The sequence below is a fragment of the Lactuca virosa genome, chromosome 3 (genome assembly GCF_052849685.1).
Source record: "Lactuca virosa cultivar CGN04683 chromosome 3, Lactuca_virosa_CGN04683_v6, whole genome shotgun sequence".
Lineage (NCBI taxonomy): Eukaryota > Viridiplantae > Streptophyta > Magnoliopsida > Asterales > Asteraceae > Lactuca > Lactuca virosa.
In genome coordinates this window covers 49,455,046-49,527,134 of record NC_136428.1, presented here as the reverse complement: position 1 = coordinate 49,527,134, position 72,089 = coordinate 49,455,046, and the positions used below count along the sequence as shown (strand labels likewise).

Genomic DNA, 72,089 nt, shown 5'->3' with positions numbered 1-72,089 from the left:
TTGGACTTTGATTCTCGACTGATTAACTTCTGAAGGGCCTTGGTTGGAACCAGTTGTTTGTCAAGGACTCGAAAGAAGTCCTTATTGTTTATTTTTATTTGAAGATAGACAAAACCTAGCACTGGTTCATCAATGGGTCCTTCTGCCAGTATTTCAGCTTTTGGAAGCTTGAAGTGGATTTTGGCTAAGTATTTCTTGGTTTTGAACAGATGGGCCAGCTCAAAGTCACACCATCAAACTTCAGCAACATAATCTTTGAGGAAGCTCAAAGCAGTGTGGTAAGCTCCCATACTAAGATTATCAGCTTGAATGTTTCGGAAGTGAGCAGCAATTGTAAGAATGTCGTTTGGGTTGATTACAGGGAAGTCAGCATCAGTGATGGTTTTCTGAGTTGGTTTGTTTCAGAAGATGTGGTACCGGAACAGCACACAATTAAGTTCGAACTTGGTCAAGATCTTCCTTCCAAATCTGGAAATTTTGGTAATCCTTTTCCAAGACTAGACTTCTTTTTGAGGAAGTGCGTTCTTGGAATAGAAGGTCTTCAATATTTCATGTTCAGTTCGGATGATCATTTGAGGATCATCTTCCGGATGGAGAGGAGCAAACTTTATGTAGAACTTGCTGAAAGGAGAGAGAGGCAAGTTGATCTAGTCTGAGTCTTGGTTCGGAAGATCATAGTACATGAAAGGCACTATGTCTACATCTTTCAATATTCCATCTTTGCAAAGAGGAGAGATCCCTAGCATTGGATGAGGATTATCATCCTTGAAGGATTGGATCCGGATGCTTTCCTCAAGAGCTTGAATGATCTCTTCCTGAACCCATCCACTTTTTTCTTTCAAGGGAGGAGCGGAGTAGGAGAAGTCTGAAATGGGCTTCTTTCCCTTGCCTTTCTGTTTTTGGAGGGTGGAGAGGATGTGTTGCATGTTTTCATCAACAACAAACTTCGAAGGGGAGGAAGGCAGGGGCTCTTCTGGAATATCATCTAGCTTCTGGAGAGGAGAACCTTCATCAATAGGATCTATTTTGGGGGAAGGAATCGGAGGCAGTATTGATGTAGTGGCTTGGAAGGTGTTAGCGGTTAATTTGGTTTTTGCCTTAGCCTCTTTTATGCTTCTGTGAAGAACATCAGCCAGGGTAGATGGCGAAGAGACTACTGACCAAATTCTTTGCTCTTTCTCCGTTAGCACTTTAGCAAGATATTTCCATGGAGCTTGAAGTCCTACTACTCCGTTCTTAACATACACATCTTCTTCATCACTTTCATCATCACCTGGAGAACCTGACAGGATTTTTAAAGAGTCATCATAGTTTTCATCTCGGAGTCTGAACTCCGAGACAGGTTTCTAAGGTTGAGTTCTTGAACTGGGTCCTTCTCCACCTCTTGCAACGGAAGGCCCTGCAACCGGTGCAAGCATAGATGATTCCTTTAGGTCCGAAAACTTGTCAAACACCTTTTGAAAACTGGTGTTGAGCTGGAGAGTCAGGGCATCATAAGAATCAACTGTGGGATCCTGAGCTTTGAGATGATCAAATAACTTGGAGATAATGGAGAGCATCTCGTCGAACTTGTGATTCGGAACATCCACGATGTTCCAGCATGCCCTGAGGAGCTTGATGAGGACCTACTACATGATGAGATTCATCTCATCCTTTTTCTTAATCTCCGTCTCCATTCTTTGAATTTGTTTCTCATGATGAACGTGAGTTTGTTTAATCATTTCATTGGTGGCCCCAATCATGTCGTCATGGACCTTGAGCATTGTAGTGATGGTGTCAAGGTAGTGATCCAAGCTTTCATTGTACTTCTTTTCAACTTCTTCTACCGTATGCTTCAGACGAAGAGAGATAAGTTGATCAAGTTGAGCTTCACGTTCAGCAACTGTTGGTCCAGACTTGCTGGTTTCGGACAGAGATTGGAGGATTGCATCATGCTTGGAATCCAGTCCGGAAACCTTTGCATCAAGCTGGGTATTGATTCCGGCCACGGAGGACTCAATGGCATCGACTTTCTTCATAGTCCCAAATACATTGTCTCGGAGTTCCAGAAGGGCAAACAGATCGATGTGATTTCCTGCAGAAGATCCGGTGTCCGAAGTGGAAGTCTGGGACTTGTTCTTGTCATCTTCTTGGTTGACTGGCTGTTCGGATGTTTCAGGATGGGTTAAATCAGCGTTGACATTCTTAGGAGTTGATTCAGTTTCACCTTCAAGATTTACCTGGACTTGATCATCTATATGAATTTCTTCGTCAACTGGTTCCGAAGAGGATGATGAGAGTCCGAAGTCGAAATCCGGTCTTGATGAGGATGGCTTTGTATGAAAGGGAAATAAGGAGAACAGCTTGGGAGCAGCGATTGAATCACCTTCATCATCGAACATGACTTCATCGGAATGTTCTTCATTGGTATCGGAGTGCATATTATCATGAAGATGAGTCTTTGGAGTTTCTCCGGAAGCGAACTCCAGATCTGTGATTTCATCAGTAGGGGCAACGAAAGGCAGGTTGCTCTGAATGGCCCTATTTCTCATCGAGATGAGAGTTGCTTCGACCTGAGACGTGGTGAGTTCCATATATCTTATATGAGCCCTATCAACATAATCTTCCCACAAAGGATCGTTAACACCTGGTCGTCTGTACCCTTACCGGGTATCAGACCAGTTGAGGCACCAAAGGTTGGAGGGACAACTCTAGCCTCAGAATGCTTAGGGTTCGGAACACGGGTTTCAGACCGTGCTTGTGCAGAAAAAAAATGGGTTTTCCAATAAGACTCGTGGGTTTGTTCCAGGGGGGCAAGGAACTTTGTTCAACACCAACAGCACCTTGTTGGTAAGGTGAGGGTGGATTGTGTGTAGACTCCCCGTGAGTGTGTGCTTGTGATTTTGAAACTCCGAAGGGTACTTCGGAAGAGTGAGTAGGTGGGGTAGAAGGATGGCCAGAGTCAGCCGAAATGTCGTTGGTTCCTATCTGTTGAGAGGAGGAACCGACTTTGGTTCTCTTTTTGGCATTGGGCTTGGAGGGAGAGGATTTCTTTTTGGCAGATTTCTTCTTCTTACCACCTGAAGGAAGTGTCTTGGCCACTTCCGGAGTGGGCTCAACGGGGACCGGGGCAGATTGTGTAGGGCTATACACAATCGAGGTCTCCATATGATGTTTCAAGTGAATGTATCCGGAAGGTAGGACGACCAGCATATGTTTCGGTAAGCATCTAATTGGTCCGAAGAAAGTTTGGCTTGGAATACGATAATGTCTAACAGTTTTGAAAGAAATAAATACCTCTCTCGGAACCGTATCCACCGGAACTGGTTCGGACCTTTCACGGTACAATTGTTGGATTGTCAGGGCCCAAAATCTAGGGCTTGAAATCTTGTTTGGCTTCCGTTTGATGAAGAACTTCTGAAAATCTTGCCATAAGACTTCAGGAAGATCAACGGCGTTGTTCTTGCCGGAGAAGATAATGTATACCACGTACAACCAGTCTTTTCTAAGAGTATACATACCTCCGTGTTTGTCGGATAAACCCTTAACAATGAAGTGCATCAAGATGGCTCAAAGGCCTGAGACGGCTGATTTCTTGAACTTCTTGGCTTTGTATTATTGACCATAACCACTGTGAGTAAGAAACAGTTGAAATTCTTCCGTTGTGGGTTCTTGTACCTTGAAGTCAGTAGGGTTTTCTGATATTCCAATTGCCTTGAGAAACGTCGACTTGTGGACAGGTACGATGCAATCACCAGTTATCTTCGTCTCAAGAACATCGTTCTCGATTTTGATCCGTTCGAACGTCGTGTGAAGAAGACGAAGTGGGATTGGTGGGTCTGGAATCTTAGTGAGTGGAACGGCAATTGGATGATGAGCAATGAACTCAATCATAAATCTAATAGGCTCGTCGAAATCCATGGGGTCAAGAGAGAACAGTTGCGTCGTGTCTCTAAGAAAAGGGTTCATTTGACTATGAAGTGTTGGGGTCGAAAGTGATTGTGAGATGTCGAAATTGTCTAAGTCATTCCTTGTGTCGAAAGTCAGTTTGTAATTTTTATTATAAGGGCATTTATGTTTCGAAACTGTAATGTCGAGTCCCTTATATTTTTTGTTTTCTTTCAGTATTCCTATAAATAGGGTATGGATACATGTTTAGAGGGAGCGTGAATACTGTCATTATACTCAATGTATAACCTCTTGTATTCTCTGAAAGCAATATATTGAGCCAACCAGATTATATTTAGATTTTGTGTTCTAAATCTTTTCTTAACTCTGATCTCGTGTTACATACTCGATTCAATCTACACTACATTTGGTATCAGAGTAGGAATCATTCTGCATTGATCTTATTTTCTCTAGTTTCAAAAGTATTTTGAGTCTCGTTCTAGATTCAAAAGTTTCCGCACTTTTGATTCTGAAAATCTTATTAGATCTTCAGTAGTGATTCGATTCTGCGATTAGATTGTTTAATCGAGTGTTTGATTTCTGTTTTCTGGTTGATTCATCTATTAATTTTCAAATTCCTGAAGCTTTTCTCAAAACTTTTCGTACATCAATGGCGAACTTTAACATGAACACCATGACTTCCTTTTCTCATCTTTTAGGATCTTCTACGAAGATTCCTATGTAAATTCCCGAGTACTACGATCAATGGGATGATCGTATGGAGGACTACTTAAATGGAATTGATGAGGAACTCTGGAAATGCCTCACTGATGATATTCATCCTCCTTCTGCTATTCGTAGTGTTGGAACTTCTGCTACAAATCCAAATGTTAATGAACAGACTGAAAGATTGCCGAAAAATGAAAAGAGATGTATGCGAGAACTCCATGGTGCTCTTCCACCTGTCGTATAAAATTATGTTCGTAGCTGCAAAACTTCAAAGGAGATCTGGAATACCTTAAAGGAAAAGTATCAGGGCGGTGAGATAACAAAAATCAGTACAGTCAAACATTGTCTGTTGGAATTAAGAGAGTTTTAGCAAAAAGAAGGAGAATCAATTGAATTGTACTATGATCGGCTGAATGAACTCATATACAAGTGCAGTAGATATGGGATCACAAGGTCGACATAGGATTTCAATCTCACATTCATTATGGGGCTTCGCAAAGAGTGGCGAAATGTTAGTCTCATGATAAAGACTCAGCAAAGTTTTGATTATTTCTCTTTGGATGATCTTTACAATGTGATGAAAGCACATGAGTCTAAAGTTATCGAAATTGCTGAGGAATCGAAAAATAGTATTGGTGGTCCACTTGCTTTGGTTTCAAAAGTTGCTGGAAGAGAAGTTGAAAAGGAAATAGCTGAAAAAGAGAATTCAGAAGATGAAGGCTTGATTGTTAACTCAGATGATGAAGCTATAGCTTTTTACTCCAACAATTGAGTAAAGAAGTTTTTCAAAAAGCCTTTTAACTCGCAGTCTCATGCAAGTGAAGCGAATGGAAGTTTTGCTGGTAAGTCTGGAGGTGAAGAGAAGAAAGTAGAGAAGAAGGAGATCAAGTCTGAAGAAGCGAAAGTTGAGAAAAAGCTTAAAGGTGATTCTGGATTCGACTGTCATTACTGTAATGGAGCGAATCATATTGCCAATGATTGCATGTTGTGAAAAAGGGATGAAAAGAAGAACAAGGTCAAATATGAAGCTTATTACATGGAGAGATTGGATGAAGTAAGAGCAGAAGCGAAGGGGATGTCACTGGTAGCCAGGGGTATGGATGAAGAAGAGGGAACCTACCAAATCTGGTCCTCATGTTCTGATGATGAAGAAATGTGAAACACAACACATGGGGCTATGTTCGCGAAGTATGAAGAAGATGAGGAAGAAAAAATTGCTGGAAAGTGCTTTGTTTCGACATCAACTCACAAATCACCCATGACATCTCAGGTACGTTTTCTTTTGCAATCATTTAACATTCCTTCAAGTGCATATGATTCGATTTTATCTGATTTTGATGTTGCAATTACTTATGTAAATGATCTACTTAACTCTGCTAGTAATGATGCTAAAAGGTCTAGTACTCAACTGATAGAAACACAAAGGATTTTTGGAGTCGAAGAAAGCAAAGATAAATCATTTAGAATTACAATTTACGAATATAATGTGTGATAGGGATAGCTTAAGTACATATGTTAGGGACTTGTTAAAGCAGAGAAACATCTATTGTAACACTACAAAATGACTATATGCTAAAATAACTGCTTTACATCATTCATCCGACATAAGTAAAGAGCAGCATAGGAAACTTTTGCCCTTTTTAGCATTTGAAAGGGAGAAGATTGATTCAACTTCCTATGACTGTGAGAAAACAATCTCTGAGTTTAATAGGGTTCCAGATGATAGATATCCATATGGGATTGTGAAAATTGATGAATGTTTAGATGCAAATGAATTAGTTGATATTGTGAATAAGACCTTGACCAAAAACGAACAAATCAAAATTTTGAAAAGAATTGAGAATTCGACATCTAACTCTCAAAACAATTTTGCTGATATTGAAGATGATTCTGACAATATTAGTGAAATTGAAGAGGAAGAAGTTGTTGATTGTTCTTAATTTTCTGTCATTAATGTCACTTCAATGGCTAAGGGAAAAGAAAAATGTGAAGATTATATGGTTAAAGTTGACAAAGACCAACCCTCTACTTCGAAAGCTAATGATTCTTACTATGTGACTGTCGAAGATAGTCAAACAGATAGTGATGATGATGAAGAAGTTTCAAAAGAAACAACAATTCCCCGAGTTGTTGTTAAACAAGTCTACGAAGAAACAGAGAAATTCCACAACATCATGAAAGAAAAGGGTTCTCATTATCTTGAACCAAATTTTGTTGTATATCCAACCTTAAAGTGCACTGATAATGTTGTTTTTCCGAATCAAGTATTTGTCACAACTGGAAATAGAGAGAAGGTTAAACCTGAAGTTAACAAAATTGTTAAAGAGGACAACAAGAAAGCTTCGAAGGAAGGATTTTTCTCAAATCAAAGCACTGTTGCAAATAATGTCAATAAAAATCCATCCACTTTTCAACGACAAAAACCAAGTCGAAATTGGGCCGTTAAAATTGAAAAATCAAAGGTTGAACAACAAACAAATGCCAATGTTTTTGAAAAACCGAATCCAAAAGTTAAAATTTCAAATGAGGATATTTTGAAAATGGAATTTCAATGAACAAAGCTCGAAAGAAAGCTTATTGGCAGGATTATGAAACAAAAAAGAAACAACGTGCTTCAACTAAAATGTCTGAAAGGAAAACGACTGATTCTGTTAAGACAAAAACTCAAAAATCATTTGGTGTTCAAAACAAACCAAATTCAAAACCCACACAATCACAAAAAGATTTTTTCAAAACCAAAGCACCAGTTTTGAATTCAAATGTTCAAACTTCTTATCATGAGAATTACGTGAAACACCAACAAACAAAGAATTTTGATCAACATTATCAAAACAAAAGGTTTTCACAAAACAATTTTCAAAGAAAAGGTTTTCAATCAAATGAACATCAAAATTATCATCATGTTTCTCATCAAAATAAAATTTTGAATTCACAAAAAGTTTTTACAAGAACAAAAGTTGGATATCGAAATCATTTTCAAAATCGGTATCAACCTCATGTTTCCACAAGATTACTATCAAGAAATCTTGACAAGTTGAAGGTTCAAGGGAGAATAAATGAATCTTTTAAGCCAGAACAACCCAAGTTTCCAAACCCACCTTCGAAACAAACAGGTAAAGCGTCATTTGTTAAAGGGAAAATAGATGTGAAGAATATCAATCATTGGTTGGAAGGAAAAGGAAAAAGTTTTCAATCAGGGAAATTCTCTCAAGAACAGATCAAGGATGCTTATGAGAAGCATTTGAATGAAACTTCTCATGGAAGTTCGTCATCCAAAGAGTCGAATCCTACTGTTCAACAATGGAGAGTTGTTTCGAAAGAAAAAGTCAGTGAGAAACAAACTCTGAAGAAAGAGGCGAAAGTTAATGTTGACTTTAAACCCTCGAATGATTACATTTCTGTACCCTTATATAACGATGTGGACTTAATTGATAGCTTAAAATCAAAAGTTCGAAATTGCATTTTAGGATCTTCGTTTCATCATGCAGTTTGTTCTAATAACCAAGGACCCAAACAACCTTAGGGACCTAAATTTCTTCACAGATTGCAGGTTTTGAGTGATGAGCAATATGATGATAAATGGTATATGATAGTGGTTTCTCTTGTCATATGACTGGGAAGAAGGAAAACCTAAGAGACTTTCGAAGTCTTGAAAATGCTGGTGTAGTGAAGTTTGGCAACAATCACAAGTGTTATGTCAAAGGTTATGGTAAAGTCACGAATGGAAAATTTACTGTGAACAGGCTTATGTCGAAGGTCTTCAACATAACTTGATTAGTGTTTCGCAACTAGTTGTGGGCACTGGCAATCAAGTTGTTTTCAATGAAGAAGGAAGTGTGATTTCGAATATCGACACAAAAGAAGTATTGTTGAAATCCAAACGAAAAGGCAATATGTTTACTCTTGACATTAAACCCATTGTTGGTGTTCCCTCGGTGTGTATCCTTTCAAAAGCTTCATCTGATGTTAGCTGGCTCTGGCATCAAAGACTTTCTCATTTGAATATTCGCAATCTGAATAAATTGGTGCTAAAAGATCTTTTCGTGGTTTGCCAGTTTTAAAATTTGATAATGATACTTTGTGTGCAGCTTGCGAACAAGGGAAACAACATAGACAAGGACATCCAATTGTTATTGATTCAAAGATCGTCGAACCTCTGGAACTTCTTCATATTAACCTTTGTGGTCCTTCGAATGTTGAAACTCTCAACAAAAAGAGGTACATTTTGGTTATTATTGATGATTTTTCTAGGTTTACTTGGGTATATTTTCTTCGTTTAAAATCAGAAACAACTCAAGTGATGATCGATTTCATCAAACATATCGAATTGAGTCTGAAGAAAAGGGTTCACAAGATCAAGAGTGGTAATGGCTCAGAGTTTAAGAACAAAATCCTAGACTCGTTCTCCTTACACCCCGCAGCAAAATGGTGTTGTCGAAAGGAGAAATCGCTCTCTTTGTGAAGCAACACGAACAATGCTGACATATTCGAATCTTCCACAGTACCTTTCGGCTGAAGCAGTTTCGACAGCTTGTTTTACTCAAAATCGGTCTTTTATTCATCGACGATTTGAAATTACCCCATATGAAATCATTAACAATAGGAAACCAAATGTTAAAATTTTCCATGTTTTTGGTTGCAGGTGCTTCATTATGAATCTTAAGGATAATCTTTCGAAATTTCAGTCCAAGGCTGATGAAGAAATATTCTTGGGTTATTCTCATAATTCAGTGGCATACAGGGTGCTCAACAAGCGAACCAGGAAAATCGAAGAAACATTTAATCTCACTTTTGATAAATATTATGTTAAACAAGTTGAAAAGAGATTTGAACAACAACCAATAATGAATGAATCAAATAATGAATCTCAAAATTTGAATTCGTTAGATTTTTATTATGATTTGATTTTTGGTGTTCCAGATCGAGTTATTGATGCAGAAGTTAATGTTGATGACAATCAAGTGCCAGAAGCATCGAAACATTCTGATGATTTCACTCTTACTCAGGATGACAATGATTCGCTTTCATCAACAAATTCTTCCAGCGCTAACGAAAGTCTGCCTGTTGCATCGAATGTTCAAGTGGAGGGGGAGCACTTGAATTCATCTGCTCAAGTTGAGGGGGAGCATACTTTCGAGGGGGAGAGAGAAAGAATAAATGTTGATGTCGAGGGGGAGCATCATGATAATAATCCAATTGTCGAGGGTGAGCAAGATGGATATGTGACATCCCCAATTTCACGGCCAGAAAAGACTGATTTAATTTATGCTTTTTAAAATAAAATCAGAGTAATCCTTTTAAAAGATGTTGCGGAATTTGTTCCCAGAAAAACATGATAAATATGTAATCAAATCATTTCTAAAGAAATGTATTTTATTCATTTAAACCACTGGGATGTCATTGTCAATACAAAAACATAAGCATAAAAAAAACTTACATTCAGTTACACTAGTGATCTACTTCCCTTTTTAATCTCTCAGTGTAAAGCAACGTCGTATCGATACCTGTGATACAAATAAACTGAGTGGGTCAGGCTTGGGAGCCTGGTGAGCATATAGGGTTTTCAACCCACAATAAATAAATTTATTATGTTTAAACATCAAACAATCAACCCAATTACCCAACCCCATTATCTTCTTTATTTCTTAGGGAGTTACCCTAAGAATCATTTATCACTCATTCCTAAGGAATTTTCCTAAGGAATAGGCACGAAGTCCATCGCTGCCCAAGGTTTATACTACAAGCACTAACAAACGTCGATCCCCACATACTGATCCTATACAGTGATCTTACTAGATCTAGCCTAAAGGATCGATATGAACAACCAACTGACGAAACTGCTTCGGAAATTCCCTAGCAGCAAACGAGGATCGATAAAGACATCAAATGAGAGGAATAGAATAAGTTTCACCGCGAACCTTCATTCGTAAAAGAAAGAACCACAAGACAATTAAGTCAGGGGTAGTTATCAATTCCTAGCCGTGGTCCGAATATCGTGAGGTATTTTACCCCCAGACTCACCCTATCCAGCATCGAACTTTGCCTAGCAGTGATCTGAATATCGTGAGGTATGTACCCCCAGACTCACCCTATCCAGCATCGAATTTTGCCTAGCAGTGATCTGAATATCGTGAGGTATTTTACCCCCAGACTCACCCTATCCGGCATCGTGAACGGAAACGCTGACTCATGAAGCTCGTCCGATCACTTCATAAAAGAAACGAAGACTCCAAAGCTCTTCAAAATAAAAAGTATAAGGAAAACACTAATAAAGTACTCCCGTACGCTCCCGTACCCCGACACGTAATAGTGTCAAAAAGAAGAACTATCGGATGAACACATAGTTCAAAAACACCTAATGAACATATAGTTCGAGAACACCTTATGAACATATAGTTCAAACATACCTACCGATTACGAGTCTGCTAACGTTCCACTGGACTATCTAGAGTAGTCTGTGGTCGTTATCTATACTATGCTAGATGACTAGATCATCTTAAACATCGATACCTCTCATCAATTTTTATTTCATCACACATCATCTAATTCATCTACCCATGTTTTACCCAACATATTTGTAGATAAAAATACATATACAGTTTAAAAACCTGTATAAATCATTCATTCATCATCCATCTCAAATAACTTAAGCAATATATATTCCCATAGCACGTATTTTATATAAAATACTTCATATCTATGTGTAAGATGGAAGTGACTATACACTCACTTGATTTAATGATAATCGGGCAGCACTTCGTTTCCTAAAACGATCGTTTCTAATAAAACCGGGAGTTTTATTGAGAAACCGGGCTCTGCGAGAACGGGCTTCAAAACCGAAAAGATAAATTTCTCGGGCTTCTCGGGCACTTTGGGGTGTATTTCGGGTGTTTGGTATAATACCGGGGCTTTGGGGGAAGTTGGAATGAAAGAAATATTGTTTAAGGGGTGAAAATTGACAAATTTCCAAATTATCCCCGGGAGGTCTCGCACCCTTTTATTTATAGGGGCAAGGCTTCTGATCGGACGGCTGAGAGGACTCCACGCGGCAGCAGATCCGAAGAGAAGGCAGGTGACTCGCACATGCGAGGGTCCAGGTGTGGGCTTCTGATTGGACCGAGGTCTAGGTCCAAGGTTCGGATCCGAAGCAAGAGGGAAGGGAGACAGGTGGTGCGAAGGTCGGACACGCGGCAGGGGGTGCGAGGCTCGGACGAGGCTGCATACGCGTCACTCCTCGGATGCGCCACGGCTTCGGATGACTCAGCAATTTCGGACACGTGGCACGCATGGAGCGAAGGTGACGTGGCCGAAGTATGACTATGCGAATTTTCTCGGATTTAGCATTTTTTTCTCGATTTTTGTGCCAAAACTTCTAAAATCCATAACTTTCGCATACGGGCTCCGTTTTTGACGTTCTTTATATGCACGCGTAGGTAAAATTACGCTATACAACTTTCGTTTAGACTTCGTCAGCTAATTTTGACTTTAATTTTTATATTATTATTTTTAACAGACCGGGACAGGAAATCCGTTAAAAATTCATAACTTCTCCATTCGACGTCCGTTTTTGTCTGTCTTTTTACCGTTGTGCTACTATTGACGAGACCTTCGATTCTCGTTTGGGTTGTGTTGGCTAAAAATCACTCGATCTAAAATTCGAGTTTTTAGATGTCTGCTAAGCTGAAACTTAGAAAAATCATAACTTCCTCATACGAAGTCAGATTTGGGCGTTCTTTTTATACATACTCTCGGTTTAACGAACACTACGACTTTCGTTTAGATCACTAAGGCTAAAAAGTAGTTTATCAGAAACTCACTTTTTACGTCATTCGGCACCGTGCCGGTTTTGTCGTGAAACTTTGACAGGTCATAACTTCTTCGTTATAACTCGGATTTCGGTATTCTTTATATATCCGGAATCCTTATCACGACCACTACAAGTTTCTTAATAGATATCGGCTTTATCTAATATTTATTTTCGACGCTCATTTTTATTCTTAATTAATTAAATCCTAATAATTAAGCATAAAACACATAATTCACATAATATTCACATAATTCATTTTCATTTCTTCAAAATGAGTTACAAAGGTTAACCTAGACTATCTCGTCAATATTAATGTCTAGCCTAGAAACACGGGCGTTACAGGATATAATACAAATGTTTCGAATGTTCAAAATGATGAATTTCATGACATTAATGATAATTTTTCAAATGCATGTGAAGGATCTGAAACTAAAGAAATGTTCGAAGATGCAACTTTGGACTTTGATCATGCATATCCTCCAATGGATAGATGGACTCGAAGTCATCCAAAAGAACAAGTTCTTGGTGATCCTCATAACGGAGTGTTAACACGAGCTCAACTTCGTGCTAAAAATGAGGTACTTAATGTACAGCAAGAATTTTGCATGTTTAATGTCTTTATTTCGAAAATCGAACCTAAATTAGTCAAGGCTGCTATGGAACATCCTGATTGGGTTGTTTCTATGCAATCTGAGCTTGCTGAATTCGAGAGAAACAAAGTCTGGAGACTAATTCCCAAACCAAATGATGTTTCAATCGTGGGCTTAAAATGGATTTTTAAAAACAAAACTGATAAAGATGGTAATGTTGTTCGAAACAAAGCTAGTCTTGTTGTTAAAGTTTATTCACAACAAGAAGGTATAGACTACGAGGAAACCTTCGCCCTTGTCGCAAGACTCGAGGCTGTTCGAATATTTCTAGCCTATGCAGCACACAAGGATTTTGATGTCTATCAGATGGATGTCAAGTGTGCATTTCTCAATGGTGAACTCGAAGAAACGGTGTATGTCGAGCAACCCCCATGTTTTATTAATGAAGAATTCCCTGATCATTGTTATATTTTAGATAAAGTTGTTTATGGGTTAAAACAAGCACCAATAGCCTGGTATGCAACTCTTACCAATTTTTTAAAGCAATCAAAATTTAAACAAGGATCAGTTGATCCCACTCTCTTTCAAAAGAAAGTTGGGGATCATCTCATGCTTGTTCAAATTTATGTTGATGATATTATTTTTGGCTCTACTGACCCTGCTTTATCAAGTGAATTCGAAAATTTAATGAAAACTCAATTTTAGATGAGCATGATGGGGAAAATCAACAATTTTCTAGGATTAAATATTCGACAGATCATAGAAGGAATCTTTATCAATCAAGAAAAATATACTCGAACTATGTTAGAAAAGTTTGGCATGAAGAAAAGTTTGGCAGTTGGAACAAGACTTGGTCCTTCGTTGGATAAACCAGCTGTTGATCTCACTTTATATCGAAGACGATGATCCCTTGGAAGATTTCTTTTTTGTAGCAGTTTTGGGGATTTTGGGAGCGGTTTGAGTGACTTCAGGATCGGTTTGAGTGACTTCAAGAACGGTTTGGGAGATTTTGGAAGGAGATGAGGACGCCATTGTTGCAGAAGTTTGAATGCTTGAAGAACATAGTTGAGAGAGAAAGAAGAAGAAAAAGAAGAATTTTGGCTCTTTTGTGCGCGTAAAGGGTAAAAGAGGATATAAGGAGGGTTTATATAGGTTAAGAAAACGGGTCGGGTCGGAAAGGTAATGATGAAATCCGAAAATGGAAACGGATCGCATTAATTATGTTGTCGTTTTCAGGTGAGTTGACCTGCAATGACTAAAGATCCCATTGGCTCGAAGTGAAAAATAGACATTGTCACTTGGTTGATGTGATGTTTACTTTACAGAGACGTGTGCAACATGGAGTGAGTTACGAGGGTGAAAAGATAATCATCATTAAAAAGTAACTGTTAAAAAACGTTTCACCTAAAAACCTTTTGGACTTCACCATGTGGTTTGATTTGGAAACCATAAGGTTCCGGAATGATTTGAAAACAATTTGTGATCATCAAGAGTCAGGAGAAAAATTTTGAGTGATTTCAAAACATGAGAAAGGTTAGAGAAAGATTCCGGAATGAAGCATTTAAGTCAAAAAGATCTGGTCTAATTTTTTGAAGATTCTGGAGCAAAAAAAAATTTAAAGAGATTCCAGAGCAAGAATTTTTAAAGAGATTCTGGAGCAAGGAGTCTGATTCCGGACTTGAATTCCGGGATGATCTTATGAAGTAAGCCCCGAGGTGAGACTAATACTAATGTGACTATATTGGTCATGGACTTCTGATGATGAGATGAGTTGTACAACTTAAAACTACAAGAGGTGGTTAGACAAAAAGACACATAAAATGACCCTATTTATTCCGAGAGACAATAGTTCCAAGATGAAAAATAATTTGACTCCGGAACTAATTCACTTTCTGATGTTGCCATCAGAGAGTGCAAACCTCTTGAAAGAACGGAGGATCAGGCATCATCATACCCATTTTGTTCAGAAAACCATTGAATTTGGTTTCGTCTAATGCCTTAGTAAAGACATCAGTAATTTTATCGTCATATGGAACACAAATAAGTTCGATGTTACCATTTAAAACATGATCTTTATAGAAATGGTACCGCATATCGATGTGCTTCGTCATAGAGTGCTGAATTGGATTGTGAGAAATTGCAATGATACTTTGAGAATCACAATAGATTAGGATTTGTTGAAACCGGTAACCATAATCTAAGAGCTGTGATTTCATCCAAAGAACTTGAGATGTGTAACTAGCAGCAGCAATGTATTCCGCTTCGGCTGTTGAAAGTGCAATGCAGTTCTGTTTCTTAGATGACCAGCTGACCAATCGACCACCTAAAATTTGATAACCACTAGATGTGCTTTTTCTGTCCAATTGAAGACCGCCATGGTTTGAATTGGAATAAGGAGGAAACTCTCATTTTCTGGGTACCAGATTCCGAGATTCTTTGTACCTTTGAGGTATCGGAATATTTGCTTAACGGCCAATAGATGAGACATCTTTGGATTGACTTGAAATCTGGCCCATAAACATGTTGAAAACATAATGTCCGGACGACTTGCTGTAAGGTAGAGTAGTGATCCAATCATTCCTCTGTACTTCTTTTCATCAATAGCAACACCTGAAGGGTGCGAAAAGATCTTGTGTCCGAAACCCATATGTACCTTAGCCAGGGCACAGGTATCCATTGAATATTTCTTCAGAAGTTCCGAGATGTACTTTTCTTGGTGAATAAAGATTCCTATGTTGGTCTGTTTAACTTGAAGACCTAGGAAGAAGCTTAGTTCACGATTCATGCTTATTTGGAATCGACTAACCATTAACTTAGCAAAGTTAGCAACCAATGATGAATCGGTGGATCCAAAAATGATGTCGTCAACATAAATTTGGGTAAGCATGAGATGTTTTCCATTTGACCTTCGGAACATAGTAGGCTCGAGAATACCTCTTTGAAAACCTGAACGCTTGAGAAAGTCAGTGAGGGTCTCGTACCAGGCGCGAGGAGCTTGCTTGAGGCCATAAACAGCTTTTCGGAGTTCGTAGCAGTAGTTCGGATATGAGAGATTGACAAAACCAGGAGGCTGTTGGAGATACACTTCAATATCAAGTTCACCATTTAGAAAAGCACTTTTGACGTCCATCTGGTAAACCTTAAAGCCTTTGTGAGCAGCATAAGCAAGAAAGATTCTGATGGCTTCAAGACGCGCAACAGGAGCAACGGTCTCATCGTAGTCAAGCCCTTCGATCTATGTGAATCCTTTGTTCACAAATCTTGATTTATTCCGAATAATGACTCCTATGTCGTCTAGTTTGTTCTGAAACACCCATCTAGTACAACCATTAGGATGACTCTGAGGAGGAGGGACGAGAGTCCATACTTCATTTCTATCGAATTCTGCCAATTCTTCCTGCATGGCTGTAATCCAATCAACATGTTCTAGTGCTTCTTTAATGGATTTGGGTTCAACCATTGAGATAAATGCCGAGAAATGACATTCATTTTGAACACTTGTGGCTGAACGAGTTTGTACACCAGCGTTTGGATTTCCAATAACTTGGTTAGGAGGATGATCCTTAGTCCAAACATGTAGTCTCGAAAGCTCATGCGCAGCAGATGATCCTATATCAACAATGGGGTTGTGTTGCTCCCCTAAAGAGTTTGAACATGTGGATGATGCTCCCCTGAACTTCTGAACCAAATAGGTTGACATCATCATCAGGTGGGAAATCGAAGAAATTTGCATCATCATCGTTGTTGATAGGATTATTATCAAATTCAGCAGCTACATCTTGGAATCCATCCACATTTAATTCAAGGGAAGGTTGACCATTCTCCCCCTCAACTTGAGAAGGTTAAAACGGTTCAGAATCAAATGGAGGAAAACTGGGTGTCGGACCTGAAACATTTTGGGAAACCGGAGCTTCGGTTGATGAGGTTTGTCTTGTTTGAGATTCCGAATCAAAAGTTGTTTCTGAGGGTCCGAACAAGGTTTCAAAGTCAACTTCATAGATTGTTTGCTGGTTCGGACATCCTGGCGCTAGATCATCGGACTCCAAGATGTGAGTTGTAACATGAGTTGGACCAGAATTCCGAACGAAAGTGTCATCAAAGGTAACATCAAAGATTTCTTCCAGAACACGAGTTCGCCGATTAAGAACTCGATAAGCCTTTGATTTATCAGAGTATCCAAGAAAGATAGCTTCATCAGCTTTGGGTTGGAACTTTGTAAGCTGATCACGGTTGTTCTTGATGAAGCATCTACATCCAAAAACGTGAAGAAAAGAGATACTTGGCTTCCAACCATTCATGGCTTCATACGGTGTCTTATTGAGGCGTCGATTAATGATACTCCTATTTTGAGTAAAGTATGCAGTTGAAACAGCTTCAACCCAAAGATAGAGTGGAAGATTTTCAAAGTTAAGCATGGATCAAGCAGCTTCAACAAGTGTTCTGTTGCGACGTTCGACTACACCGTTTTGTTGTGGAGTGTAGGGAGCAGAAAAGTTGTGGTCAATACCCTTCTCGGTGAGGAAGTTCTCAATGGTGGAATTTGTGAATTCCGAACCATTGTCACTTCGGATTCGCCTTACTGGGGGTTTGATGAGAACTTCAACTCCTTTGATAAAGTTGATGAGTTTGGAGGTTGTTTCTGACTTGAGCCTTAGGAAGAGGACCCAGGTAAACCTAGTAAAGTCATCCATAATGACAAGAATGTATTTTTTGTGATGCAAACTTTCTACTGTTGAGGGTCAACACAGATCAACGTCTAGAAGTTCTAACGGCTCCGAGATAGATTTTTCAATGATAATGTGATGACCCTTCTTCGATTGCTTTCCAAACTCACATGCAGCACATAAATGATCATTTTCGAACTTGAGGAGTGACAAACCTCTTACCATCTCACCGGAAACAAGATCATTCATATATCTAAAGTTCAGATGAGCAAGCCTCCTATGCCATAACCAACTGACGTCAGGAACAACTTTTGAGAGTAAGCAGAGCTGGGTCTTGCCAATGATCATGTTGATGTCAAGAGGATACATGTTCTTGTTTCGATTTGACTTGATTAAACATTCCTTCCGGTCTTCTGACATGACATAGTTGTGCTTCTTGCAGAATTCAACTCGTTGATTCGTATCAGTGAGTTGAGCCACACTTATCAAATTATGCTTCAAATCAGCTACATATGCCACGTTTGAAATGGAAAAGTTGCCATTTGTAAGGATGCCATAACCTCTTATCTAAGAGTTAGATTTGTTGCCATACGTCACGTAGCCAGCATTTGGTGAAAGTTTGAGATCTCGCAGAAAGTCCTTCTGCCCTGTCATGTGCATGGAGCAAGCACTATCAATATACCATATTGTTTCTTGCTCCGAAGCACAGAGTGTCTGCAAAATTAGTGAGTTGTGGAGTTTTTAGGCTCCAAGTTAGGTTTTGGGAAAAAGGCACGAGTCGTAGGCTTCGGTTGTGACTTTTGAGCAACAGGTGTTTTGGAGGGTTTGTTCCAAGATTCCTTAGGAAACAAACAGAAGGCCATGGTTCTTTCATCTATCCAATAATCATACTCAATGACATGAGGATTCAGAACAACTTTTCTCGGACACTCAACTTTCGGAGCAGTGGGAAACACTATATCTCTCGGAGTTGCAGTTTCATCATTGTGATTTTTTACTTTCCATACAAGATTTTGTTTTGAAGATTTTTGAAAAATTGTTTTCTTAACAACTTGTTCTTTGGTTGATGATACATTTGGTTTTGAAAGAAGTTGAGGTTTGAAAATTGTACCATCAGGGTTGGCTATGAAAACAGATGAAACAGCCCGAGGAGAGTTAGTTCGGACAGATTGAGTACCTTCAATGGGATTTTTCGGGGTAGGACTGACCACTTTCTTATGTTCTACTGGATTGGGAGGATTAGATGGCCTTTTGAAAATCTTAGTGGGTGCGAAGGTGTTGTGACTCTTCGTTGGTAGGTTGGCAGTCCAAGATACACTCCTTTTGGAGTTCTCAATGAATCTATAATTTTCTCTTGACTTAGCTTCCTTTTTGTGTGCATTCTGGGCTTCTGCCTTAGGATCAACAACATCTTTCCTATTCAACATGGATTTCCTTTTTGAATGAGATGAGGATTTGGAAGTTTGTGTTGGAACCTGAAAGTGAACCTCTAGCAATCCTAAGTCCGGATTCGGAAGTACTTGTATTCCGGAACAAATGGTCCAGAGTGAAATGTGAAGAGTGGTCCGGAATCTGTCCGAACTAGGAAAGAAGAAGATGCGAAGCTGAAGGCATTCCGGAATGACTCTCATGTCCGGAATGGATGATGATCCGGAGTCACAATATTTTGTCTTTGTACATTTATTAATTTTGTCTATGTATTGATGTGACATTTCATAGGACTTAGTCTTTTCTAATATTAGACAATCAGAATGTCAGAAACATTTCTATTGTCCAGTCCTATGTAAGTATTCTAGTTAATTCGTTGTAACCTTCACTCTTATTTATAGGAGCATTCAATACAAGTCAACTACGGATCTTTCACTCAACTTTTGGCATTCACTGAGTTATTTCAAACATTCTTCTTGTTCCTCATTTATTAGCTTTACCTAGATCATTCACTCTCATTCTTCATTTATGACTTGATCATTTGTTGAATACATTAACTTAGACTTGACTGGTCTTTCCAGGCTTGAATAGAACATTTATTAGTAAGCAGACATTGATCTTAAGCATTCAATCAAGGTTTGAGTTCTCAAACCTTGTCCCTGCGCATTAGATCTATCTTGCTCTCACAGTTTGACCTACAGAAGGATTGTTAAACACAAGGTTGATTGGCACAAGATTTGTTTTGGAAATCACTTGTGGGTCAAAATCACATGAATTTGATGAATCATCAACGTCACTATCTAAAGATGCCCAAACACACTCAGAGGTATCAGGTCCAGTTGTCTCCGGAGAGATTTCCTCAACCACACAGTTGTTGGGAGGGTTGTGGTTCGGAATTTGAGCTACAGTGTTTGGAATACTAGAGTGGGATTCTAAGGTTCGATTCAGGTCCAGGTTAATGATGCAAATTGGTCAGAAGTCTCGGGAATGGGTGACAAAGGCGAGACAGGGGTGTCTGAATGTTTGATGTTTAGAACGTCTCCCATAAAAGTTATTTTTTGTAACTCCTTCAAGGGACGAGCAATAGGTTTCAGAAACTCGCTTCCGAGACCATAAGCTTTTGACCAAGGATGACGAAAATTATGAGTCATCTGTTCATTTGCTTCAAGAATGTCAATGGAATTATGCAAAGCATCTATTTTAGCATTGAGACGTTTGTTGTCAGAAATCAAAACATTTCTTTCAGAATAAGTGATTTCACACTTGTCTTTAAGAATGATACATTCATCTTTTGACATTACAAGCTCTCGTTCTAAAGACTCTATTTTTAACTTCTTATCCTCTAAACGTAATCTAAGACGACTTAATTCACTCTCCATCTTCTCACTGGCTTCTATGGCTGACTCATAGGCTTTGTAAATGATGTTCATATCTGATTGAATATGGGTTAAATATGGTTCGCAAAGAGACAAATCAAATTTATTATCAGTAATCATAGATTTTACCTGTTGAACGATGCTTCTACCGGGTGGATCGTTGGTAGCCATGTAGCAGTAATTTGGTTTAGCATCTTCATAGTCATCCTCTGATCTGGATAACTAATAGCCTTCATCACATGTAATTGTTTGTCTAGCCATAAAGCACATGTTCCTTCCAATACTCACATCATCATCATCTCCAAAAGACCAATATCCTTCCACATCTCTTGATACAGTTGTAACAAAAGCCTTTTCAGTATCTGCCATTTCTTGAGCTCGACGTGCATAGTAAGAAGAATCCTTGATCTTGGGTTTTTGTGGGACTTCAGCTAAGCAGTCTTTGGCAAAGTGATTTGCATGACCATATTTGTGACATATAATTTTGGGTTTGTCTGACTTCGGAGTCTGTGAAGATTCCGAGGTATGATTTGGTGTAGGAAGGTTCGGTTTGTAAGCAGGTGGGTTTTCTGAAGGTTTTTTTTGAATGGTTGAGGGTTATTTTGGTGAGGAGCTTGGAAACGGTTATTTTGGTGAGGAGCCTGGAAACGGCTGTTATATGGTTTATTAAAAGGACGATTGTATCTCATGGAAAGCAAAGCAAACTCTTGTTGGAAACGGAGTTCGGAGTCCATTTCTTCAGGGTTAAGGTCACCCATTGGTTGATAGTTGGTATTTGTGTGAGTAGGTATGATTGGAGGTGAGGGTTGAACAGGAGGGATATATGAAACAACAGTAGTGAAAGGGTCCGAGACGGTCAGGTTTGGAGTTTATGGATCATAGGAGCTGCATAGAGCTAGAGGACCTCCAGTGAGTTCATGTAAGGTTTGTGCAACATTTGATTCATGACCTTGAAGCTCATCGAAAAGTTGGTAGAGCTTCAGCTTTTTCAGAGATCCATTACTCTGAAGACATGATTTCACATTTCCTCATCCCTTTCCGAGGCTGTTAATGAACTTGAGGTTGTATTCAAATGGAGTTCATACTATCCCATGAGTTGTCATGTTGTTGACAACGATTCGGTATCTGTTTGAAGCCGAGGCAACAGATTCACCAGGAGTTGTAGTGAAGGTGTTAAACTCGTTGACAACGGAGGTTAGGCGCTTATCCTTCATGTTTTCTGATCCCTCGAACAAGTCTTGAAGTGTGTCCCAAATCTCTTTAGCAGATTTGCACAGTTTAATATGCTCAAAGAGAGAAGGTGGCACACCAAACACCATTTCGGAAAAGGCAACTTGATCTGCATGCAGCTTTTCGATGTCATCAGCAGTGAGAGGTGCTTGACGTTGATCATCCTGTCCCATGAGAGCTGCAACAACATCTCTAACAATGATTTGAATTGTAACATGAGGACCTTCTTTAACGGATCTCCAGATAGCTTCACATTTTTCTTTTCCAAGTAAAAATCTTTCCATTCTGACTTTCCAGTGATCATGTAACGCCCGCAGATTCCGGCTAGTCAGTTTAGAGATAATAAGAATCAAAAATGAGTTATTGATGGAATATTATTTAGAAGGAGTAATCTTAACCAAGTGGTAGTATATTTTACAAGGGTTTCGTACATACAAAGAACGTCGAAATCCGAGTTATAACGAAGAAGTTATGGCCCGTCGAAGTTTTACGACAAAACCGGCACGGTACCAGGAGACGTAAATAGTGAATTTACGATAGAGGAATTTTTGGCCTTAGTGATCTAAACAAAATTTGTAGTATACGTTAAACCGAGAGCGTGCATAAAAAGAACGCCCAAATCTGACTTCGTATGAGAAAATTATGAATTTTCTAAAATTTGGCATAGCAGTGCACGACCTGAAACTCGAATTTTAGATCGAGCGGTTTTTGGCCCACGCGACCTAAATTAGAGTTGAAGATCTCATTAATAGGAATTCAACGATAAAAAGACAGACGAAAACGGAGTCCGTATGAAAGAGTTACGAATTTTTCGCGGTCATTTAACAGTATAATCTCCTCCTACTGTTAAATTTAAGATCGGTCGAGAATTTGTAAGGGTCGAATTGTTGTAATTAGTCGAAATGTATTTTGAACTCTTTGAATATTTTGTAATGTATTTTACTAGGGCGCTTTTATTCGAAGCTTAAGTGTCTAGGCCTTAGTATATTTTTTGTACGCTTTCTGTTCCCTATAAATAGGGATATTTACTAGAGTTAGATAAGAGTTTTTACAGACCTGTCTATTGTACTCTGTAAACATTCGAAAGCGTAATAGAGCTGAAACAAGATCATATTTACATCTGGTGTTCAATCTCGCATTCTTAATTGATTTCATACTCTGATTTGTTTAATACTTGATTCTTTGATTCATCAATTGGTATCAGAGCGGGATTCACATCTGTGATCTGATTTTCATCCATTCAAAAAGTTTTTGAATCAAATTTTTGGTTCGAAAGTTTCCGCACTTTTTGATCGTGAAAAATTTGTCTAGATCTTAGTCTGTGATTTGATTATGCATTTGAATTGTTGAATCGAGTGTTCTTCTAGCAATTTCGATTTGATTCAACTAGTTTGATTTCAAATTTCCAAATCTTCTTAAGAATTTTCAAAATCAACTTCCGTACAACAATGGCGAGTTTCAATCTCAATTCGATGACCTCGTTTTCTCATCTGTTAGGATCATCAACCAAAATTCCAATGCTAATCCCTGAATATTATGATCAGTGGGCTGATCGTATGCAGGATTATCTGAATGGTCTTGATGAAGAATTATGGTCATGTATCACTGGAAATGTCAATGTTCCAGTGAATGTTCAACCAATCGGATCTTCTTCCACAAGTTCTGATGTTGATAATCAATCTGATCGTCTGAAGAAACTGGAGAAGAGGTGTATGAGGGAACTGCGAGGTGCTTTACCTCCAGTTGTGTACAATTACGTTAGGAGTTGTACAACTGCAAAGGAGGTCTGGAACAATCTGAAAGATAAGTTTCAAGGAAGTGAGAAGACGAAAATCAATTCAGTCAAACAGTGTTTGGTTGAGCTGAAAGATTTCAGACAAAAAGAAGGTGAAACAATCGAAGTCTACTATGATCGACTGAACGAGTTAATCTATCGTTGTAATCGCTATGGAATTACCAGGACTTCAATGGAATTCAATCTCATCTTTGTGATGGGTCTTCGAAAAGAATGGAGAAGCGTAAGTATGATGGTGAAGAATCAGCAAAGTTTTGATACATCAACTCTCAATGATTTGTATAATCAGTTGAAGACACACGAAACTGAGGTAAATGAAATTGCTGAGGAGACGAAGCTGAATTTGGGAGGTCCAATGGCACTTGTATCAAAGATATCTGAGAAAGAAGCAGAAAATGGTGATTTTGAGGAAGAAGAAGGATTCATCATGAATTCGGATGATGAGGCGATAGCTTTTTACTCGAATAATCGTGTTAAGAAGTTTTTCAAAAAGTCGTTCAATCCGAAAACTAAGCTAGCTGAGGTAAAAGGAAGTGTTGTGAGTAACACTGCTGATGAGGAGAAAAAGAAAGTTGAGAAGAAATATTCAAAAATGTCTGAAGGAGAGATTGAGAAAAAGCTGAAAGGTGATGCTGGAATAGATTGTCATTATTGCAACGGTGTGAATCATCTTGCGAATGACTGTATGCTTCGAAAGAAGGATGAGAGGAAGAATAAAGTCAAGGATGAGGTGTATTATGCAGAGAGGCTTGAGGAGGTTCGTGCGAAATCCAAGAATTTGTCATTGGTTGCAAAGGGTGAACATGAGGATGAAGATGGAACTTATCAAATCTGGTCATCCGGATCAGACGATGAAGAAATGAGAAATCCAACACATGGAGCGATGTATGCGAAAATGGTGGAGGATTCAGATGATGAGGAATTCGAAGTGAAAGGACGATGCTTCGTATCCAAAACAGCACACAAATCTCCAATGACAACAAAGGTACGTAAAATTCTCGAATCTTTTAATATTCCTACACATGCTTATGATTCTGAACTAATATCTTTTCATGAGACAGTTACTTATTTTGATTCAATTGTTGTGTCTGCTAGCAATGAGGCCAACAAATTGTCCATGGAGTTATTAGAGACCAAAAAGAGATTAGACTTGAAAATAAGCAAAATTGAATGTTTGGAATTACAAATAACAAATATTATGTGTGATAGGGATACTTTAACGAGTGAAGTCAAACTTTTGCTAGCACAAAGAAACATTTATTGTAATTCTGCGAAAAGACTTTATGGCAAATTAACTGATTTACATCATTCATGTGACATAAGTAAAGAGCAACATAAAAAATTACTACCTTTTCTAGCATTCGAAAGAGCTAAGGTAGATAATATTTCGTATGATTGTGAGCAAATAATAGCTGATTTTGACAAAGTTCCTGATGATAGATATAAATATGGAATTGTCAAAATTGATGAATGTCTTGATGCGAATGAATTAGTTAACATCGTGAATGATACTTTGACTAAATCTGAACAAATTCAAATTTTGAAAAAGACTGAGAATTCAACATCTGATTCTCAATCTAATTTTGCTGATATTGAAGATAATTCTGACAATATTAGTGAAATTAGTGAACTTGAAGATGTTGATTGTTCACAGTTGTCTGTTGTTAATGTTGCATCAACATCTAAAGGGAAAGAAAAAGTTAAGGATTTGATGGTTGAGAATAAAACTGATATACCCTCAACTTCGAAAGTTTATGATATGAACTTCGTGGATCTCAAAGACAGTCAAACTGATGATAGTGATGATGAAGATGAAGAGAAATTTCGAAGGAAAAGAAATCTTCAAAGGAAGTAGAAACTCCTCGAATAGTGGTTGATCAAGTGTATGGTGATACACAAAAGTTCGAAAAAGTAATGAATGAAAAAGGTGAACACTATCTTGAAACGAATACAGTGGTTTATCCAAATTTCAAGTGTACAGATGATGTCATTTTTCCAAATCAAGTTTTCGTAACTACTGGAAATGTTGAGAAAATCAAACCAGAATTAAAGAAGTTAGTTGAAGAGCATAATTCTAAAACAACTGATGAAGGTTTTTTCGCAAATCAAAGCACAGTTGAAAACAATTTAACAAAGAATTCGTGTGTGTTCCAACGTCAAAAACCACAAAGAAAATGGGTTGAAAAATCAAAAATTGAAAAAGAGAATTTAAAACAAGTTGAAAAGGAAAGTGAAAAAGCTGTCAAACTAAACTCCAAGGAATTCAAAGATCAAATTGACAAATTTTCGAAGGAAAACAACATTTCAAAAAGACAAGCAAGAAAGAAAATATTTTGGCAAAATGTTGAGTCTCAAAAGGTGTCTGAATCACAATCACCCAAAAATGTTTTCAAAGCTAAAAATTCATCTTTTTCAACAAAACCTCAACATTCAACTCAATCAAATCATTCAAAGTCTGAAGTGAATAAACAACCAAGGTTTTCAAAAGTTTCAGAAACTAATATTCCAAGAAAATTTTCAAATAACTCAAATCCAAATCAAAAATTTCTTCAAAGTCAACATTTTAAATCAACAGTTGATAAATCATATGCTCAATCTTTTATAACAAAACCAAAAGTTGATTTTGTTCCTCAAAAGCCAAATTTTCCAAATCAAACGAAGAAAGAAACTATGAAAATTTCACGAGAAAAAGGAATGACTTCAAGGAAAAACATTGATCATTGGCTTAAAGGCAAAGGAAAGATGTATCAGTCGAATACATTTTCAAAGGAGCAAATTCACGAAGCTTATGAGAAGTATGTGAATACTTCATCAAACGGCAGTTCATCTTCTAAGGATTCGAACATTTCAGTCAAATCTTGGAAACCAGTAATAAAAGCAAAGAATGTTCATTCACAAACTCAGAATTCGAAGGGTAGTATCAGTGAACAATCGAAACCATCAAAAACTTATGTTTCGGTTCCTTTAAATGAAGATGTAAACTTAATTGATAGTCTCAAAACCAAAGTTTGTGATTGGGTTAAAAGTTCTTCATTTCATTCGAAATTGAAATCTAATTTACAAGGACCCAAAAAGCATTGGGTACCTAAATTTTTCCATTGATTGTAGGTACTATGTGACGAGCAATATGATAATAAATGGTACATCGATAGTGGTTGCTCTCGTCACATGACTTGGAAGAAGGAGAATTTACGTGATTTTCGAAGTCTAAAAAATGTTGGAGTTGTGAAGTTCGGGAACAATCAAAAATGTCAAGTCAAAGGATATGGGAAGATCACGAACGGACAATTCACAGTGAATCGCGTGGCGCATGTTGAAGGTCTTCAACATAACTTGATAAGTGTTTCCCAACTTGTTGTGGGCACTGGCAATCAAGTTCTTTTTAACGAAGAAGGAAGTGTTATTTCGAATGTCAACACAAAAGAAGTGTTACTGAAATCCAAAAGGAAAGGTGACATGTTCACTTTGGACATCAATCCGATAGTAGGGAAACCTCCTATATGTCTTCTTTCGAAAGCAACATCAAACTTAAGTTGGCTTTGGCATCGAAGACTCTCTCATCTCAATTTTCGAAACATCAATAAACTAGTGGTACAAGATTTGGTAAGAGGTTTACCTGTACTTAAATTTGACAATGATTCTTTATGTGCAGCTTGTGAAGTTGGAAAGCAACATAAACAAGGTCATCCAATTACGATAGATTCGAAAATTGTTGCACCTTTGGAGCTCTTACATATTGATTTGTGTGGTCCTTCAACCGTTTCAACTCTCAACAAGAAAAGGTACATTTTAGTTATTGTTGATGACTTTTCCAGATTTACGTGGGTTTATTTTCTCAGGCTTAAATCCGAAGTTGCACAAATCATGATTGACTTTATCAAAAAGATGGAAACAACATTGAAGAAGATTGTTCGAAAAATTAAGAGTGATCATGGAACGGAATTTAAGAACAAGGTTCTTGATTCATTTTTGGTGGACAAAGGAATTTCGCATAACTTTTCATCTCCATACACACCACAACAAAATGGTGTTGTTGAACGAAGAAATAGGTCTCTATGCGAAGCGGCAAGGAAAATGTTGGCATATGCGAATCTTCCACAATACCTTTGGGCTGAAGCAGTATCCACCGCATGTTTCACTCAAAACAGATCTTTCATTCATCGTCGTTTTAACATTACTCCATATGAAATTCTCAACAATCGAAAACCTAACGTCAAATTTTTTCATGTTTTCGGATGCAGGTGCTTCATTATGAATCTCAAGGATAATCTTACGAAATTTCAAGCTAAAGCAGATGAAGGGATTTTCTTGGGATATTCGCATAATTCAGTTGCATATCGTGTGTTGAACAAAAGAACACGAAAAGTTGAAGAAACTTTTAATCTTACATTTGATGATTATTACATTAAACAAACTACATTGCAGTTTGAAAATCATCCTATTCTGAAAAACATAGAAGATGAATCTGAATCTTCACAAACCTTAGATATTGATTATGATTTAATTTTTGGAATTTCAGATCATGCAGTTGATGCTGAAATAAATGCAAATGATAATCATCTCTCTGAACTAACAAAGCTTACTGATGATTCAACATCAACTTCTCCAGAGAAAGGCGAAAGCATGCAAAACAATCCAGTGGAGGGGGAGCAATTGGATTCGAATACTCTAGTTGAGGAAGAGCATTCTTTCGAGGGGGAGAATGGAAAAGTGAATGCTAATGTTGAGGGGGAGCGTGTTGTTGAGAGGGAGCATAATGTTGAGGGGGAGCATTTAGAAAACATTGAGAATAATAATGATTTTGATGATGTTTGTTCGATTGCAGGTTCAGAGAATGATGATATATACGAAGATGCACCTTTGGAATTTGATCCAACATATCCGCCAATGGAAAAATGGATAAGAGATCATCCGAAGAATCAAGTGATTGGGAATCCACAAGCGGATGTTTTAACAAGAGCTCAAATTCGTGCAAAGAATGAGGTATTGAATACTCATCAAGAATTTTACATGTTCAATGTTTTCATCTCTAAAATTGAACCAAAAACAGTTAAGGTTTCAATGGAACACTCAGATTGGGTTGTTGCAATGCAATCTGAATTGTCTGAATTTGAACGAAACAAGGTTTGGAGATTAATTCCTAAACCTGAAAATGTTTCGATTGTCGGGTTAAAATGGATTTATAAAAATAAAACCGACAAAGATGGAAATATTGTTCGAAACAAAGCCAGACTTGTTGTTAAAGGATATTCACAACAAGAAGGAATCGACTATGAAGAAACTTTTGCCCCTGTCGCAAGACTCGAGGCGGTTCGTATATTTCTGGCTTATGCAGCTCACAAAGATTTTGATGTTTATCAAATGGACGTGAAGTGTGCATTTTTAAATGGAGAGCTTGAAGAAACTGTTTATGTGGAACAACCCCCAGGTTTTATTAATGAGGAATTTCCAAATCATGTTTATATTTTAGATAAGGCAGTCTATGGTTTGAAACAAGCACCACGAGCATGGTATGCAACTCTTACTTTATTTTTGAAACAATCTAAATTTAAACAAGGATCTGTTGATCCCACATTATTTTCAAAGAAAGTTGGGGATCATCTAATGCTTGTTCAAATTTATGTTGATGATATTATTTTTGGCTCAACTGACCCTGCTTTATCTAGAGAATTCGAAGATTTGATGAAAAGTAAGTTCGAAATGAGCATGATGGGAAAAATCAATAATTTTCTTGGTTTGAATATTCGTCAAAGCAGAGAAGGAATTTTTATTAATCAAGAAAAATATACGAAGAATCTGCTAGAAAAGTTTGGATTGACGAATAGCACAAAGTTACGAGTTCCAATGGCAACTGGCATAAAGTTGACACCTTCGTTAGATAAACCTGCAGTTGACATAACTCTTTATAGGAGCATGATTGGTTCATTACTTTATCTTACAGCAAGTAGACCTGATATCATGTTTTCTGTGTGTAATTGTGCAAGGTATCAGTCTAATCCACGAGAACCACATCTCACTGCTGTGAAGAATATATTTCGTTATCTTAAAGGAACAATTTCGTTAGGATTGTGGTATCCTTCGAAAACTGGGTTCTTTGTACAAGCATATTCGGATGCAGACTTGGGTGGGTGTAATCTTGATCGAAAAAGCACAAGTGGTGGATGTCAATTTCTAGATGGCAAATTGGTGAGCTGGCAATCGAAAAAGCAAACATGTGTATCCATTTCAACAGCTGAAGCAGAATATGTGGCTGCTGCTGCTTGCACTTCACAAATTATATGGATTCAAAGCCAATTGCGTGATTATGCAATCAATATGAAAAAGATTCCATTATATTGTGATTCTCAAAGTGCAATAAGAATTTGTCATAATCCTGTGCAGCATTCGAAGACTAAACATATAGCACTTCGTTATCATTTCATCAAAGATCACGTGGAGGATGGAAATATTGAAGTACATTTCGTGAAAACAACTGATCAGTTAGCTGATATTTTCACGAAACCTTTAGATGAAAAATCTCTTGTGAAAATTATAGAAGGGCTTGGAATGATCGATGGAAATTCTGTTCCATGCGAAAAAGGAGAATGATGATTGACAAGGAATGAATCAGAGGCGCTGAATAAAAGACAATGCAAAGTCATTCAGCATTCAGAGGTTACTGTTCATAGTCAACGCTTCGACCCCTTCGAATTCGTACATTTGTCACTTATTTTAAGGGTTGATTCAGAGGTTACTGTTCATAGTCAACGCTTCGACCCCTTCGAATTCGTACATTTGTCACTTATCAGAGAATGATAAAATTTCGTGTTTTTGCAACAAGTACAGTATATTTTCATTTTCGAAAAATTAAAAAACCAAAAAGATTTTCTTTTGTTTTGTCATTTCATTTTCGAAAATTCAAAAATCCAAAAAGATTTTCTTTTGTTTTGTCATTTCATTTTCGAAAATTCAAAAATCCAAAAAGATTTTCGTTTGTTTTGTCATTTAATTTTCGAAAATTCAAAAATCCAAAAAGATTTTCGTTTGTTTTGTCATTTAATTTTCGAAAATTCAAAAATCCAAAAAGATTTTCATTTGTTCTCTCTTTACTTTCGAAAACTCAAAACAACAAAAATATTTTGATTCTTATTTCTTTTTAGTATTTTGTTGCAGATAATCATGAAGATACATAGTGGATTATGCTTGCAGTTCTAGGGTCAGGTACATTTTTCATATGAATCGATAAATTTTTCATCATTTGAACTAGTTAAGTTGTCCCTAGAAGCATGCTGATGCATGTTGTCCAAAAGCCTCCAATGACTCAATGTGTGTGTACGAAAGCCTTAATGAAATTGTTCATACGAAAATTTCTTCCCAAACAGGCTTATATTCACATTAGTCTCTGAGCTACCTGACTCTTCTCAAAATGAGTTAAGAGTTTACTGTTTGGTCCAAAAATAGCAGAGGTACCTTTCGTGTCATACATCAATCTTTTTCACCTATAAAGTTCTTACACGATCACACACGAAGACATATGTCCGAGAGGTCTCTGATCAAACCCATCGAGACTTAGACATATCAAAAATCTGTTTTTATGATCTGATATCATGAGACCGTGATGAAAGTGAAACCCAATTTTCAATATACTTTTAAGGAATTGACGGGGAACAATGTTCCAGTTTTTCACGAAACATTTGTTTCAGTACCAAAATTCGAAACTCCAAATCATATTCATTTCAAATGAGTGGTCTTGATAAAACATTCGAAAACCATGATGTTTGTTACCCAGCAAGATCCATCACAAATTTTTTTCTTGAATATGATTTTCGTGTGAGTTTCATTCGAAAATCCATGTCACTTAAAATTTTCCAAAACACACTTGTCAATGACTACACTGGTTAAACAAGTAATTTCTGTTACAATTTCTCACCTTATGTTTAGGATGATATGTAACGAATTTTTTTTTTCCTACCCACGAAGCATTATTAAAGAAACCCTTCGATACTTATCAACAAGTACTCGATTGTAATTTACGGGAACCTACACAAGCTATTGATCATTTCTCTTAATGATTAATGAAGTAATCTTTGCCCGGGATTTCATCTGCTTTTGTGTCAATTGGTTGACATCACAATATCCCAAATTTTTCTTATCTTTGTTTCTCGTCTACATTCTTTGGAACACTGCACTCACGAAATCCTTGAGGTTCTGAGTAATACCAACTCAGGCTGATGATTTCAAACATCTGGCATATGACTTCGCTTTTCATCCCAAAAGTGAAAGAGCCTTGCTTCCATTCGAAGGGTTCTGACGGTTACAATATTCTTAGGGATAACAATAAAGGCTGTCTATAAATGACGTATGGTATTCTGTCCGATTTTCAAGGCGATGTGACATCTACTTTTTGACGCATGGCTACTTTTACGCAGTAATGGTCCGAATTTCAAGGTGCCACGTCGGATATCATTAAATACCTATCCCGCTTCAAATTCAAACTTCACGGTTACATATAAAAGGGCATTCAAGGTTTCATTATTAGTTTACGCGATCAAAAAGAACAATTCCCAAATTCTCTGATCTTCAAAATCTTCAAACCCTAACAATGGCGACTTCTGCTCATGTTGATTCTCATACCACTGAAGATGCCTCTTCATTACCAATAATGAAGATTCAAGCATCAAACTATCACTTGGAGGGTGATGTTTCTCAATACCCGGAAGAATTGAAGATGCTAATCGTTGCCTTGAAGAACTTTGTTTTGTCTAAGGCGATGTTCAGTTCATTCTCTGTTCCAATGTCATGGCTTTCTCAAGCAGGATCAACTGCTACTTACAACAAAGCTTCTGATACGATTACTTTTCATCTGGTGAACGACAAAAAGGTCAGGCTATCCAAGAAACTATTTTGTCAAATTCTTGAAATTCCGAATTCACCTCCATATGTTGCTTTCACATTCCCTCAAATTGTCAATATGTTTAATGAGATGGGATATCAACCTCCACTATCAAAGATCAGTGATTTCAAGAAATCTGGTCTTCCACGACTATGGAATTTCTTATTTGGAATTTTTCTAAGATGTTTAACTGGGAGAACAGTTGGTCTTGATAAAGGAAGAATGGAGGTTTATGCAATGGTTGCTGGAATCTATTATGATCTTCAAGTGGATTATTCTACACAATTATGGAAGGAATTCCAAAAGGGTGTAGAACACACGAATGCTATTCATGGTATTTCGTGTGCCAGATACTGGAGCTTAATTTTGCAATACTTTTACAACAAGGAAGGGATTTTAGTACCCAATGATGAAGAAAGAGCCGTTTTCAATCGTACCATTATCCGAAGGATGTCACAGATAGTGCTAAAGTTTTTCCATCAGTTGCTCGTATTCCCGATGCAATGCTTAAAAGAGTTGATCCTTCGAATTCTGTCTTGGTGGCATATTTGAAGACCTTTGATTCTACAATCGAAACTGGCATACTATTGGGAAGAGATGATAAGAAATCCAAGAAGACGAAGAAGACTGAAACAGAGTTAAAATCTTCGAAATCTCCAAAGAAGAAGCCTGAAACAGTTTAAGTGTCTGTTGCTGAAACTCAAGTGATTGAGCCTATTATTGAAGAAACACAAGAGAATGTAGTTATTCCTTCGAAGACCGGTATGTTTCGAAGAATAAAAATGAAGTCAACCCATAAAAGCAAGTCTCCTATACATAAAGTGGTTCGAAAACCTTAAATCACTCATCAAGATGTTTTAATTAGAGAAGTGCCAGTACCTGTTTCTCTGGTGTCCAAGAAACGAAGGGCTGAGGATATGGTAAAACATTTGTCCAAGAAGAAGAAGAAGAAGACTCGAAAACTCGTGATTTCTACTGAGTCAACAGAAGATGGTGAGGAAAGAATTCCAGAAACACCAGAGTTAAATCCTCACGAAGGAAGTTCAACTCCTGAGCAGACAGTTGTCATACAACCTGAAGATTCGGTTGCCAAATCAGTTTCTGAGGCGGTACGAACTCCAGGCATCCCTGCAAACGTATCTGATACGGATGCAAATGTCAATATGGGTGATGGAGATGCGAAGAATGAAGATCCAGGTCAATCTACTTCTGCTTCCTTCGAAAGTCTTGTTTCTTTACCACCATTCATTATTCCCACTACTTCAACCACTGATTCTCCTACATTCAAACACATTATCAATCAACCATTCACTTCTATTTTTTCTTCTCAATCCACTGACACACCCAAACCGACTTCGAATGTTCAAGAAACCATTTTTATGGAGACAGAAACTGATACTGAGGGGTTTGGCGGCACGTTTGAGGAATTGGAATTTCATGATGAAGAAGAGCAGTTTCCAGATCATATGCTAATGACCATGAAACAATTTAAAATTCTGAATCAGAAGTTGAATTTGATAATTCAATCTCAAGCTGATCTGGGGGGTGGCTCATTTATTTCAAGTTTGGAGGTTGATACTATGTTGAAGATGTTCGAAGCCAAAGTTGTAAGCAAAGTATCTGGAATGCTTACTGACTCTGAATCAAGAATTTTGGAGAAAGTTGATCATAATGATCAAAATAATGAACTTCGGATCAATTCTCAAAATTCAAAGTTTACAAGTGATGTGAAAGAGTTGAAGAATGTCACAAAGGAAAGGCATGTTCTTTTTGTTCAGGAAGTGAAGAAAGTAAGGGAGGATGTTAATTTGCAAATTCGTGAACTTCGTGAAGACATGCAAAAAGAAGTTGCTTATGTTCAACAAGATTATGCACCCTTGAATCAAAAGGTTGATATAATTTGTGACGTTGTCACCAAGTTTGTCAAATTGTATGAAAGGTTGAGTCCTCAACTTACTCAACTTTCAACAATTGAAAGTGCAAACTTTGAGGAGGTGATTACTTTCTCAAGGAGTTAAAAGAAATTTCTGACAGGCCAGTTTCTTCTTCCCTGATTACTCCTGAATTTTTATCACAAAAGTTTATCAAATTCGAAGCCATTCTCAACAAGCAACTTCCTCCTCTCTTTCGCATATCAAGTCTTCTTCCAACAACAAATGCCCCACCTGTTTTCACAGGGGTGCAAGGGGGAGAAAGAAAAACTAGTGAGTCGAAGACTAGTGGTGAAGATGCGAAAGTTGTAGGAAAAGTTTTTTCTTCGAAGATCCCAACAACAAAGCCAATTATAGTTTCTGTTGGGATGGTTACTTCAACAGTCGTTACAACGCTACCTATTACAAGACCTATTTCGAAAGGAATTGTAATTGGTAAATCTACGGAGACTGGTGAAAGTGGTTCGAAATCAAAAGAGACAATTGACAATCCAGCTTTGAAATATAAAGGGAAATCGATTGTAGTGGAATTGTCAAAAGAAGAAAAGAAGGCTGCAGCAGAAGCTGAAATCGAAAAACTGAGGTTGATTCAAAGTATTATGGCTCAGCGTGCTGGTGATCCGAAGGGAATGGACAAAGGTGATCCATCCAAACACTACAATTACGAAACAATCGATGCCAAGGTAGCATATAATCACATGTATTCATTTGAGAAGAAACCAAGGTAGCATATAATCACATATAATCACATATAATCACATGAAATCGAAACACTACAATTACGAAACAATCGATGACAAGGTAGCATGAAAACAATCGATGCCAAGGTAGCAAACAATCGATGCCAAGGTAGCATATAATCACATGTATTCATTTGGTCACGAATACTGATGCAAGCCAGCTGGATTTTCCAATAAACGAATTGATGTTCATCATGCCTCAGTTCAAAGCTGAAGGAAATTTTAAAGAAAAAGATGAAGGTACACACATGAAAATTCGTTTTCATGCTGTTCTTGCAAAAGCCCCTGAGGAAGTATGGTCATTGATTAAAATCAAGAAAGTGATCAGTATGAAAAAGGATGTGGTATTCGAAAACACAGTCCAAAATTTCAAGTATGTGGTTGCCAGGGCAAATGGAAATATTTAACCTGATGAATTCAAGCTTGGGGTTGCTCACATCAAGATTTTCATCGAAAATTACTATGAGTGCTTGGCTCTTACAGATGTGGAGTTAGCTACGGCTAAAGGTATGGAAATTAAAGTTCTGATGGCTCCTACGAAGACTCAGGCAGAATTGAAGAAGTATGCTGATGGTGAAATTTGCCTGAAGCCTTTTGGAATGGTATTCGCAGGAAAAGACAAGGCTGGAAAAGCTAAACGATTCTTATTCCAGGCATGCGAAGTGGAGAGATATTCAACATCTCAATATACGAACTTAATTGTTCGTATGAATCATTGCAAGAAGAACAATGAAGGAGATAAGAAAGAACTGAAAAAGATTATCTCCTGGTACACGGAGATTCGAAGAGTGATGTTGTATTCCATCCAGCTTCTTACTAATTGAGTACTTCGACTATGATTACAAAGGGGGAGATTGTAAGTGTCGAATTGTTGTAATTAGTCGAAATGTATTTTGAACTCTTTTAATATTTTGTAATGTATTTTACTAGGGCGCTTTTATTCGAAGCTTAAGTGTCTAGGCCTTAGTATATTTTTTGTACGCTTTCTGTTCCCTATAAATAGGGATATTTACTAGAGTTAGATAAGAGTTTTTACAGACCTGTCTATTGTATTTTGTAAACATTCGAAAGCGTAATAGAGCTGAAACAAGATCATATTTACATCTGGTGTTCAATCTCGCATTCTTAATTGATTTCATACTCTGATTTGTTTAATACTTGATTCTTTGATTCATCAGAATTAGCCGACCGAGTCAAAATGAAAGTTGTAGATCTTATTTTTACCTATGCGTGGATATAAAGAGCGTAAAAAATGGAGCTCGTATGCGAAAGTTACGGATTTTAGAAGTCGGAAGTGTGTTGTGCGAAAATGGGTGACATGGCACAATCTTGGTCATTGCTTTCTCCCCAAGTCTTGCCACCAAATGGTGACATGTGGCATCAAGTTCAGCCATATTTCACCCTATAAATAGAACCTCTCCCACCCTCATTTCTTCACACCTTTCCCATTATTTCTTCTCTCTACACTCTCTCTAAACCTCCCAAAACCCCCCTAGCGCTAGAAGAAAACCCCGGAGCACTCGACGGCTCAGAGAAGAAGAGCTTTCGGCTCGGAAGTGCTGCCCTTGTAGAGCCCAGCGTCTAGCCAAACCCCCTCGTAGGTAAGATACACCTACGCTATTTTAAATATATTTTTTATTTAAATATAGTAATGTTATTAGGACCTTATAATAAATATTTGGGCTATTATTATGAGTTATATAAGTGTCGTTATAATATATTTTTAACCACTCGCGGTACGGGGAATCTGGTTTGGAGGGCCGCTTGGGTTGCTGGATTTCAGAAGTGTTTTATGCCAAAATGATCATGCCCTCTGGTGTTCCATGTCTAGCCCCTGTCTGTACATAGTGGGTGAAGAGTATTGTTTAACGCTTATATAATAGTAATAATAGCTAGACTATTAATTAGTCTCGTCGAACCTTAGACTAAACTCTAGTGGTAATGATACTAGGTTTTGTCAAGGGAAAATTGTTTTAAGAGTAACAAAGCGCTGTCCGAGTACCGAGTCACCGCCTTATCAGGTGAGTGCATAGTTACTTTCATCTTACATATAGATATGAAGTATTTTATATAAATTACGTGCTATGTGTGCATATTATCTGTATACTTGTTATCTATGTTGGATGAACGATTTTATACATGTTTTAAATAATTTAAATTGTATATGTATTTTATATCTACGAATATGTTGGGTAAAACATGGGTAGATGAATGACGAGAGATGAAAGATGATATGAGTGAACATTGGCAACTATAGACTTAGTGCCTAACAAATAACATCGGCAGCTATGGACTTAGTGCCTATTGAATAAACGTTGGTAGCTATGGACTTAGTACCTGTTAGATAAACGTTGGTAGCTATGGACTTACTACCTATTAGATAAACACTGGTAGCTATGGATTTAGTACCCGATGAATGAACTTTAGCAGCTATGGAATTAGTGCTTTACGAACGAGCATTGGCAGCTATGGACTTAGTGCATGTCTTATAAACCCTGGAAGCAATGGACTTCAGAATGAACGAATGCAAGATAGATGACTCTTAGGGTAGACCCTTAAGGGTGAGGAAGATAATGGGGATGGGTAATTGGGTTGATTGTTTGTTGTTTAAACATAAATAATTATATTATTGTGGGTTTAAAACCCTATGTACTCACCAGGTTTCCCAACCTAACCCACTCAAGCTTATTTGTATCACAGGTGTCGATACGAAGCTACTTTACACAGAGAGATTTAAAAGAGATGTAGATCACTAGTGTAAATAAATGTAAGTTCTGTTTATGCTTATGTTTATGTATTGACGATGACATCCCAATGTTTTGAAAATGAATAAAAATACATTTCTTCGGAAATGCTTTGATAACCTATTTATCATGTTTTCTTGGAACAAATTCCGCAATATTTTTATTAAAAGAGGTACTCTGATTGTAACATCCCAAATTTCGAGTCCAAAAATTTCTTTTAAAAACATTACTGATTCATAGCATTAAGTCATTCAAACATACTAAAAGGGGTTTATATGACAAATCATAGTTTCATTTCCAAAACACTTGTTTAGTTATCAGAGTAAACATCCCAGGCTAACTTGTCATGGTGTGTGCACTGCAACCCTTCCGAGCTCCTCTTCTGAAAACTGAATACCTGAAACCAAAACTGAAAACCGTAAGCACGAAGCTTAGTGAGTTCCCCAGATACCACATACCATACAAACCAACTGATCCATACATACCATATGTAACCATGAGCCATACATAACAAACATATCCATAATCAAGTAAAGTGCTATGTGTCAAACATAGTCTTGCTGTATTGCCATGGGCCGCACGTGGTCTTTCTTGTCAAGCCTGGGGGCCACTCCCTGCGTCTTACAGACAAGTGCCAAGGGCCACCCCCTGGTCTTCCATGCAAGCATCACAAAGACAACTATACCTACTACTCTACTAGGCTACTCAACATACAGTGTGCCAGGAGCCACCTCCTGGTCTTTCATTCATAATGGTATACAGTGTGCCAGGAGCCACCTCCTAGTCTTTCATACATGTTGCCTAGGGCTAATCCCCGGGTCTTCCTACCATACATAATAACATACTGTGTGCCAGGAGCCTCCTCCTGGTCTTTCATGCATAATGCCTAGGGCTAACCCCCGGGTCTTCCTACCATACATAATAACATACTGTATGCCAGGAGCCTCCTCCTGGTCTTTCATGCATAATGCCTAGGGCTAACCCCCGGGTCTTCCTACCATACATAATAACATACTGTGTGCCAGGAGCCTCCTCCTGGTCTTTCATGCATAATGCCTAGGGCTAACCCCCGAGTCTTCCTACTATACATAAACTAAATGGGTCGGCATTGTGGCCGTAGACCCATACAAACAGTGAGGAGACTCACCTCGCACTGTTGAACTTTGCTGATAACCCTCTGGCTGCTGTCCGACCACTCTCTGAACCGCTGCTCCGCTAGCTCCCCGAGCTACTAATATCAATAAAACACTTAGTTCCAAACTGAACTCTAGAAGTCAAACTAAGTCAACTCTGGTTAAAGTCAAAGTCCTGGTCAAAGTCAACCTTCCAGTTGACTCGAGTCGCCGAGTCAACTTGAAGACTCGCCGAGTCCTTAAACTCAGAAGCTCTCAAAATACGACCCAACTCGCCGAGTCACCCCAGGACTCGTCGAGTTCAACGATCTATGAGTCTCATCATGTCCAACTCACTGAGTCACCGCTCAACTTACTGATCTGCGTCTTAACCAGAAGAGGTTGGGGGTTCTGCGACCTGACTCGTCGAGTCCAAGAACAGACTCGCCGAGTCCTAGGCAATCTTCAACAGACTCGCTGAGTTGTTCTTCCAACTCACCGAGCCCATGCACATATTCATACAACTCGTCGAGTACACTCATGTGACTCGCCGAGTCTCTCCAGTTCTCAATCCATACAGTGGCTTTTCGAGCCATGCAGGGGCTCCAATCCATAGGTCCACTCTTCTACAGTCTATCCCCCACGTAAAGTTGCAAACTTTACGTGAAACCAAGGAGCTAAAGGCCCAAAACACTCTAGGGTTAGGGTTTAAGGCAAAGGGGCTTCACCAATAACTTATTGACATAAACTTTATGACCTTCTGGACCATCACAAGTCTAGATTTGAGGTAGCAACCTCAGATCTAGGCCTCTAACTCGACATAGATCTCAATCATGCCTAAAATGCCCCAAATCTCAAACATAAGATAGATCTATTTGCAATAAAGCCAAAGCAACAACTTATTACCTCTAATATATGCTCCAACTGAAATAGATCCCGGATCTACACCACTCCTTTGCAGCAAGTGTCTTGATCTTCAAGCCCCTTTCCACCAAAATCACTTATCTAGGCTCTAAATTGCTTCCAAGGGCTCTCACTCACGATTTAGGGTTTCTGGATCTCAAAAGGGGAGTAAAGAGGCTGGGGAAGGGATGTAATGTTCTTTAAATAGGGCACAACCCCCGGGATTAGGGTTTTTCTCGCCCAGACCAGACTCGCCGAGTCCACTAGCCGACTCGCCGAGTCGGTCACTTACTCTATGCCCCGGATCCCGCTTCGACTCGTCGAGTTCCTCCCTGGGCTCTACGAGTTGACTCTTGACTTAGAGCCTTTCCTTCCTTTTCTTGGTCTTTCTGATTCTGGGTGTTACACTGCTTTTATAAAGCATAAACAAAATCGGTCTTTTCTGGCCGTGAAAATGGGGATGTCACAGATCATACTCTTCAACAATTAGCAGTGGGGCACAATTAGGGAAACCCACACTATTTGCTATTTGCATTGAATACATTTGTTGAGAATTAGAAGCAGCCATTGAAGTTAAGATATCTTGAGCAAAAGTGGTATATAGAAGAACTTTTATCCTGAACACAAAAATGATTGAAATACCAAGGTAATCTCGAATCAACTAATTTTTAGGGTGTTGTACCCTATTTAAGGACCTTATACTCTTTGAGTGGCCTCCTTATCTGCCCCTCTTTCCAGAAAACCCTAGCCTTGAGTATTCTTTTCCATTTTTGAGTGTGTGTGAGCTTAAGAAGTGTCTCTTTGGTGTCTTCTTGAAGAAGCTTGAAGTTGGTGGTGCTTAGCTAAAGGGAGAAGCTTTAGATCCGGAAATTTTTCTGTTGTGGCACCCATATTGAGGTATAAAGTTGATACCTTGATTATTTATTTGCTAGATCTCTTCATTTGAGAGTTTATTGCCACTATTAGCTTATTTTGGGGTCATTCTTGGTTTTGAGCATGTCATAAAGCTATAACTTCATATCTGGACATCTCATGGCCTCTTTGGACTTAAAGTTGTCAGCTTTATCAAGCCTTGCCCTCTTTCATGCTCCAAGTCCCTTAATAAGCTTTATTTAAGTGTTTTAGTCTCTTGATGCCATGCATGGACGTAAAGTTAGCAACTTTACATGGTATTTCAGCCCTAGGGGACTAGATCTATGGTATGGGGCATTAGTTTCGCTTGGGAAGTGGCTGAATGTGGTAAGACTAGGAAAACTCGACAAGTTACCTTACCAAATCGGTGAGTTGGCTCGGGTTTTCCCGCTTTCTGGATGCTGTAAAACTCAACGAGTTGATAGATGAACTCGACGAGTTGGGTCAACATGGACTGTTGACCTTGACTGTTGACTTTGACTTTGGGCATGGTTGACCAAGTTTGACTGTGAGGGTATTTTGGGTATTTCAGGATTGTGATGGAGTAAGTCACATGATGGTTGTAGGCAGTTGAGTTCGGAGCTATGATTTGGGAGTTGGATCTTGTCAATCAGTGCTATTTGTGAGGTGAGTCTTCTCACCACACTCATGGATCGAAAGCACCAAGGTCGGCCCATTAATTGATATGATATGTTTTGTAGTTGAATGTTAAATGATATGTTATTTGATTTATGTATGGGTCTATGTGAAGACCATGGGGGGAGCCCATGACATGAGGATATAAGACCATGAGGGTAGTCAATGGCATTCCATAGAAAGACCATGGAGGGAGTCCATGCCAATTTGTATGTATATGTATGAGCATGACATTATGTGATTATATGACTTGTGTGATTGGGAAACTCACTAATCTTGTGCTTACAGTTTATTTGAATGTTTCAGGTACTTCTATTGATAAAGGCAAGGGCCCGACTTGATGACGAGTCATGCATTCTCCAGTGTTTCACAATTAGCTCTTTGTACTCAAAATTTCAGAACAACATGGATATGTAATGGGATCTTTGTATTTTCTATGGTTGATGTTGTGAAATTAAAAGTTTAAAATTTGTATGAAAACTGGGTTGTTACATACATGTGCGAATTTGAATTATTGGTACAAAACAGAAGTAACCGAAACATAAAAAGTGTTAAGACTCAAAAAGTATAAATTTTAGTCAAATAAAGATGTCCTAGTTAAAGGCGTACAAAGAACCTTAAGGTGAAGCTAAATTTGGCAAGTTTGACCAAATTTTAGAAACTTGAAATTGAAAATAAATATTTGTAATTAACCATCTAACTAAATTTGGAAAAACAAAAATTTGGGTAATTACATATTATGTCATAAAAAACGTAATAAAACAAGATAAGGAAATGAGTTGAAGTTGAGGAATATTAAAATTGAAGGTTTAAACATACATTTTTCATGGTGACAGCTAGGCAAACCTCTACGACCCGGACATATATTTGAAGCGATATAAAACAGGTTTCCAAACTTCTAATGAACCAAACGTTACATCTTTCTTAAGTTAGATATCTTTTGACCTCTTTTGTCCTTTTATTATTTCTCCATATAGACTTCCGCTAGGTCTTCTATAAATTTTACAAGTCTACAACAATTATTGAAAAAGAGTGAAAAATGTTTATGTTATGTGGTATAAGCATCTTTTTAACCACTTTAGACATTTGGTAGTGGATGTTTAACACTTTTGGTTCCCTCTCTTGGTGATGGAACTATATTTCATAGGAATGAGAACATTTAAAAAAGAGCTATACAACTATTCAATGAAACAAGAGAAAGAATAACACAAAATCTGTAAAGTTGATCATCTTTTCATTGAGAGAGCGACTAACCATTAATAGCTAGGCATACAGACACGTCATCCCCATCATAATTTTTTTAAACCATTTAGAACGACTTCATCACATTTGCTTTTGTGAATTTTGATTCTATTTTCGACATCTCTGCTAGGATCATATTCCATTTGTCAACTCTTAAGCACCTATTAAAAACGGAAGAAATATTAGTTTTTATTAAAAGTAGGAAAATGCTCGTGTGTTTCACATGAATAAAGTATGTTGTTTAAAAAATATACATTGTTAAAAATAACTAAAGTATTATCATAGACTACAAAATAATAATTTTATAATAGTATAGATCATTTAAAGCATTGTCGCTATTTTAAATACTTCATTTTGTTTGAATCATATTCACCTGAAACTCCACAATTCTTTAATTTCTACTTCATACTATAATTAACGATTTTATAGGATTCCCTAGGGTCAGTTCTTATTATTCATGTTCTTATCTCAGAAACGTAATATTATTATTAAATAGTTATCTTAAGTACATCTATTTGTACAATAAGAATATGGGAAATCTTTAGAAAAGTTATAATATTATGGTTAAGTTTATGAAAAAGTCCCAAATTTTATTTTGTTAACAAAAAAGTCCCAATTACCAGATAAAAAAAATTTCAAATCAGTCATTTTTTACCGGTAAACTATTTTTTACTTGGTTATCTTACGAAAAGTCCTATTATTTTGGCCAAATTTATGAAAAAATCTCAAATGTCTGCTTCTGATTAACTATTCCAGTCAAGTCTGACAAGACCAGTCAAGACTGAAGATGAGAATCAACAAAGTAACTCAAATATTAAATATGGAGTAATGACAATAATCAAAGTAAATACAATAAATGAACAAGTAGAATGTTTGAAAGAGTTTGATTTGAGAGAAAGATGAAGTGAAGTAAATTCAAATATAGCTATCTTTGGAGGAACAATTTGTCATTGATTCTTGTCATTAAACACTCCTTATATAGCAAAAGGAGGAACACATTACAAACCGGAAGACATACAAAGGACCGGACAATGTCACTACTTCTGACATTCTGATTGTCCAAATAAACAAAAAGACTAAGTCCTAAGTAATGTTACAGCACATAAAAGACAAGAATAATTAATGCATAGACGGATAGACTGATTCAGACTTATTCTTCATTTCGGAACATCTTCTCTTTGAACATACTCTCTATTCCGGACACCAATCTTCACTTCTGACCACAGACTGACTCCGGACCATATTCTACTTCGGAACTAAGACTGACTTCGGAACTTCCAAAGGTTACAAATTGCTAGAGGTTCACTTTCAGGTTCCAACATGCACATATAATACATGCACATAAGGCCTAGAGCATAAGGATAGACCACCATCCGGAGCCTACAACATCCAAGTCAGACTGCTCCCCTTAGGCCTATAGTATGAACTGGACCGCCTAACCCAACCACAATATGCCGACATATGCAAATAACAATAACAAAAAAATACAAGTAATCATAACAAATCTACCAATCTAACTAGATCACTACAGCATACCAACATCATAACATACAAATGATATATACTACAGTAGAAAGTATAGTGAGAAAAACTCACTTCACAGACAAAAGCAGAAATCCCTACAACTCGTCACACTCAATAAACCTGAACCACACCAACCAAGCCAAATAAGGATAAATCCTCAATCTAAGACTTGAACCCTAAAGTTTGGCCTTAAGTCAAACTTGGTCAAAAAGTCAATGGTCAAAAGTTAACAATCGAGTCACCACGTCGTGGTGGCTAAACGCCAAAACAGTCGCAAACTACCTCGCTACCATGTCGTGGCAACAACCGTGGCCACGTCGTGGTTACACCCTGACCAACTTATTCATTAAGCTCTTAATCCTTATTTTCAAAGCTCCAAAGCTCAGATCTAGATTGATTAAGGCCATGTATGGATAAAACTTCCAACTTTAACCCTTCTCTAGCCTCTAGAAGCATAGATCTAAAACCCTATATCAAAAAGGGACCACATGACCTAAAAAGCTCATGCATGGTTGATTTATGATCAAGATACAAACTTTATGGGATCATAAGGTCCAAGAACTAGCATATAATTTATCCAACGTCCTTGAGTTGCTTCAAACTCCAAGGATTCATTTCCAAAAGCCAAAAAAGGACTTAATCACATCATAAGCAACTCATAGAATGGAAATGTATGAACTTTATACCTATTAGAGCCTAAGGATTGAAGTAGAAGCAACCCTCAACAACAACAAGTCACATCACAAGCTTGAATCGCCCTCTCATTCTTCAAAGAACCTTGAAAGGCCAAGAACACACACTTTTTCTCCAAGAACACACACACCCACACACTAGGATTTCTCTCAAAGAGATAGAGGCTGGAGTTGAGAGCAAACCCTAGCCATAATGTTGTTTAAATAGGGCTCAAGACCCGAAATTAGGATTTCTCATTCAACCGTCACCACATTGTGTCCATTGCATGACCACATCGTAGTGATTGAAAATGTGTGTTCCTTTATGGAGCGCTACCACATTGTGGTGAGCTTTATCACCACGTTGTGGCAACCATAAAAACTCTCAAAATTAGAAATGTTGGGTCTCAAGAGCAATACCTGAAAAATAGATGTTACATATATGGATAATGATGAGTTCAAAATGATGCTAACGTCATTGTTTTGTAGCAAATAATTGGTTATAGATGACTTTGATAATTAGTTTTATGGAGCTTAATAACGTTTATTCCTATTAATAACTTGAACCAAGAAATATCTAGATTTTTAGTGAAATAATGAAAGAGTTGAAGTAAAAAAAATTGGGACTTTTTCATAAACTTGGCCAAAATAATATAATTTTTCTGGAGGTAACCGTGTAAATTATAGTTTACCAGTAAAAAGGGTTGATTTGAATATTTTTATCCGGTAATGGGGACTTTTTTTAACAAAATAAAATTTGAGACTTTTTCATATACTAGACCAAAATATTGAGATTTTTTTGGAGGTTTCCCTAAGATTATCTACTTAATATCAATCAAAATGCCAATAAAAATGAGTTGTGAAAGTCGTTTCATACACTCATGTTTCTCTCATCGATAATGATTGCGAGACCTTTTTTAATCTATGAAACATAACCAAAACTATTAAGTTACTCTCGTAATATATAACAAAACGTATACATTAAAAGCTTTAATATTGTTACATGTCTCAGAATGTGACAAAAACACTTCGAACCAACACAAAACAATTAAGTTTTTCGAATTGCTTCTTTATATTCGTTTAAGCTATGACCTTTTCCGAAACACATACACAAATAAAAGTTACAACTTATAGTTTCCGTCCACCAACTAGTTTGCCGAAGATAAGGTTGTTCAAATCACGATCCTGACCGTAGGATCGTACGAGCCTACGATCCCACCTACTTGGATCGTTTTTCGGTAGGACCACGATATGATCGGATCGTAAAATTGTAGGATCATTAATATTTTTTTTCAAAAAAAATTCTAATATTGTTCTTGGACTAACTATGTAGAATACTCATTTTAAATTGTTTATCGTTAAATGATGTAGTTATTATTAACTCAATGGTTAACTGATTGATGAATATTTATTTTTTATGTTTTAAAATGTTTTTGGTAGGATCTTACGATCCGATTTAATCTTACGATAACGATCTTGCAAAACGAAAAACAATCATATATAAGATCATGATATTAACAACCTTGAAAGATACCCTATGTAGCCTTAAAACTTCGGCTACATGGTTGATGGTTGTTCATATAGGTAAACGATCATTTGTCTCGTTATAATAGGAAAAAAAAAACGCAAAAAACGATAGGAAAATAAATCAATCTAAAAAAAACCAGACCAATCCACCTCAAAGCCGGTTTTTATGGAAGTCCAGCCTTGGCCCGTCGACTGTCCTAGATGCAGGCCGGGCTTTTAGTTGGAAAATAAAAAATCTGGACCTGAACATGAAACGTGGACCGGGTGAGGAAGACCTATTTGAACCGGTCAAGGGCATTGGCGAGTTTTACCCGGATCTACTTGATTCCTAGAGAATGGGTAAGTAGATGAACAAACCAAAGAAACAGAAGTTTCATATAGAAGACGATATAATAGCGGATATTCCCCTCTTTTTATTAGGGTTTCTTTTTTTCACTTGGATTTGTTCGATTTTGTTTGGTCTACGCCTTTCAAGTTTCCATTTTCATTGGATAAGGTTCTCCTTGTCTCTCCATCTCTATCCATACATTACCTGTGAACAGGTAGATGCTAATCTATCGCCTAATTTTATAGCTTTTATGTTGCCGTAATGTTCTTACTTTAACGTATTACTTATTAAATATTAAATATGCTTGTGTTTCTTCATATCTAATCTGGTAGGGGAAAACAAAGTGCTGCACTTCGATTTTTGATGTAGAATGTAGTTTTATTTTCCAAAATCAGAAGAACTTTGTTGTTAATTGAACACGACATTCTTTTCTTTTCTTATCGGTTCAATTTTAGAGTCAAAAGATAACCTTTCTCTTTTTTAAACTCATTTCCTCGACCCTGGAAGTATCCAACACAAGATTAAAAGTTCTGATTTCAGTCAGAATGTAAATGTCGCCAAAAGTGACCAAATTGAATAATTTTCTTTTGCCTTTGGAGGGTTCTCATATGTGAATTGTAAAATCTGCAGGAATTTGCACTCGGGGGACAGAATACAGAGTACATCAAAATCAGGGACTTCTAAATGCTTTTAGCTGTATATGATGATTTCATCCCACAACGGATATAGCAACTGGCTCTGTTTCAGCAAGTAGAATTATGCCAACCGGTTCTCTTTTTAAGTTGAATATTCCTCTTGGTTTTGGGCTTCGAAAAGGCATTAGATTGCATAGTAAAAACCAGGTCCAACCAAGTATCCGTTCATCTTTAAAACCAGGAAAAGCCCGCATCCCAAACTCAGATCAAAAGTTTGGGAATTTGAGGAAAGATTTTCAAGTTGCAGGTGTTATCAAGTTACATTCTTGTATCTCTGTGTCCAGATTTAACAGTAGTCAGGTTTTTGGGTACACTAAAAACCCATATATTCCAAAAACCATGGCTACCTCTGGTTCTGTAACTGCTTCAGGGGATCTCATTGTGGATAATTTCATTTCAAGTTGTGGCAATGTGTCAAATTTTGCCCAACCTTCTGGTCACTTTTTTGAAAGAAATACCCGGAGCTTTCATACAGGTAGCATGGGCATGAAAAATAGAGAACCAATCAAAAGCCATGGAGTTCATGGGTATTTTATATTTGGTGTTACTCACATAACAAGCAACATTAATACACCTGGTGGACGATTGCAAAGAAGATGCAACACTTCCTCTTCAACATGTTATTCAGATGGTGGAGTTTCAGATGAGGTACTGAAAGAGTCATCACACGATGAAACAATTACAAGTCTTGCTATTGAAGCCAATGGGTATGTACTATGTACTTCACTTAATCTTATATATTTCTGAATATCTTGATAAAACATATTTATAGTATTTATATTTTTTGATATCCAGGAAGGGCGGGCATGCTAGAACTCTGAAACTATTATCTGGATCTTCATACCTGCCACATCCTGATAAAGAAGCAACTGGTGGAGAAGATGCTCATTTCATTTGTGTTGAAGAGCAAGTAATTGGTGTAGCAGATGGAGTTGGAGGGTGGGCAGATGTTGGAATAAATGCTGGATTATATTCGCGTTCTCTCATGTCTAATTCTGTGAGAGCAATACAGGATGAACCCAAGGAAGCCATTGACCCTGCTAGAGTGTTGACTAAAGCTCATTCAGCCACAAAAGCTCAGGGTTCCTCTACAGCATGCATCATAGCCCTCAGAGACGAGGTTTGTAACATGTTTCATTTTATTGATGTTTGAGGAAATGATAAAAAGTTAGGATTTAATGGGGAAATAAAATCTTATTGCAGGGTCTTCATGCGATTAATCTAGGGGATAGTGGATTTGTGGTGATCAGAGATGGATGCACAATCTTTCACACCCCTGTACAACAGCATGACTTCAATTTTACTTTTCAGCTTGCGAATGACAATGAAGGCGATCAGCCAAGTTCTGGTCAAGTAAGTTCACCTCACCATTTGGAAATAGTTGGATGGAGGATTTGAACCAAAATCCAAAACCCTAAAAATGGTATTTTGTTTTGTGATGAACAACAAACAGGTATTCAAGATTCCAGTGGCAGTGGGTGATGTAATTGTTGCGGGAACGGATGGGTTGTTTGATAATTTATACAACACTGAAGTAACGGCTCTTGTGGTTCAAGGGGTTAGGTCAAGGCTAAGTCCTGAAGCAATGGCTAAAAATATAGCGGATTTGGCACGTGTTAAAGCTTTAGACAGGAAACGACAGTCACCATTTTCTACTGCAGCTCAGGAAGCTGGATTTCGTTATCATGGTGGTAAACTTGATGATATTACTGTTGTTGTCTCATTTGTTACTGCCTCAACCTCAACTGAGGATTGAGTTTTTTTTTTTTTTTTACTTTTACTTTTTAATTTTTGAAATGTTACTACTTGTCATAGGGAGCCAAGCTTAGAGAACTTAATGAGACGTATTGTTTATGTTTATCCTTCACATTTTATGAGGCGGGTTTATTTTGATACTAGGTATCTGTTTGTTTCTTTTTTCTCCTAAATAGGATCGGAATCAAGGTTATTAAGATTGAGATTTTTTTCTTAAAAAAAATATCGGAAGAACCTAAAACGTGGAAAGTACATATTCATTGATCTGTTTGCAAGGTATAAAAAAGTTGAAAACATGAGTGAAGTTTAAATTATTTAATGAATTTAAAAAAACATTTTTCAGAATATTTAACTTAAATCTCAGATAAAGATCCCACAATTCCAACTTAAACGTTTCAAGGTTTTTAATTTTAGTTATATGAGGGCGTGTCAACGAATTATTAAAACATAAGTCAAAAAGTGAAACCATACATAAATAAATGTAGCCTTATAAATATCTTTGCTTTTCATCTATATATCATCATTCTCCATAATCATCCATGGGATTTATGTGTTCTAAAACTGTTGGGACTTTTTGTGTCTTTTGAGCAAAATATTCTATTTTTAAAAAGTGTAAGGCTTTTTGAAAACATGCTCCTTTTTTTGTTAATAAAGCATCATATTTATTAAAAGAAATACTATATGTAGCAAGAATAGCCAATTTTCATGTTCATGATCCTTTCCAAGTTTAAATGAGACAAAGGACATGAAGTAAAGGCGAAAAACGTTGATAATATTGTAGAAGTTACAACCATCGACTCATATGTAGTCTATGTGATTAGTAATTGTAATGAGTTTGATATCAATCACAGTTCCAAATTTTCTTCAACAAAATACACATGATTCACAATAACTTAAAGAAAGTTTCATTTTCTTCCCTTTCAACATCACAACTTTGTTTGTCATTTTTCACTAGAAGTTGGTTAAAACCAACCCAAAAGTTAATATAAAGATAACAGCATCAATAACAGTTTCAAACTAAAGATCATATATGTTCAAATAATTGGAGGAATGCATACATTAAAGAATGGAATCTATACAATAAATCAAAAAATATGAATGTTATTTTTTCCCAAAAAACCCGAAACAAAAAAGAATGGTATCTATTTACCCGCATGCCTGAAATGGCATGAAATAAATTTAATGGAAAACTTGAGGCGATGCATAATACTCGCTTTCTTTAAACACGGGTCTTAGATCTTCTTTGCACATAAAATCTGAAGGAAAAGAAACAAGATGCCCTCTTACACCCTCTAATCTATCCATGGGGTCACTTCCTTTAGCATTTCCATCTTGATATGGTTCCAACTTCTTTGGAGCTATTCCTATGTCGATGGTAGTATGCCCTATTTTTCCTTTCAATTCACCCATACGTTGCCTCAAAGATGCTCTGTGCATTAGTTTACATTTTACAAAGCTTCTCAATAAAATACAATCTTGGATACTGTTTCTACTTCACTTAATCAAGACTAACAACTTAATCCGGTAAGCTATAAATAATATATGTGTGTTTCTTTTTTTACTTTATATATATAAGAAAAAAAAAACGACTTCATAGAGAAAGTAAACCTGTAAGTCTTAATTGTTTATAAAATTTCCCCGATTTAATGGGAAAAAATAGGATAAAACAGATAAAATAAAATTGAATTGGGGGCGGGGGCGGGGGCGGGGTGAAATATCGTACCTGGAATGTATGAGATTATTAGGAATGCAAGAGAAGACATCTTGGTAGATCATGGTATTTTCCTGTTAATATGAAAAAGAGTAAAACATGAAATTAGAGAAGAATTATTCCTAGAAGAAGACTGAAGGAAAACAATTGGTAATATTGTTTTCAAATGACTTAATGGTTTAAGCACTTAATCTGGACAACTAATGATGGCTGCTTCTTTTTGACTTAATCCGGACAAAATGAAAAGAAACATGGCCTAACTCTATAAAGTCTTGAAATGATGTACTCTTTTTTAGTTTTTACCTTAGCAGTTGCCATCCATATGTCTTTGTAGGTAGAATCAATTACAGGGTCAGCTATTTTGTGGATCTAGAAAGATAGATGTAAGCATAAAAGGTTATTCATACAGGTGGAAATAAAAAGTAAAAAGTGGAGGAAAGTGAGGGAGCAAAGAGGTAACATTGATTTAACAACCAACCAACCTCACTACCATGAAGACCAAGGTGCTCAGACCATAGTGAAAGACGAAGACTCAATGCAAATTTCCCAGCCTTCCATGGGTTGCCTCCCATATACGATCCAACCACTTCTTTATCTTCAATAAGTACTCCAATCTGGATAAATACTCTTATTAATCTTACTTCAAAACAAAAGGTGTATTTTGTAGGTTGGACATCAAGTAGGCCAATGATTTTCTTTATAAAGAAAAGGTGGAATGATGAAAAAGAAGCATCATATGAACATATGCAAAACTTTTACCATTCCATTGATGCACCTACTCAACTATTTTCTGTAGTGATTACACCATTATACTTTTTTGACCAATTATAAAGAAAATTCATGGTTACCTGGTTTTGATGTATCAGGAAAAAAAAATATTGAAAAGCACAAGGTACTTTTTACCATCTTATTGACAAGGGCACTGAACTACTATAAAATAATAGCAGTATATTACAAATTTGGTCCCTGTATACAGCTCGTTTTTTCAATTTTGGTCCCAAAAAGTTCTCTTGCAGTTTTTTTTTCCTTATTTGAGGTTTTTGTAACGTTTTTGGTCAATGTTCCAAGTAAAATGACTATTTTTGGACCAAATTTGCAAAAATCAGCTATACTAACAGACCAACAAATAGTCATTTTACTTGGAACATGGACCAAAAGCGTAGGATGATAATTGCAAGAGAAAACCTTTTGGGTCCAAAATTTTAACGATTAGCTATACTCAAGGACCAAGAATGTAATTCACTCCAATAATAATCATAAAAAATAAATAGTTCAATGGGTAAATGGATAAAATGGTGAAATAACTTGCTGTTCTGCATTTTGGTCTTTTCCAAAACCAGGGAAAAAGGTTTTTTAAACGTTAGAAAAAAGTATAATGGTTTAATAACTACGAAAAATAGTTAAGTGCTTAAATCAATAAAATGGTGAAAGTACTTTTTTTTTTTTGTAGTTTTCTGTGTATTTAAAATCCATAACCACCATAGATAATGCCATAGGAAAAGAACAAAAAATGGTTGTGGGAAAGAAATGATGCATAAATTACCTCTGAGTCACGTAATCCAAGTAAACTCCTGTCATTGATATTAGCTGACCCAACCAAGGCTGCAGTATCATCTACTATCATGATCTTGCTATGTACATATACCTACATTGATTAGGAGAACAAATGTAAATAGACAAGCTACATAAGACCACACTAAATCCTCAAAACGATAGTTGACCAGGTCAAACTTCAACCCCTTTTGCATTCTATGTTCAAATTTAGAAGACAAGACTAATGTCAATGGTATTAAAGATTAAAGTTTTTTTTCCTACCCATAAAAAGTGAAGTAATTTAAGAAAAATACCGGACTGGAGGCAACAAGACCATCATTAGAAAGTCTACCATAAGCCCTCAGACCATAAAAAGATATGTAGTCATCAACAATGGGACCAAGTCGATCAGAGAGATTATGCAATATGGAATTGGGTCCTCTTGATATTGTTCGATACTGCCAATGCATAATAGCCCTTACAGATGCTGCGCCACCATCATCTAGTCCACCCTGTAACTCTTAATTTAGATGAACGAAAACAAACAAACAAACAGAAAGCTATGAATATGTCTGTTGATAAATGTCCAAGAAGATTATAAGCACCTGGAATCCAGGTAATAGTGGTATAACAATGATGGCCCTAAAACACTGCCGTTCTTGATATGCCCGCAAAATGCGCTTGTACAAGGCATCCAACACACGATTTCGTATGATCTCATCTCCAGATAGACCTGAGATGAAAAATTGGTTCTGGGCACAAATTGAATCAGATATAAGTTACACCAGACTTTTAATGATGGCAAGTATTAATAGTAAAAGTTAGTGTAATCCATGGAGAGAGTTTAGACCATTTGAGTTCTATGTAACATAGTTAAGAAAGAAACATCGCATACCATACACAAATATCACAAAGAAAAACTATGTTTTTTTAATTGTGAAAAGGGCACTAGGGTTACGTTACCCCTTCACTGACGAACATTTACCCTTTGGTATCTTTAAGGTATACCCTTCAAAGCATGTTATTTATTAAATCCATTTTACAAAATTCGACCACTAAAAAGATCTAAAAAAATTCCCATATGGGTGAGTTTATAACATACCTCGATGTAGACCAAGTGTTCTGCTTTCTCAATAAGGGAACAGTAAGCATTGTGAATGCTCCCTTCAACTTGACTTGTCCCAGCCGACCAAAGACTCACACTCCTAATAACCTATAATAAATCCCATGTTTCATCAAGTTCAAGTTCTGTATGGGTAAAGTGGTTGAATGGATAATGATGTCTGCATGGATAAAGTGTTGTATACATTTGGCCTGTTTCTTTTTTGGATTGAATAAACCGTATGAATGACACTAAATGACCATCTTACCCTTACATTCACAAAAACAAATTTCACAATTTTCACATGAGGAGTCCGGAGGAAAAAAGAAGAAGGGAAAATAGGTAAAGGGTTAGTGTCTTGATACATTAAGCCCTGTTTTTCGGCTTAACCCATTAAGCCATTATGTCCAGATTAAGTAATAAAAAGAAACAGATATGCATAGTTGTCTAGATTAACTGCTTAACCCATTAAGCCCATTGAGTCAAAAAAGAAAGTCACCTGACAGCGACACGTAACACGAGGACCAACCTGCCCACTTTCATCTGCAGAAACAACAAGATTACCTCTCTCCTGACTCTCCCACCATTCTCTATCATGAGACTTCATGGGAGGGTGCACAACTGTAACAGAAGACCTCCCTTGTTCATCTACAAACCCTCTCATTGGCATATCCATAAACAAAGGTGCAATTTTGGATTTTCTAAAAGAAAAAGGAGCCCTTGGAGGCCTGCTTGGCTGAGGCTGACCATGAAAATTATTATTTGATTTACCCAATCCACTTTGTCTTAAATTTCCGCTAGCAGAATCAACTCCATCAGCTTCTTGTGGGATTAGCAATGGGATGTCTTGAAAGGCAGCAAGAGAGGAAAACGAATCCTGTCTGTTGATTGGTTGGGTTGCATTCATGAGTCCAGTATTTCCATCTTCTTGTTCTCTACCAGAACCCATGTAATGTGGGATAACCATGTGTTGTTGAGGCATAAGTAGTGGAATTGTTTGCTCATTGGGAGCTTTATTTCTCTGAAAGAATTATACCCAAATCAGACCACAAGAAAACATTTTGGCCATAAAGGTTTTACCCTTGAGAAAAAAAAAGCAAAAACCTTTGCATAATTCCAACGCTGAACAAAGTGGCGAGCAATATCACGACATGGTGGTCCCCACAAGGCACAGTGGACATCATGCCATGGCATACGAGGATATTTTTCACGATTCAGTTCATCCTTCATAGTATCTTCCCAAGAATTAGGCTCAGACTCCCTGTAAAAATTGGGATCAATTTCTTAAAGGGAACTTTCTATGGGGACATATCCAAGTAACTTCCTTTATCATTGATTTAGGGGCTGTTTCTTTCTCCCCCCTCCCCCCTCCTTAAGTACTGTATGGGTAAAGTGGCTGAATGGGTAATGATGTCTATCTGGATAAAATGATGTATACATAAGGTCTGTTTCTTTTCTAGACCTAGACCGAATAAACCGTCTGAATGAAACCAAATGACCATTTTACCATTGCATTCCAGAAAATAAATTCCATAATATACATCAATACAAAAAATATTCATCAATTTTATCGCGAGATGAGTTGAGAGGAAAAGAGAAAAAGGGAATATAGTTGAAGGGTTAGTGTCTTAATACATTAAACCATTTTTTTTTTGGCATAACCCATTAAGTCATTTTGTCCCGATTAAGTCAAATACTATCCAGATTAAGTGCTTAAAACATTAAGCCTATTAAGTCAAAAAGAAGCAGCCCCTTAATGGAAGATACCTATTCGGCTATTCATATTCTTATTCATGTATGATAGTAAAAAGAAGAATTACCTTGGGTTATAGTAGTCCTTTCCAGGCCATATCGTAGGAGGGTGATCACCCACTTTGTGCTCATATGAGTCATAACGACCAAAGCAAAGATCTAATCCACCAATAAAGCATACCTCATAATCAACAATGACCAATTTCTCATGATGGGACCTACGTTTTACCATAAGTAAACGAATTAGTTTTCAAAAACAATAAGAAAAACAAAAAATGAAACTTATACAAATTGCAATGTAGACCGCTTACCATAGATACACACCACTAGAGAAATGGTCAGGGTAACGTAAAACTCTGATATTCTCATGAAGAGCTGCCAGCTTTTTCTTACTAAAAAAGCTATTAATTTTGAGTGCAAGAGCAAGCTCTTTGTACATGAGAATATAAATCTGCATTTAAAAGTTTTAAACTGTAAAGTTCCATCAACTCTTTAATGGATCTAATAATTCGGTTCAAAAGAACAATTAAGTCTACCTGAACACCTTGCTTGGCTCTTGCCTCCAGTAAAGCATCAAGGCGAGAGGATGCATTTGCATGAAAAGGACGCCTCAAATACAAATCTGGACACAGCCACCATCCACACATAAATATCTGCATGAAGACAATAATCATATTAAAAGGTGTTAATAAAAAAGAGACTAGAAATGAATTTGAATTAAGATAACATTACAAGAAAAGAACCTCTGATTTTGCCTCTTCAATTGCTAAAGCAATTGCATCAAAAGCTGCACGACCATCAACAAACCACTGAGCTTGACTATCATCATCAGTCAAACCGCGAGGTGGAGCAAAAGAGCCAAACCGGTGAGGATGACACCAGCCCTCAGGTGGCCGGAGTCCAGCATCATTAATGGCAGCAACCCATGATTTTACTTTAGCTTTATTTTTACTTCTTAATCTTATTCTTCGATTCCCACTTGACACCTAATGTCGTTGTGTGAGGTGCAAAAGAAAGCATGAGGTGAAAGGAACAGAAGGGTAAAATAGTAATTTACTCAGATTCAAACAGTTCATTAGACTTGCCTCAAATGCATGGCGTAAGGGGTTATGTTCATTGATTTCAAGTGCTAATGACACTCCATTTTCTCCATTTGCATTTGATGAAGGTAGAACATCAAAAACAATAATATCTAATGGCTCCTTGTCAAACGGATCTTTTAACAGGGCCAAAAAACCCGGTTTAAGAACAGCCCAAACCTGCTGCCAGTTGTCATTACAGCAACTGAACAAATGACAAGCAGAACACATTCTACTGTCATCATTACTTGGAAATTTCGGTAAATGTCTCACAAGTACATATTCTTCTTTATGTTTTGAGCCATATTCTGGACAAAACGATAACTTAGAAGCCTCCATAAACCTGCAAACCTGCATTAAAGATTGTTCATGTCAATCAAGATTCAAGAACTTATATATGAGTAGAGATGAAGAAAAGCATTAATTAATGACCTCTCTGGAATTTGCAATGTCCAGGTTCCCAAGAAAATGATTTAAATACCCCTGCATTGATTGCTTTGCTTGGTCTGACATGGAATGTTGTCTTCCAAGTGCTGGGCGAATGATTGGCAATGCTGCTCTTGATGGAACATCTCTGAACAAAAAACCACCTGTAAGAACTATAATCATTATAGCAAGAAAGGATGAATTAACATTTAACACATCCACCAATCCTGAAAAGATTCAAGATATTCAGCAATCACCTGTTTCTGACACTCTCATCATTGGTTACTGGTGTGACATCATCATCGGGTTCTTCATCATCACCATGCACAACTGCATGATGATCCATGATTCCTAGATTTTGAAGCCATTCTCTGACCTTCAAGAGGAAGACCACTGTAAGGTCTATCTAACCCCACTTCGCCACAACTTTATTTTATACTAAATAAGAAGATAAACTCACCTGCTCTTGTTTTTCATGGATTTCTTCAATGATGGCACGTTTCTTCAATGCAAAGTGTAAATAAAATACATGTGAAGCCTTCTTCACTAGTTGCCACTTAAACTGCAATCCCATGGTAAACACATAGAGTAAATCAGTAAAAACGGAAGTGAGTGATGAATTTCAATATGTTATACGAAAGTAATTTATCATAACAGTAAACGAACGACAGAATGTTGTTAGAAAACCTAATCACTTGATTTAGCTTTATTTTGAAACATTAGAGGACGTGTCCTACAACAATGCCACTCATAATCAGAAAACTGTGAATCTCAAATTAGAAGGGTCCACATAGCAAAATTGGAATCTTGAAGGACGAATTTTCATTAAGAACACGTCTCTGTTTGCGCGCTTTAATGTCGTAAATCATAATTGACTAATAAGATGCATTGTCGGGGCTTTAAAAAATAGCTTTATGAAAGAACGCAAAAGAAAAACAACATAAACGTGATTGTTACCATCATGATTCATGAAGATATATTACATAAAACAAGACCTGTTTGTATTCGAAGTCAATAGTGTAAGTCAGGAGCATGGGGCTAATATCACCAGCCTCATTACGAGATACTTGAACGATTGTAGCATTTGGCAGCTCATCGAAAATTCGACTTGCCTCAGGCGGGTTCTGAAGCGAGAAGAACGACGACATCGCCGATTGCTCCGATTGCATTTGCGAGTAACGAGACCCGCTTCCCCCCTCAGGCATTAATTGTTCCGATGCCATCTTATCGCACAATTCCGATCAAAATAATACGATAATCATCACCAAATTAAAGATTACGAACGTGTATTGATTTATACAAGTCTTTATGTTTGTTGTTTGAGATCAAAAAGTGAGATTGAATCTGATAATTCAAACGAAAGAACGAAAAAATTGGTTAGTGATTGAAGAAAATCGCCAAAACCATGGAAAGTGATTATGATTGTGTTCCGAAGCACATTGTACGTGGATTATGGATGGGTCCCGATCTTTACGTCGGGTCGGGTTTGGCTTTTCCGCTTTCTCTCCATTCTGGACGTCGCACCGGTTTATGTCTTCGAAGCGGCCTACAAACAAATCCAACCTTTTCCTCGTTCTCTTATTGGTTTTTGAATATTCATCTATTTAACGCACGTTGCAAGTGTTTAGCAACATATTTCATTTTCTTTCCTTTTATTAGTATTTTTTTTTAATGTTATACAGAAAAAATGTGTTGTACTTTGATTATTTTATTATAACAATAAACTTTATAGAATTTATCATTATAGCAACCAATTACGTATCTTATAGAATTTATCATTATAGTAACCAATTACCAATTACCTATCTTATAGAATTTATCATTATAGTAACCAGTTAATACTTAGTGTTCATCAACAATATTTGCATTTTTGTTGGATAGGTTTATTTTGAGGCCTTGGTTCCACATGTCTATGTATATTTTTGTAGTGTTCTCAACTATATGCAACTAATAGTTATTAGGGTAAATTCCAAGAAAATCATTATATTATTATAAAATTTCGATTTTGACACCGATTTTTTTCTTTATCAATTATGTCATTATATTTACAATTTTGTTGCAATATCAACAAAATGATCGGTTCTTCCGGTAACCACTTTTTCCAAATTGCAATAAAGTCACTATCTTACCACAAAATTTTGATTTTGACGCCGAGTTTTTTTCTCAAATATGTCATTAATTTACAATTTTATTGTAATATTAACCAAATGACTGATTCGATGCAATCTCTATATTTGAAACTCAATTTTGCCACATAAGATCCAATGTTGCTTCCACGTCATAATATTGTTATGTCATTTATTTGATAACTTGTTAGATTGATTGTAATCAGTCACTTGGAGCAACATTAATAATCTTTGAAGATAGTATAGGAACAAATTTCCCCATCTGAAAAGAAGAGCAAATTTTTGCTTTCTAGGTTAGGGTATGATCTTTCCCTTCAAGGAACCCGAGATGCTTCTACTTTTGTTCTTAGACAATGTCTTCTACCTAGCTGGAAGTTTCTCAGTAGTGTCATTGGTAAATGCCTAGGGCATAAAATTGGAAGTATTGACCAATTAAATTGAACTCGAGATCTTGTATGCTATGTTCAAAAATAAACATTTGGATTTCGCTTAACTCATGTTTGATCAGTTTGTGTCCCACATATCTGGAAAGAAGAGACCAACTTATGTGACTCGCCCAAGGATTATTGGCATTCTTATGGGGTTCATGTCACCAGGGCATAAAAGTGGAAATATAATGACTTTATTTCAATTTGAGAAAAGTGATCACCGGGAGAACAGGAAGAACTGGTCATTTTGTTAATATTGCAAAAAAAAATTAAAAATAATGACATAATTGAGAAAAAAATAACTCAATGTCAAAATCGAAATTTTATGGTAAAATAGTGACTTTCTTGGAATTTTCCCTAGTTATTAACCATTTCTAGCTGATTGTTTGGGTGTCAAACCAGCAAATAAAGGGATAAATAATAACAAATAAATACAAATTACTGTTACAATATACTACTAGATAATATATAATAAGCAGGGTCAGACCATAGAGATACGAAACTTAATGTCTCACCATGTTTTCGCACAATACATTACCAATTGTTAAAAAGGGGGGGGGGGGGGTTGTTAATTTCAAGTTAAAAATCATAAATAGACAACTTAAAGACTAAAATTCATAATTTAAAATACATTCCCGATTCCAAATACTATTCAAGTATTATGTTGTAAGATGTAATATGACATCAATTCATGTTAAATCTAGGTTGGTGATCAAGATATTAAAATGCTCTTATATCTCTAAGTTGACAAAAGTATTTTACTCAAAATATGATCTTTAAGCAAAACTTCATCTAATTGGTTCAATACAAATAAGCTCTTGGATTAAATCATTAGATGGCATTACAGATCTTACAACAATCACCAACAATGCTCAATACTCCTCACACTTCGTTGGCCACATTTTCTGGTAATCAAGTTTATACCTTGATCATTCGTTCATTAGATCTATTTACTTCCATTTTTATGAGGGTTTTGGTTCAAGAACCTTGGTCTTTGGGATTTGGACGTCCCAAGTGACTTACATTCCAGATATGGGATCTAGAAGGGGTTCCATGGCATAAAGGTGCGAACTTTATGACCATGGAAGCCCCATGCAAGCTTAAAAACGTTATTATGGCCTTTTTAGCCCTAAAGGGCCATGCATGGGAGGAAAGCTAGGAACTTTACGTGTCCAACTGATGTCCAAGGCCTAGATCTATTATAATGTGCTTTGGTTTAGAGTATTATGGCTTGTGGACCAAGATCTATGTTTTAGAAAGTTAGGGTTTGAGCTAAACCCATTAAGAAGGACTAATAGCGGGTAAAGTTGGAAAATTTACCCTTAAAAGCGTATTCCCAGTATGTAGATAAAGTATGGAGTTTGGATCTGAAGGTAGGAGCTTAATCCATTGAGATGGCTCAATTGGTCAGAGGAACTCGGCGAGTCCATAGATGGACTCGACGAGTTGAGTTGGTTTGTCCCGTTTTAGCTTAAGGTAGAACTCAACGAGTCAGTGAAGGGACTCGACGAGTTGATTCGGTAGATCGCGACATGAGTAGCTTGGGAACTCGACGAGTTAGATTGCGATTACAGGTTCTAGGACTCGACGAGTTGGGTCAACCAGAAGGTTGACTTTGACCAAAGTTTTGACTTTAACCAGGGGTAAAATGCTCATTTTACCCTAAGGAGAATTATCAGGTTTCGACTAAGTGTTTTTGTGAAATAAATAGTCGGGGAGTCGTTGGAGCAGCCGTCAAAGATTCCTCACACGAGATTTCACGTTTAGCATGCGAGGTGAGTTTTCTCCTGTAGGAACGGGTCTAAGGCACCAAGGACGACCTGTTTAGATAGTAGTAGTTTCGGGCTACGGTCCGATGTCGGGCGGGGCCCGTTGTAGGTTTATATGTTTTTTCAGGTTTTGATCCGATGTCGGGGCAGTCCCGAGGAATGCTTGTATGCTTGATGTCTTTGTGATTCTTGCATGTGTTTGTATTTGTATGCTTCCGGGCTTCGGTCCGATGTCGGGGCGGTTCCCGAGGAATGTTAGTATGCTTCCGGATTTCGTTCCGATGTCAGGCGGGACCGAAGAATGTTGATATGTTGGTGTTAGTGGCTTATGTTATGTATTAGTTGTTATGCTCATCTGTCTGCCGAGATCTGCTCGATGCCGGGAGGGGCTCGATGTCGGGCAGGGCCCGATGCCGAATAGGGTTCGATACCGGGCGGGGCCCGATGCTCGGAAACCGATGCCGATCCTGACTCGATGTAGCAGGTGCAGGGCCCAAGATATGTTTATGTGATATGTGTATGGTATGTGGTAGTTGGGGAGACTCGCTAAGCTTCGTGCTTACAGTTTTCAGTTTTGGTTTCAGGTACTTCAGTTAGCAAGGGGAAGAGCTTCGGATGACTGCATGGCACACACCGTAGCTTTTAGCCTAGGATGTTTAAACTCTGATATTTGGCACATGATTTTGATACAATATTTTATTATGATGATTTGAGATACATTATTCATGTTCTTTTTATGAGATGACAAATGGTATCTATGGTTTTTATAAATAATCAAAATGAAATTTTTGGACTGTATTTTTGGGATGTTTCAAGTTGGTATCAGAGCCTTGGTTTGAGGGATTCGGGCACACTCTCGGGTGTGTCTGAACTCAAACTTAGGACTTGGTATGAAATTTTCAAAAGAAAATCATTTTTATAAAAAGAACTTTGAAAAGAGAAAGGAATTTTAAAAAGAGAAAAGGGTGTGGTGCATGCAATCCGCCGAGCTCAAGTAAGTACTCCCAAATTACCCATACAAGTTTATGTTACGATATGTTATGAGAATTGCATGCTAGAGTAGGACTAAGGATCTAGGAAGGATGCCTTATGTGCCTGTTATATGCGTATCAGCTTTATGAGAACTGCATGCTAGATTAGGGCTAAGGATCTAGGAAGGATGCCTTATATGCATGTTATATGTATCTCAGCTTTATGAAATGCATGCTAGTACAGATTAGTCAGGGATAGCCTGAATGAGATATGCTTGATTATGTTTACTTGATGCTCGAATGTTGCTTGCTTTGTGCTTTTAGGAGTTCTAGTTATCTTTTACTAACTAGTAAACGAACATGTTAAGTTACATATTACGAGGACTAAATAATTTTAGAAGGTTAGGTCTAGCTCTATTGCGCAGCTCTTGTTTGAGACCAACCGTTGTAGGGTAGGACCTCTCATTCGAAGAATTATCTAGTCTTAGTAATATTTAATAGTATTTGCGAGCTAATTAGGGGGAGATAGCAGGGACTTCTTATGTAGTTGATGGCGGAGAGTGGGCTGGTGATTATCCTAAAGCAGTAGTAGTAGAAGGGACTTGGTGGAGTCAAGGCAGTTCTTGAGGAAAGTATGGATAGATGTGGAAGGTAGTATGGGCCCGTACTACTGAAAGCAGAGGATCCGTACTCGAATCAAGGAAGGCTGAGAGGAATCCAAAAAACTGGTGGTATATGTGATCCCTCAAGATATGATTAGTATTCTAATGTTTTTTATGATGTGTTTTTTAGAATGGTGGTACTACGCACTAGACCAGTCGACACTTCGAGAGCTGGTGAGGGATCAGGCTTGGGCTCTAGAGTTGACAAGCTAGACGACCAGATGAGGGAGTTCATCTCATCTGAGATCACGCACAACATTGTAGACCAGGCTCCTGTGATCTTTGGTACGATCAAGGAGGGTATCATAGACCTGTTAGATGAGAGGCTGAGTTCATTCCGCACTGAGGTGGCGGCCATGATGGGGTCGCGCACACTGACATTCAAGGAGTTCAAAGCATGTGGAGCAACCGACTACCATGGGGCTCGGGACCCCATTGCGCGTACCAGATGATTGGCGGATGTCGACAACGTGTTACGCACTAGCAGATGTCCCGAGGGGGACAAGGTTCGACTTGGGCCCTGTTTTCTGAAAGACAGGGCACGTGATTGGTGGGAGGAGGTCGGACGAGCCATTAGGGATGATGCGGTTTTAGATTCGATGACCTGGAGTGATTTTTCGGCCAGGTCAGGGCCGAGTTTGCACCTGTGATAGAGGTGCAATAGCTAGCTAGGGAGTTCCAGGATCTTGAGCAGACGACAGAGACAGTGGCGGAGATCACCACGAAGTTTAGGGAGAGGGTCTTCTTGTTCTGCAGTAAGTGGCGGGAGAGGAGATGAAGAAGGCTCGATATCATGAGATGTTGCGGAGTGATATCCGCCAGTTTGTGAGCCGCTCCAGCTGCAAGACGCTGGTGGATATGATTGCTAGGGCTCGTGAGAGAGAGTTGGATTTGGAAATGAAGAGGAAAAGGAAACCAGATGGGGTTCAGACAGGTAGTTCGGGCAAGAAGCCCAAGGTATCAGATCACAGATCGAGGAGCCAGCAGGGCCGCAGCAGGTGTGGCAAGTGTGGCAAGATGCACGAGGGGGCGTGCAGGGCGGGGAGTTCGGGCTGCTTCAAGTGCGGCCGAACTGGTCATATGATCAGGGATTGTACAGCTGCCACCACCACCACAACAGTTTCAGATCTGATTTTCTTTCAATGCAATCAGAGGGGCCACAAAAAGGCTGAGTGTCCGAGTTTAGCAGCAGCAGGACAGGTAGCTGCACCCGCTCCTGCCACGTTGAGGATTACAGATGACCGTCAGGGCCGGGCAGAGGCGCCTACGGCGAGGAGCAGGGCTTTTCAGCTTACTGCAGAGGAGGCACGTGATGCTCCAGATGTTGTAACGGGTATGTATTTTCTCCTTATCTCTTTATTTGTATTGATTATTGCTTATGTTTACTTGTTTTGTTAGAGGATCATTTTTAGTGAACAGTATATCAGCTTTGGTAATGTTTGATTCGGGTGCTACCCAATCTTTTGTGTCGCTCGCGCTCGGCAAGCGATTCGTAGGGGCTCCGGGGGAGCTAGATTGCCCACTTGATGTGGAGATAGCAGATGATAGGACCGTTCGGGTTGCGAGGGTGCATCGAGAATGCACACTACAGTTGTTCGACGAGCAGTTTTCCGTGGATTTGGTCCCCATTCCCCTGCGAGGGAATAAGGTTATAGTGGGTATGGACTGGTTGAGCCCCAATGGGGCAGTGATCGATTGTGAGCAGCAGCTAGTGAGAGTTCGGACTCCTAATGGGGGATGGCTAGTGATTCAGGGCGAGAGGCCACAACGTGGACTAACGGTATGTTCAGCAGCGAGGGCGAGGCATTACCTTCAGCAGGGTTGCGCAGGGTATGTCCCCTATGCTATGGATACTCGGGATAAGGGTAAGGCGACAGTGGATGATGTACCGGTAGTGCGAGAATACTTGGATGTATTCCCGGAGGATTTGCCTGGGATACCTCCGAAGAGACAGGTTGAGTTCAGGATTGACCTAGTTCCTGGTGCGACTCTGATAGCCAAGGCACCATATCGGTTGACTCCTCCCGAGATGCAGGAGTTTTCTATGCAGCTGCAAGAGCTGCTAGACAAGTGATTTATTAGGTCGAGTAGTTTGTCATGGGGAGCCCCGATCCTGTTTGTGAATAAGAAGGATGGGTCACATCGCATGTGTATAGACTACCGGGAGTTGAATAAGGTAACCGTGAAGAACCGTTACCCCCTCCTGAGGATTGATGATTTGTTTGACCAGCTACATGGTGCATCTTGGTTCTCCAAGATTGATCTGCGATCGGGTTATCACCAGATGTGAGTCAGGGATGAGGACGTACAGAAGACAGCTTTTAGGACTCGTTATGGTCATTATGAGTTTGTAGTGATGCCGTTTGGGCTCACCAATGCTCCAGCCGTATTCATGGACCTCATGAACCGCGTGTGCAGACCGATGTTGGATCGGTCTGTAATAGTCTTCATTGATGACATCTTGGTTTACTCCAAGACTCAGGAGCAGCATGAGGAGCACCTGAGGGAGGTGCTGGAGACATTGAGGAGGGAGAGACTTTTCGAAAAGTTTTCCAAGTGTGAGTTTTGGTTGCGCGCGGTGCAGTTTCTGGGGCACCTTGTCAACCAGAAGGGTATTTTGGTACGCACTTATTTATAAAATTATTCATTTTTATAGAGCTACTCGACGAGTTGGAAGCCCTAGACTCGTCGAGTAGAATCAAGTCTTGGACGCGGGTTTTAAGCTATCTATTCGACGAGTTGAAAGCCCCAACTCGACGAGTAGGGCTGCCAGAGTGAAACCCTAATTTCGGGGTTTTGCACCCTATTTAAGCTCCTTAATCCCCACCCCTTGGCCTCATTTCTAGCCTCCAAGTCCCAAACCCTAATCCACGAAACCATAGAGCTTATTTGAGAGTGTGAGCCATTTGGAGTGATCTTTGTGCACTTTTGAAGCTTGTGGAAGAAGAATGAGATAGATGGCTCAAGAGGAAGAGGGTAGATCGAGAAACTACACTTAGTTGGCCACATTTTCTGGTAATCAAGTTTCTACCTTGATCATTCATTCATTAAATCTATTTACTTCCATTTTTATGAGGTTTTTGGTTCAAGAACATTGGTCTTTGGGATTTCGACGTCCCAAGTGACTTACATTCCAGATCTGGGATCTAGAAGGGGTTCCATGGCATAAAGGTGCAAACTTTATGACCATGGAAGCCCGATGCAAGCTTAAAAACGTTATTATGGCCTTTTAGCCCTAAAAGGCCATGCTTGGGAGGAAAGTGTAACAGCCATAAAATTCAAGCCAATTTTAAAACTTTTCAAAAACATTTAAAACCAATAGTTATTACAAATTTGTTTCCAAAATAGTCTATATCAGAGTTTTCCTAGAAACCATAACAGAATATGAGGAGCTGTACGATCACGCCTTTGCCTTGCCGCGATCCCCTGATATACCTGAAATAATAAACTGAAACTGTAAGCCCGAAAGCTTAGTGAGTTTCCCCAAAATACCTATACTCACAGCAATACACATAGAGTCATAAACTGATGGGTTTGAGCCAAAAGAACATCCTATGTGCTCATGCAAACCCTAATGCTTGGATCTAGGTTTCTCTAATTATACATGCATTCATCCGATTCTTGCAAACCCTAGATCTAGTGTGTATAATTCGAAATTGATACAAGAAAACAGATCTAGATTATTACCTTTTCTTCAAAGCTTGAATCTTCTTGTCCTTGGAGCTTAGAGTCACAAATGTCACTCCTCTAATGGATTACAAACACTAAAAGCAAGAGGATGATCTTGGAGAGAGGTTGGAGGCTATAGAATTCGGCTCTTGTACTCTTAGGAATAGGGTTAGCCGATTTCTGAAGCCTAAGGGGTCTATTTATACTTGTGCTGCTAGGGTTTCAGTCAAAACCCTAATTGGATAGCTTAAGTCTTAAGCAGTCCACAGAACCTTCCAGAATAAAGGCCTTGGTCAAAATCTAGATAGGCTCCCACTCTAATTTCGTCCACCCCTTAATTCCATAAGGATTCTCAGCCCAAATCAACTATCACACAATTGACAGTTCCAGTCCCCTTTATTTAATTAATCTCTTTTAGTCACAGAATTAATTCCTAATTAATTCTTGTCAAATATTAATTAAACTATATGATTTCTCCTTTAATGTATTATACATATAACATATTAATAAATCTTAATAACCTCTTTATTCATAAATCATCCTATCATGTTGCTTTGGTGAAGGCAACCCAAAAGGACCATGCACAACCGAGTCAAATACTTACCAAATATAGTTACGGGCTTAGACACTAATCCAACAATCTCCCACTTGGATAAGTCTAGTAACTACAAATGTAAATATAATCCGATTAGCAATCGTAACTCTTAAAGACGCTGTCGAACTCTGATCTTATCAGTAGCCTGTCCTTCAAATAAGGGATCTTATAATCCTCTGTTCTAGATATCGTGTGGACAATTACATGGAACAAAGTCATACTTATTGTCCAGCAGTTTGTTTCTCGATATCTGATTCATTTGACATAGAACTTAATTGAACACATCAATTCAGTCCTGACTGGGCCCGACACATAAGTTAAATCAAATCATCGAGGGGCCCTGATATCGCTTTTACCCTCTTAGGATAAAAGGAACAGATAAACTTCGACTTGCATGCATTTACTATCCACTAATCAAATCATACACAACAATGTGTTTTATAACATCAAGTTACTGATGCGTTTACGTATTATCAATGCACAACCAATTAGCAAACAATAAACCATATATCTAGGTTTTAAGACCATATGATATTATCGTCTTGCGATCACTCGTGATAAATTCCATGAAGTGATTCCAGCAAGTGTGGGTTTATTCCAATGCTCAGATCAAGTTCATAAGCATTCATGAACGTTGTCGCAGACTTTTGCTATGTCTAATACTCTTTAGACAATCTACACACCAATTCATGACAGTCTTCATTCATACCTACTTCCAACATATGAACGACTGTGGACTATTCAAATAATTCTCATTATTCAGGAAGTCAAAACATGCAAAATGAAACAATAGTTAAATGATTAACATAAGACAGTAACATTACTAATAAATAATACTCTTTTATTTAATCATCAAATGTTAATTACAATTTATCTATTACACGTTTCTAAGCTATCTAATCTAAACTAATATCGTCCTTCAGCCCGATGCTCCTAGCGTGCTGCAAGTGTTTAACCCTACTCAGTCCCTTCATAAGCGGATCTGTTGGGTTATCATCCAACGATATCATCTTTACTACGAGGACTCCTTCTTCCACCCGATGTCGAATAAAGTGATATTTTCTGTCGATATGTCGAGATCTGACGTGATCCTTCGGTTCCTTGGTCAAGGCAACCGCACCTTCATTATCACATAAAATTTCCATAGGCTCCTGTATGGCCAACACAACTCCAAGGTTTCCAATGAAGTTCTTCAACCATATTTCCTCCTTTGACGCTTCGCTCGTTGCAATGTACTCTGATTCGCACGTTGAATCAACCACAGTCTCCTGCTTGGAACTTTTCCAAGTCACTGCTCCTCCATTTAGGGTAAAGACCCAGCCCGACTGCGAACGGTAGTTGTCCCTGTCGGTCTGAAAACTGGCGTCACTGTACCCTCGCACCCTTAAGTCATCACTCCCACCGAGGACTAGAAACCATTCCTTGGTCCTCCGAAGGTACTTAAGAATATTCTTGACTGCGGTCCAATGCGCTTTGCCAGGATTCCCTTGATATCTGTTGACCATGCTCAAGGCGAAGGCCACATCAGGGCAAGTACAAGTCATAACATACATAATTGAGCCAACTGCGGAAGCGTAAGGTACTCGGCTCATTTCTTCTATCTCGACTTCGGTACTCGGGCTTTGAGTCTTACTCAATTTGGCATTAATTTGGATTGGTAACTCTCCCTTCTTTGAATTATCCATACTAAAATGTTTTAGTACCTTGTCCAAGTAAGTGTTCTAACTAAGTCCTATTAGTTTCTTACTTCTGTTTCTCACTATCCTTATCCCCAGAATATAGGCAGCCTCTCCGAGGTCCTTCATAGCGAAGCACTTCCCGAGCCAGGATTTCACTTCCTGCAGTGTCGGGATGTCGTTTCCTATGAGTAGTATGCCGTCGACATATAATACGAGGAAGCTTACTATACTCCCACTGGCTTTGACATATACACATGATTCATCTTCGCTTCGTAGAAAACCAAACTCTTTGACTTATTCATCGAAACAAAGATTCCATCTGCGAGACGCTTGCTTAAGTCCATAAATGTGTTGGGTTTTGAGCACTACATCATTCCTATGGTGTACATGCAAACCCTAAAGCTTTGGATCTAGTTTTTCTAATGAACATGCAATAATCATCCAAAGCCATAAACCCTAGATCTAGCATGTGACAATCGATATTAACATAAGAATAGGGTTTAGATCTTACCTTGATTTTTATGTAGCAATAACAATCTTAAATCCTCCTTGTAATTGGCTTCTGAAAGCTTAGTGTCACAAATGTCACACCTCTAATGGCTCACAAACACCAAGAGCAAGAGGATGACTTAGGAGAAGAGAAGAAGGCACCAAAAACGTCCAAGAAACCCTAAGGAACACTTAGCCACGTTTTTGGGTGCCCTAGGGGTCATTATATAGTGAGGCCATTAGGGTTTTGAACTAGGAAACCCTAATCTGGCTGCTTAGGCCCTAAGTAGCCCATGAACTCCCTCCTTAAAGGCCTTGGACGAATTCTCATGGGTTTCCCCATAGATTTCGTCCACTCCATCCTTTATGGAGTCCATTAGCCCAATATCCAACTATCACACAATTGACAGTTCTAGTCCCCTTTATTTAATTAATGTCTTTTAGCCACAAAATTAATTCTTATTAATTATTGACTAATATTAATTAAACAATATTATTTCTCTTATAATATATTATTCACATAATATATTAATAAATCATAATTAATCTCTTTCTCCACAAATCATCTTATCAAGTTGCTTTGGTGAAGGCAACCCAAAAGGACCATGCTCACAATCGGGTCAAGTACATACCAAAATAGTTATGGACTTAGACGCTAATCCAACAGTCTCCCACTTGGATAAGTCTAATAACTATTCTACGTATAACTTCAAATCTGATCAGCAATCATAGCTTTCAAAAGCCGCTGTCAACTCTGATCTTATCAGATACGCGTCCTTTAGATAAGGGATCACATATTCCTCCATTCTAGATATCGTATAGACGTGAGACATGGATTGAAATCATTCTCTCAGTCTATGTGTTGTTTCCCGATTTCTGATTTACGACGACTGACAATAGACTACAATTGAATACATCAACTTAGTCACGGCTTGGCCAAGCACTTGGGTGTCATCATTAAATCATCGAGGGGCACACAGATATCGCTTTTTATCCCACTTTGGGTAAAAGGAATGGATAAACTTCGACTCAATGCTCGCTTGTACTCACTCACCAATCACACACAACAATACATTTTATAACACCAAGTTACTGGTGCGTTTACGTATTATCAATGTGTAACCAACTCGCAAGATACAAGTCACACATCTTGGTTTCAAGAATATAAGATATTATCGTCTCACCAATCACTCGTGATAAAATCCATGAAGCGATCCAAGTGAGCGTGGGTTTAATCCAATACTCTAATCTTATAGTAGCACTCATGAACTCTGTAGCAAACTTGTGCTATGTCTAAACACTTTAAACAATCTACAGACGGATTCATGACAGTCTTCTTTCATACCTACTTCCAAAGTATGAGCGACTGTGGAGGGTTTGAATAATCTTATTATTCGGGAAGTCAAAACATGCAAAGTGAAACACAAAAATAATACTAATACTATATGGCCTCAAACCTTTGAGTATAAATAAAACATTTTATTTAATCACCATATAGATTACTCATTATTTGTTGTTTCGGGTAATCAACTTCTTACTTGAATTATAACAACAATTGTCCCATGCTCTTAGCATGCAAACTATGTTTACCTATGGTCCTTACTTTGTGAAATAGTATAATTGAATGACATTTTTCAATCACACTCATTTCTCAATTCCTAATCCATTAGTGTAAGAATACAAAATTCTCGCCACTACTAGAATATGTTAGATTCTAACATTTTATGCAACGGTCCTTTCATAATATCATAGCGCCAAAGTCACCAAGACTTTGCCAATGAAATCACGAAGTGATCTATTGGAGATTGTTTACAAGACAATTCCATAGTTGTGAAGTCTCACATTCAAAGTACATTCCTTTGAACATTCTTCTTGCATAAAAGTTTCTAATCTAGACATTGATTCTCGATATCCAACTCCCAATATGGAAACATTTCCATATTTTCCATATGACAACTCATTCTAAATAGAATCTTATCTATTCATAATAATGCCAATATGGTCCATCCATGACTATACTTCCAACTGTCCATAAGCGACCAATCATTGGCGAACCTTAGATTGTCCTTGACAGATGTTTAATTATTTTAGTCAAATCCGGTTCTATTCTCTTTTTCCCTCTAAATGCCCTAGGCATCTGGAAAATTTTAGAACGGTCGAATATTACAGCATATGCAATCGATCCTATACCTGAAGTGTATGGGATACGATTCGCAGCGAAAATGTGATACTTTACCAGTTTCTTGCTATAATATTGTCATAATAATTCTATTTGCCGTGTTCTCAAAATTCGAACTATGAAGAGGGATGCCGTAATCATAATCGAACTTTGAGAATGAAAATAATAAATATATCCTTGACTAAATTCAATTAAAATTTCTCGATCTAAGCTTTTAGATTGGAAACGAAGTATAACATATTATCCCTTAATTATAGCAAAACAACTTTTCAACCCCTGCAACTTTGCAAATTGAAACTTTTGTTTTTTTTTCTATAATTAATATTGCCAACTTGCAATACTTAAATAATAATCATGCTCCCACTAACATGATGATTATATCCATTCCATCATAACATTTATACTCCCACTAGCTTTGACACGTATTCAGAAAACAGTTGGACATCTAGAAGACAATACTTATTGACTTCCAAAGTTCATATTTCCAATACGATGTGCTTCGATAAGCCTTTATCTAAGCTTCTCAAACTCACACACCTTTCCTTAGACAGCTCACATGTGCGTCTAAACTAATTCAAAACTTATATTACTAAGTCCCAAATGTTCAGACTAATTGCCAAATCTCACAATTCGAACTATGAAGAGGGATGTCGTAATCATAATCAAATTTGAGAATGCAATTTACATAATCGTTATCTCCTTAAAATCTCTCTTAGTGAAGGTGTTTCCTCACAATCATTTTCATGAAGGAGAGAAACCTTACGACACTTAGATTTTATGGTGCATGTGTTCCTATCCATGCAAATTTTTCATAAGCATAATCATAAGATAATGTTTGTGA

At 37.7% G+C, this 72,089-nt stretch overlaps 2 protein-coding genes across 6 annotated transcripts; one reads left to right on the top strand and one right to left on the bottom strand.

Annotated features, from left to right (window-relative positions):
- Positions 1-46,648: 46,648 nt before the first annotated feature.
- On the top strand, positions 46,649-49,221 carry LOC145165641 (putative protein phosphatase 2C 80). 5 transcript variants are annotated; one of them, XM_079084423.1, is made up of 5 exons: positions 46,649-46,796; positions 47,259-48,030; positions 48,119-48,443; positions 48,527-48,676; positions 48,777-49,221. In XM_079084423.1, exons 2-5 carry the CDS (start codon positions 47,387-47,389, stop codon positions 49,077-49,079), a joined length of 1,422 nt encoding a protein of 473 aa, XP_078940549.1. In that variant the 5' UTR covers positions 46,649-46,796; positions 47,259-47,386; the 3' UTR covers positions 49,080-49,221. The 5 variants fall into 5 exon arrangements, with proteins under 5 accessions (XP_078940549.1, XP_078940545.1, XP_078940546.1 ...); XM_079084419.1 differs by having other exon boundaries at positions 46,655-46,842; XM_079084420.1 differs by lacking the exon at positions 46,649-46,796 and adding an exon at positions 46,831-46,886.
- An 888-nt stretch (positions 49,222-50,109) lies between these two features.
- LOC145165640 (phospholipase D zeta 1-like) lies at positions 50,110-58,072 on the bottom strand. Its single transcript, XM_079084418.1, has 19 exons — positions 57,677-58,072; positions 57,142-57,243; positions 56,939-57,057; positions 56,688-56,829; positions 56,262-56,606; positions 55,920-56,162; positions 55,713-55,829; positions 55,488-55,627; positions 55,245-55,394; positions 54,529-54,685; positions 53,924-54,445; positions 53,425-53,535; positions 52,928-53,074; positions 52,637-52,834; positions 52,333-52,434; positions 51,272-51,403; positions 51,093-51,158; positions 50,802-50,863; positions 50,110-50,507 (listed from the first exon to the last, which is right to left on the bottom strand). Exons 1-19 carry the CDS (start codon positions 57,902-57,904, stop codon positions 50,258-50,260), a joined length of 3,333 nt encoding a protein of 1,110 aa, XP_078940544.1. The 5' UTR covers positions 57,905-58,072; the 3' UTR covers positions 50,110-50,257.
- Between the last annotated feature and the right edge of the window lie 14,017 nt (positions 58,073-72,089).

Bases quoted from the DNA above. Each gene is read 5' to 3' on its own strand.
- LOC145165641 (XM_079084423.1), top strand. From the start codon at position 47,387: ATGCCAACCGGTTCTCTTTTTAAGTTGAATATTCCTCTTGGTTTTGGG. The intron at 48,031-48,118 runs GTATGTACTATG...TTTGATATCCAG, and splicing joins CTTGCTATTGAAGCCAATGG to GAAGGGCGGGCATGCTAGAA. The intron at 48,677-48,776 runs GTAAGTTCACCT...AACAACAAACAG, and splicing joins ATCAGCCAAGTTCTGGTCAA to GTATTCAAGATTCCAGTGGC.
- LOC145165640 (XM_079084418.1), bottom strand. From the start codon at position 57,904: ATGGCATCGGAACAATTAATGCCTGAGGGGGGAAGCGGGTCTCGTTAC. The intron at 56,607-56,687 runs GTCATTAATTAA...TCTTTAATGCAG, and splicing joins ACATTGCAAATTCCAGAGAG to GTTTGCAGGTTTATGGAGGC. The intron at 52,435-52,636 runs GTATTTTTCTTA...TAATCAATGTAG, and splicing joins GTCTTGTTGCCTCCAGTCCG to GTATATGTACATAGCAAGAT.